Source organism: Arachis stenosperma, chromosome 6 (assembly GCF_014773155.1).
Source record: "Arachis stenosperma cultivar V10309 chromosome 6, arast.V10309.gnm1.PFL2, whole genome shotgun sequence".
NCBI lineage: Eukaryota > Viridiplantae > Streptophyta > Magnoliopsida > Fabales > Fabaceae > Arachis > Arachis stenosperma.
In genome coordinates this window covers 36,357,255-36,424,077 of record NC_080382.1, presented here as the reverse complement: position 1 = coordinate 36,424,077, position 66,823 = coordinate 36,357,255, and the positions used below count along the sequence as shown (strand labels likewise).

Below are 66,823 nucleotides of genomic sequence, written 5' to 3'. Positions count from 1 at the left end.
TTGTCTTGGAATTGGTTCTTCCATGATCTGCTTTCCCTTCTTCAGATTCTGTGGTTGGTTGTTTTCCTCTGTGAGTTTTTCTAGGACATTCTTGCTTATCATGTCCTTGTTGATGGCTTCATCATTCTTTCTTGGCTCATTGTCATTATTCTTGGTTGCTCCTTGGTTACCATCCACTAACATCTTTCCACTTCTTAGTTGCACGACCTTGCATTCTTCCTTTGGGTTAGGAATGGTGTCACTTGGTAGTGAGCTTGATGGTTTTTCAACAGAAATCTGTTTGGAGATTTGCCCAATCTGCCTCTCTAGGTTCTTCATGGAAGCTTCTTGGTTCTTTGTTGTCAATTCTTGGTTCTTCATCATTTTCTCCATGAGAAGCTCTAGATTAGTGATCCTCTGAGATTCTTGTGAGATGGGTTGGTTTTGGGGTGTTGTTAGATGATGGTAAGTGCTTTGGTTAGTTGGGTGGTTATTGGGTAGGTGATGGTTAGAGTTGGGGTAATTATTTTGTGGTTTTCTATATGTGTTTTGGTTAGTGTTTGGCTGGGGGTTGTGGTTTGTGCTTTTCCAATTGTTCTGACTTGAGTTTCTTTGCCATGGTTGTTGGCTTTGATTGTGGTTGTCTCCCCATCTGAGGTTGGGATGGTTCTTCCAAGATGGATTGTAAGTATCACCATAGACTTCATTTGTTCCAGGATTTTGGTTGTGCATGTATTGGACTTGCTCTTGCTGTTGCTCCTCTTGGGTTTCTTCACTTTGCACCCATGTGGTTGATGGTTGGCTTGTGGTGCTCACTGCTGCTACTTGCAGGCCATCAATTCTTTTGGCCATTTGCTCAAACTGTTGTTGAATCTGCTGCTGCATCATCTTGTTCTGATGAGCAAAGAAATATTGGTTGTTGGCCACCATATCAATGAGGTTTTGAGCTTCCTCTGTAGTTTTCATGAGTTGTAATGAGCCTCCAGCTGAGTGATCAAGTGCTTCTTGAGCCTTCAGAGTAAGTCCTTCATAGAAGTTTTGCAACTTATCCCACTCGGTAAACATCTCTGGTGGACATTTTCTCAATAGTGCTTTATATCTTTCCCATGCTTCATATAAATTCTCAGCCTCCATTTGAGTGAATGTCTGCACCTCAGTCTTCAATCTTATGATCCTTTGAGGGGGATAAAATTTGGCAAGAAACTTGCTCACCAAATCATCCCAAGTGTTGATGCTTTCCTTTGGGAACGTTTCTAGCCATTGAGTGGCTTTGTCCCTGAGAGAGAATGGAAAGAGCAACAACTTGTAACTGTCAGGAGGCACACCATTGGTTTTGACAGTGTCACAAATCCTCAAGAAGGTAGATAAATGTTGATTTGGATCCTCCAATGGCCCTCCTTTAAAAGAACAGTTGTTTTGGACCAGTGTGATGAGCTGTGGCTTTAGTTCAAAGTTGTTTGCATTGACATTGGGGGGAAGAATGCTACTCCCACAATGTCTAGCGTTTGCAAATGTGTAGGAAGCCAGTACTCTTCTTTGTTGTTGGTTATTATTGGCTCCTCCTTCTGGTTGATTGGGATTTGATGGATCTCCTTCCATTTCTTGGAATTCCTCCTCAGATTCTTCCTCTCCAATGACGTTCTTCCCTTTTTCAGCTCTTCTTATTCTTCGAAGAGTTCTTTGGTCAATTTCAGAGAGAATAGGGGAGGTTCTTCCTGTACTTGACATACAAACACACAATAAGACACACACAGAATCAAAAAGTCAATAAAACTTCAATCTATTGTTAGAATGAATTTTTAGTTAGTTTAAGCAAAAATTCAAACAGTTAGTGTGTTAGAGAAATAGAAAAGAAAAAGTGCTTGATCTAGACCTCCACTTCACTTAATCATTGTCAATCTATTTCAATCCCCGGCAACGGCGCCAAAAACTTGATGTGCGGAAAACGATCCGACACAAAACTCACCGGCAAGTGTACCGGGTCGCATCAAGTAATAATAACTCACATGAGTGAGGTCGATCCCACAGGGATTGAAGGATTGAGCAATTTTAGTTTAGTGGTTGATTTAGTCAAGCGAATTAAGTTTTGGTTGAGTGGTTTGTATTTAACAGAAGCTAAATTGCTTGGAATGTAAAGGGAGAGGGGAGAATTGCAGTAAATTAAAGAGCAGGAAAGTAAACTTGCTGAATCTTAAAGAACAAGAAAGTAAATGACTGAAACTTAAAGTGCAAGAAATGTAAATTGCAGTAACTTAAAATGCAAGGAATATAAATTGCTTGAATGTAAAAGGGATTTGTGGACTGGGATTTCAGAATCTAAGCAAAGAGAAATTGAATTGCAACAATTAATAGAGCAGAAATTGAATTAGAAGCAATTAGAACTCAAACAGTAAGGAAATTAAGTGCAGCAAAGGTTCACAGAAGAACCAAAAAGAAATTGGGATCTCAGGACTCCAGAGACTAGATAGCAAAGCCTAGATATCAGTTGCCTTCCCAGATCCAAGTTCTCAAAGCAATTGACAAGAAATTGAAGAAGAAGCAGTAAAGGGAATGTAAATGAATTCAATTATGCAGAAGAGAAATTAAAGAGCTCTTGAGTGGAGATTGAGACAGAATTTCCTCAATTCTTAACACCCAAGACTCAAACAAGAAAAGTAGAAAATGCCCAAGCAAGAACGAGGAAGAAGAGAGATCAATTCTCCTCCCTAATTCCTTGAAATCTCGGTCAAGTCTCTCAAAGAAAAGTTGCAAAATTCAAAGCTCCAAAGAAAGTGCAAAATTCAAAAGTCAAGTAAAAGGTTTTTAATTACATCAAACTAGCTCCTATTTATACACTTTCTATTCTTGGATCTTGGGATTTGGATGGGCTTTTGATTTGGTGAAGAAATGAATCAAATTGGATTTTTAATTCAATTTTTGGCCCATCAAAGATTGCTTCCAGGAGGCTGCCCTGCCCTTGTGGAGGGCAGGGCAGAAAATGGTGCGTGTTGGTGCTTTGCGTGTGCGTTTGGACGAGTTGGTGCTGCAGGATGCTGCCCTGCCCTTGCGGAGGGTAGGGCAGAAACTTTTGGTGCGCCAGATTTGATGCCTGTGCGCCAGATTGATGCTGCCGAAGCCCCCTTGGTGCGCCAGAATGGTGCGCTGACCGTGCCACAACAAAATGCTGCCCTGCCCTCGCGGAGGGCAGGGCAATGTTTCCAACTTGAAGCCCCGTGTTCGAAACTTGGATGACACACACGCTACCCATTTTCCTTGGTTCTCTTGGTACCAAAGTGAGGCTTAATTCCTTGCTTCCTCATGGTGCCGTGTTTGATTCTTGTAGCAAGCATAGGTGAACTTTTTCTTTGAATTTCTTCCCTTGGTGAGCCCAATACTGCCCTTGAGGAGGGCAGGGCAATGTTTTGATCTTCTTGATTCCAAGGCACAGATTTGTGCTCTGCCCTTGTCGTGGGCAGGGCAGAGTTGCCTTTCAAGCTTTGTTCCCTTATGTTGCCCTCCTAGAGGGCAGTGTGCCCTTGTAGAGGGCAATGCTTACTTCCTCCATTATGCGCCACGCCTTGTTCTCCTTGGGCCACGCTTCCTTAGGCCACGCTTTCCTCTTTTCTTCTTTTCTTCACCTACAATAAACCAAAACAACCACTCCAAGTATCACTAAATTCACAATGCTTATAAATCAATTAAATTTAGCTTAAACCTCATGAGTTAACATTAATTTCATGGTGGTTGTTTGATTTAAAGAAGTTATGCATTTTCACTCCAAACCACTTACTTAGGATGCAAGAAAGTGCATAAAGACTAACAAAACAAGTGAAATTAGCTTGAAAAATGGGTATATGATGACCAGTCATCATTCCACACAATCGAACTCGGCGGGGATCAGAGACGAGAAGAACTCTGCCCACGACCTGAAGGAGAAATAGAAAGAGTTCAGATCGGAGATACCTTAGATAAAACAACTAATATTGGCACGATCCTGAAAGGAGACGCAAAAGAATCACTAATACGGTTTCTACGGGATAATGTTGATCTCTTCGCATGGAAAACTATCGACATGCCAGGCATAGATCCCGAAGTAATGAGCCACAAGCTGGCAGTCTACCCGGGATCCCAGCCGGTACAACAAAGACGAAGAAAACTCGGGCCAGAATGGTCTCAGGCTATAGAAGAACAAGTACAGCCACTACTAGAGGCTGGATTCATAAGAGAAGTTAAATACCCACTATGGCTAGCAAATGTCATCTTGGTGAAAATGTCAAATGGGAAGTGGCGAATGTGCACTGACTACACCGACCTCAACAAAGCCTGCCCAAAAGACCCTTATCCACTCCCAAGCATCGACGCTCTAGTAGATGCCTCATCAGGATATAAGTATCTCTCGTTCATGGATGCATACTCGGGGTACAACCAGATCCCAATATATCCATCGGATCAAGAAAAAACGTCGTTTCTCACACCAAAAGCAAATTATTGCTACATCGTAATGCCTTTCGGCCTTAAAAACGCGAGAGCCACTTATCAAAGGCAAATGAATAAAGTCTTCTCAAACCACATTGGAAAAATCATGGAGGTCTATGTGGACGACGTGTTGGTAAAGACACAAAGTGAGGGAACATTACTAACCGACTTGGTTCAAGTGTTCGACACCATACGGAAGCACAACATGCGACTCAACCCGGCTAAATGCACCTTCGCAGTGGAAGCATGTAAATTTTTGGGTTTTATGCTCACACAAAGAGGAATCGAGGCAAATCCAGATAAATGCCAGGCCATACTTAACATGAAAAGCTCAACCTGCGTCAAAGAGGTACAACAACTCAATGGGAGACTGGCAGCCTTGTCCAGATTCCTAGCAGGGTCAGCAATAAGGTCCCTCCCTTTCTACGCTACCTTAAGGAAGGAAAAGAACTTCGAGTGGACAACGGAATGTGAGCAAGCCTTCCGAGACTTTAAAAGAATTCTTAGGACAGCCCCCCATCCTATCTTGACCACGAGAGGGAGAACCGCTCATACTATACCTTGTAGTAGAAAGTCGGGCAATAGCCTCAGCATTAATTAGGGAAGACGAAGGGGGACAACAACCCGTCTACTTCATTAGTAAAGCACTACAGGGGTCAGAGCTGAACTACCAGAAAATAGAGAAGTTCGCCTACGCTCTGATACTCACATCTCGACGACTTCGCCCGTACTTCCAAGCGCACACCATTAAAGTTCGGACCAACCAGCCCATAAAAGGAATATTACAGAAAACAGATCTAGCAGGAAGAATCCTACACTGGGCAATCGAGTTGTCCAAGTTTGACCTCCAATACGAGGCACGGACAGCCATCAAATCACAATACCTAGCCGACTTCATTGCAGAATTCACAGATACCACGAAAATCCCCATAGAGTGGAACATATACGTGGACGGTTCCTCAAATAAAGCTAGAAGTGGTGCAGGTGTGATAATCGAAAGCAACCAAGGAACCCAACTTGAGCTTTCCCTGAAATTCAGATTCCCGGCCTCAAACAACCAGGCGGAATATGAAGCATTATTAGCTGGTTTGAAGCTGGCTAGGGAAATTGGAGCTCAGAAACTCAACATCTATAGTGACTCATAAGTCGTTACCTCGCAAATAACGGGAAGCTACCAAGCCAAAGATCCTACCATGAAAAAATATTTGGATAAAACCAAAGAACAGCTCCGACAACTCGGGAAATATAGGATTTGCCACATACCCTGCGAGCAAAATGCCCGAGCCGACGCGCTCTCAAAGCTAGCCAGCACCAAACCAGGGGGCAACAATAGAAGCCTCATCCAAGAAATACTGCAGAACCCATCAATATCGGAAGAAGAAAAAATCCTAGCCATAACAGGTCGGGATCAAGGATGGATGACTCCCATAATTAACTATCTCAAAACAGAAGCGCTCCCCACAGATGAAAAGGAGGCAAAGAGGTTAAAAAGGGAGGCACAGTACTACACTATCATAAACAACATCCTATACAAAAGAGGGATCTCAACACCATTGTTAAAATACGTACCGACCTCCAACACAAAAGAAGTCTTGGAGGAAGTACACAGCGGCATTTGTGGTAATCATCTTGGAGCACAAGCTCTCACCAAAAAGGTACTCCGGGCAGGATTCTATTGGCCAACTCTACAAAAGAAAGCTACCAAATTTGTAAAAACATGTCCACCATGTCAGAAACATGCCAACTTTCATATCACCCCACCGGAAAAACTCATCAGTGTAACCTCACCCTGGCCATTTGCAAAATGGGGACTCGATCTTCTCAGATCCTTTCCCCAAGGATCGAGACAAGTCAAATTCCTCATAGTATGGGTAGACTACTTCACAAAATGGATCGAGGCAGAACCCCTAGCCAACGCCACTGCTCAAAGAAGTCAGAAATTCCTATATAGGAAATTATTACAAGGTTCGGGGTTCCATACTCCATCACCACAGATAATGGCACCCAATTCACAGATGCAGGCTTCAGAAAACTAGTGGCCGACTTAAACATAAAACACCAGTTCACCTCCGTCGAACACCCCCAAGCCAATGGATAAACAAAGGGAGCTTGGGCCGAGGAACTTCCGCAAGTCCTATGGGCGTATCGAACAACTCCACATTCCACTACAAACGAATCCCCATTTTGACTAGCATACGGAGTGGAGGCAATGATTCCAATAGAAGTTGAGGAAGGGTCTCCCCGAGTAGTCCACTACAATGAACAAACCAACTCTCAAATTCAAAGAGAAGAGCTCGACCTACTTCTGGAAATCCAAGAAAGAGCTCGGATCAGAGAAGAAGCACTAAAGCGGCGAATGGCTTCTAGGTATAATCAAAAGGTAGTGCCAAGAGACTTCACGGAGAACGATCTCATCTTAATACGAAATGATATTGGAACAACTCGACCTGGAGAAGGAAAGCTGGCAGCTAACTGGAAAGGACCCTACCGAGTCACAGAAGTACTTGGGAAGGGCTACTACAGACTGTCCGAACTCGAGGGACGAGAACTCCCCAGATCATGGCACGCCTGTAACCTAAGAAGGTACTAAATCTAGGAAAGGTAAAAGATCTCAGGATGCACTATTTTTCCTGAAAAGGTTTTTTAATGAGGCATCAAGATTGAGATTTAATCTGACTTAAGGGTATGAAAAACTCCCGCCTGTATATATTTGCACTTCTTTTAAATAAAATGCATTTCAGATATTCTACAAGTTCTCAAGACGCATTAATCTAAAGCATTCATCATCCGATTATAAAGTAACCGGTCGAATAGAAAGTGAAGAATAGATTCACTATATGATCTTGATAGGAATAATCGACCGACAAAGGTGAAAACGCGATTCACCTAAAAGTCGATTAAACCACGACAGAAACCACCATCTACAAATCGGAAAAAGATGAACATAGAATAATGCAAGAAGTTATCGAAAGTGACCCCAAAAAGAACCTGACGAGGTCTTATGGATTGCTATATAATAACTTAAAAAGACTGGCCGACACCAAAAAGTCGGACCAAGTCAACCCAAGTTATCAGCAAATCCCTGGAAAGAGGTCTGGCCAACCCTATTAAAGAGGAATTGCTATAACTTAGAAGAGATCGACATAACAAAGTCGGTCTCCTACAAAACAAGTTGTAAAAGTAATCCCTAAAAGAGACCTGACAAAGGTCCAAGAAAGAGGATTACAAAAACAACTTAGAAGAGATCGACCTAACGAAGTCAGTCTCCTACAAAACAAGTTGTAAAAGTAATCCCTGAAAGAGACCTGACAAAGGTCCAAGAAAGAGGATTACAAAAACAACTTAGAAGAGATCGACCTAATGAAGTCGGTCTCCTACAAAACAAGTTGTAAAAGTAATCCCTGAAAGAGACCTGACAAAGGTCCAAGAAAGAGGATTACAAAAACAACTTAGAAGAGATCGACCTAACGAAGTCGGTCTCCTACAAAACAAGTTGTAAAAGTAATCCCTGAAAGAGACCTGACAAAGGTCCAAGAAAGAGGATTACAAAAAAACTTAGAAGAGATTGACCTAATGAAGTCGGTCTCCTACAAAGACAAGTTGTAAAAGTAATCCCTGAAAGAGACCTGACAAAGGTCCAAGAAAGAGGATTACAAAAACAACTTAGAAGAGATCGACCTAACGAAGTTGGTCTCCTACAAAACAAGTTGTAAAAGTAATCCCTAAAAGAGACCTGACAAAGGTCCAAGAAAGAGGATTACAAAAACAACTTAGAAGAGATCGACCTAACGAAGTCGGTCTCCTACAAAGACAAGTTGTAAAAGTAATCCCTGAAAGAGACCTGACAAAGGTCCAAGAAAGAGGATTACAAAAACAACTTAGAAGAGATCGACCTAACGAAGTCAGTCTCCTACAAAACAAGTTGTAAAAGTAATCCCTGAAAGAGACCTGACAAAGGTCCAAGAAAGAGGATTATAAAAACAGCTTTAAACAGACCGACCTAACGAAGTCGGTCTCCTACAAAGATAAGTTATAAAAGTAATCCCTAAAAGAAGACCTAACAATGGTCCAAAAAGAGGATTACAGAAATAACTTAGAAGGGGACCAACATAAAGAAATCGGTTATGAGGCACTAAAAATACGAACAAAAAGCGAGGAAACCGAGAAGCAAGTCGGGCCCCCCACAGTCACGGCCTCAAAAGGATCCCAGCTACAAACAATAAATACGAAAGCAATCTAAAGAGGCCAAAGCAGTAAGATCTCAACAGATACCATAATAAAAACATAGTATGATAAAGCTTCAAGAGGCCACCACAAACCAACCTCGGAAGCTACTTTTGTTTTTCAAATAAAGTTGCCAGGCGGGCTACTAAAAAGCGTCAGCAGTTAAACAAAACAATAAAACAAGTTCAAAAGCCCACAAACAGGGCTATTTACACAAACACTTAGAAAGAAAGATCAACTAAGATTGGGAGCCTTCCCGGCAACATCAGTACAGGGAGAAGGAGGGCGAGTCTGAATAGGCACAGCATCTACAGTTCCATCATCCCGGTTCAAAATCTGGCAATCCAGATCAGATGTAACGGGAGGAACCGAGGAAGTTGACACTTTGACAGAGGGCATAGGGGGAGGATCAGCATAGTCATCATCTTGGTCGTCAGGGACAATCTTACCATCCCTCACGACGTTGTCCAGACTAAAGAGAGTAAGGTCAGCTTCAGGAGCAATGATCTAAATCTGCTCCTTCAGGTTCTCATAGGCAGCAATTACACTACCAACAAGATGACCCTGGAGCTCGGCATAATCAGCTCGGGCGTTTTCCAACTCCTCCTTCAGACGCATTCCCTCCCGATAAGATGTGACATAACTATCCTTATGCCTCAGAGCTGTATCCTCAACCAGCCTTACAGAAGCAGCCAAAGAAAGGGAACTCGCCTTCTCATTTTTCAGATCTTTTTCCAACTTGGCCACCTTCACCTCAAGCTCCTACTTTAAGCCATTCACCCGATCAAACTCCCGTTTGGCCTCCTCCATAAAGGCTTTGATGGCATGGAGAGGAAGACTTTGGGCAGTTCGATATAGGGCCGCTCCCAAATGTGCCAACTTAATACCACTCCGAGCCATGTAGTCAAAGTGCTGAAATAGGGAGACGTCATCCATAAAAAGGGCACCATAAGGACCGATTTGTTGATCTATAAACTCGATTGGATCAAAGTCAGGAGCATCAAGGTTGAAAGGTTCAGTCACTTTCTGCTTCTTACCAGGAGGAGCGCCAGAAGCAACGGCCGAAGTCTGTGAAGGATCGACTTGACGAAACCGAGGAGTAGGAATTGTTCTCCTTGGCCCAGGAGAAATCGGCACAGGAGGCTTCACGGGGGCCTGAGAAGACCCCTCTCCGACCACCTTGGCCAAAATGTTCAAAGTAGCAGTCGCCTTCTTTGCCTTTTTAAAGGCTTTCATGGGGTCACTATTCTTTGACATCTCTGCAAAGTACAAAATCAGCCACAACAAAGAGTCACAAATCCGATAAGAGGAAGAAAAAAGGAAACAAGTATAGAAACAAGTCAGACAAATAGTCAGGCAGATACTCAAAACAGTCCGAACCAAAGATGGGTCATTCAAAAATATTTTTGTATCAAGATGGGGTGGTTTCCCCCAGAGATCCTCAAGAACAACTACAAAAGCGCGCTCGACATCATCAAGCATCTCCCAAGTATAGCGAGACACCCTTACATCCTTCTGCCACTCTAGAGGAAAAGAGGGCTCATCATTTTCATCAAGAAAAAAGGGGCGGGCCCCCTCAACAGCTCGAACTTTAAAGAAGTAGTTCTTGAAGTCCTTAAAGGACTCATCATACATCGCAAAAACTTTATGGCCCAAGGCAGACCGGAAAGAAACCCAAGAAGCTTTCTTTTTCGAAGAACCGCCAGGCTTGGCGGAAACAAACAAGTAAAGAAAAAGAGTTTGGGAAGGTGTTACATCTAGTTCATGACAGAGAAGTTGAAAAATTTTAATAAAACCTCAGGAATTAGGGTGAAGCTGGGACGGAGCAATATTACACGACCACAACAGGTCAGTCTCAAAAGCAGAAAAAGGAAAAGTAACATTCAACTGGCTGAAGAAGTATTCATAGGCATAGAAGAAGGGACGCTCCCTCTCAATGGAAGTCGGAAAACAAACTCTCTCATTAGAATCAGGAGCACCAAGCTCGTAATCCTCCTCACGAGCATTGTTACCACAAATCCTATGGCGCTTCCTCAGCTCTGTGCAAAATTCAGCATCCACAACAGAAACACACAACAAAATAAGGGAGTCCAGCCAATCGGACATCCCCTCGGGAACTCTGGAAGACATCTCTACAATGTTATTGCGAGAAGACATGAGGCCAACTAATTCTACAAGGAAGAAAAGAAGATAGGGGTTACTACAAACATCTCGGACAAAGGGAGAAAACAACTCAGTCAATACTTCTCATATGATGAAACAACGAAAAGAAAAACCCCAAGACTCAAATCAAAGTCCTGGGGCATCCTTTGGAGGCAGTAACAAAGCAAGGTTTCCAGAAATACTCTACACCTTGCATCCCAGCATTTCTCGAAAAGAATTCAAAACAACAAACGCTTTTCATCAAAGAAAAACACAGCAAATCATTACAAGCCTACCAAGCTCAAACATCAAACATGCCAAGCAGAGACCATTTAAAGATGCAACCTTTTTTTTTCAAAGATCAGACAAAAAGTAATCTCCAAAAGTAAGGAACAGATGCAGATTTTCTATCAGTATCAGACATGAAACAACCAGAAGCAACAGTAAAACCCCAGAAGGCCTCAAAAGAAAAAATCCCAGAAAATCCATAAGAGAAAGATAGGAAAAGCATGTTACAGCGACAAGCAAATACAAGACCACGAAAGATTCAAACTTTCAAACATGCAAAACCAGAACTTCACCAAAAAACTAAAGACGAAGCTACGAAAGAAGCAAGAAAGCTAGTACCAACCTGAAAAGAGCAGCGAGCTTCAAAGAAACCGAAGATGGAAGACGAAATCTGGGAACGCCTTCTCACAAAGAATGCGAACAAGAGTAATCTCGCAGGAAGAAACGCAAGATTCCAGGATCCAGAAACGCCAAAACGATGCCGCAACACAAAGAAAGCAGAAGTGCGAACAAAAAGCAGAGAGTGGAGATAACTGAGAAAAGAAGTTACGGAAAAGGCAAAAGAAGAGAAACCGTTTCTAGGTTTTCAAAATGAAAAGTAAAGAGCCTAGGGGAAACGGGGCAATTAATGCTCGAAATTAAAGAAAGCATTAAACCCTCGCACGTTCCCGAAAAAGCGCCGATATAAAAGCACGCATTTTTTAGAGGAAACGTTCTACATTCAAAAGCAACTACAAAGGAATCGACAAAATGCTTGAGTTCGGCTTCATCAAAAAAGGACTGAAGTCAAAGACTCGATCTCAAAAGAAGACCGAGCTCAAGCAGGGGCACTGTTCATACCTTGGGTTGAGCTGTCCGACCCGGGATGTTCGACAGACAAAGGGACCGACCTCTTCAGGTCAGGACAACTCGATCTCTTCCCAAAGAGCTCGGTCAAGTCCCCAGAAAGCCCAAAGAAGGGCCCAAATAGAGGAACACGCCCCAAATCCTAAAGCGGCCCAAGCCTACAGAGAGAAGGGCGGTTCCCTTAAAAGATAAAGATGACCTCACTTAAAGATAAAGATAAGATAAGATAACTAACTTTTCTTATCCACAGAAGGCCATATCTCACCATTATAAATACACTGGAGCACCCTGGTATAACTCATACTCTGATTCTACTCAATACCTGCTTAATACCCTTGCTAACTTAAGCATCGGAGTCCCTTGCAGGTACCCCCACCTCCGGGGACGAAGGATCAGCAGCACTTTCAGTTCCACAAGGCGGACACACCAGCATTGGCGGATATATACCTGCCAGATACATCGGCTCCAACCAACACAGAAGATCTCGACCGAGATCGACCTATAGTTTCAGGTAACCCTCGGAACACCTTTTATCTGAGAGGTGTTTGGACTGTTTGGGTATAGATTGTCAGCTTCTCTTCTCTGTGTTCTTGCCCTGTTGTTGCCTCCAAAGGATGCCCCTGGACTTTCGTGTGAGTCCTGGAGTTTTTCTTTTACTATTGTATCTGACATCTGATGTTTTGCTTTTATTGTCTGAGTTGTTTCCTTATTTTTCTGAGTTGTTTGGTAATAACCCTATGGTTGACCTATGTTTTCTTTAAAAAATATTGCTGAGATGTCTACTAAGATCCCGGACGGCATGTCTGATTGACTGGATTCTATAGTTTTAATGCGTGTTACTGTGGCTGACCTTGAGTACTGTGTGTGACTTAGGAGGTTCCGTAGAATTTGTAGGGATAGGGATGAGGAGAAGAATTATGAGCTGGTGTCGCCAGACTCTGAGGAGAGGGTTTGTTTTCCTTCCTTGTTGTGGTCTTGTAATATAGCTTGGATGAGGCTTCTATTATTGCCCCCTGGTTTGGTGTTGGCTGATTTTGAAAGTGCATCAGCTCGGGCATTCTGCTCCCGAGGTATGTGTCGGACTTCATATTCCCCGAATTGTTCGAGCTGTTGGTACTGGCTGATTTTGAAAGTGCATCAGCTCGGGCATTCTGCTCCCGAGGTATGTGTCGGACTTCATATTCCCCGAAATGTCCGAGCCGTTCTCTAGTTTTGTCCAGGGTCCCCCAAATTACCCGAGGTATTTTTTCATGGTGGGATCCTCAGCTTGGTTGCTCCCTTCTATTTGTGAGGTGACTACTTGTGAATCACTGGACATGGTAAGCTCCTACCTTCTTAGCTAGCCTTAAACCAGCGAGTAGTGCCTCGTATTCAGCTTGGTCATTTAGCTAGATTTGACTTCCCTGATCGCTTTATATACTTACGCCTGCACCACTCCCGATTTTGTTTGAAGAGTCGTCTATGCAGAGTTTCCATTTTGTAGGATTTCCTGGGGTGTCAGTGTACTCTGTAATAAAGTCGGCTAGATACTGTGATTTGATGGCTGTCTGAGCTTTATGTCGAAGATCGATTTCGGATAACTTGACTGCCCACTGTAGAATTCTTCCTGCTAAGTCTGTTTTCTGTAGGATGCCTTCTATGGGCTGGTGATGAGCGGATAATTTGTATACTTTTTGGCATTGTTTTTAGTATATTTTTAGTATGATCTAGTTAGTTTTTAGTATATTTTTATTAGTTTTTAGTTAAAATTCACTTTTCTAGACTTCACTATGAGTTTGTGTGTTTTTCTGTGATTTCAGGTATTTTCTGGCTGAAATTGAGGGACCTGAGCAAAAATCTGATCCAGAGACTCAAAAGGACTGCAGATGCTGTTGGATTCTGACCTCCCTGCAATCGAAGTGGATTTTCTGGAGCTACAGAAGCCCAATTGGCGCGCTCTCAACGGCGTTGGAAAGTAGACATCCTGGGCTTTCCAGCAATATATAATAGTCCATACTTTTCCCAAGATTTGATGGCCCAAACCGGCGTTCAAAGTCACCTCAAGAAATTCCAGCGTTAAACGCCGGAACTGGCACCTAATTGGGAGTTAAACGCCCAAACTGGCACTAAAGCTGGCGTTTAACTCCAAGGAGAGTCTCTACACGAAATTGCTTCATTGCTCAGCCCAAGCACACACCAAGTGGGCCCGGAAGTGGATTTTTATGTCATTTACTCATCTATGTACTAGTTTTCTATAAGTAGGACCTTTTACTATTGTATAGAGAGAGGACTTTTGGTAGCTATCTTTGTTTTATGCTATCTTAGACCTTTGGGAGGCTGGCCATTCGGCCATGCCTAAACCTTGTTCTTATGTATTTTCAACGGTGGAGTTTCTACACACCATAGATTAAGGTGTGGAGCTCTGCTGTACCTCGAGTATTAATGCAATTACTATTGTTCTTCCATTCAATTCCGCTTGTTCTTTATCCAAGATATCACTTGTTCTTCACTTGATGAAGGTGATGATTGACGCCCATCACCATTCTCACCCATGAACAAGGTGACTGACAACCATTCTTGTTCTACAAGCATCTGAGGCTTAGTGAATATCTCTTGGATTCCTGATTGCACGATGCATGGTTGATCGCCTGACAACCGAGTGCTCGCCTGACAAACGAGCCAACCATTCCGTGAGATCAGAGTCTTCGTGGTATAGGCAGGACCTGATGGCAGCATTCAAGAGAATCCGGAAGGTCTAAACCTTGTCTGTGGTATTCTGAGTAGGATTCAATGATTGAATGACTGTGACGTGCTTCAAACCTGTAACCTACTGGGCGTTAGTGACAGACGCAAAAGAGTGATTCTATTCCGGTAGGGGAGGGAACCAAACCGGTGATTGGCAGCACTGTGACAGAGTGTGTGCATTAGCTTTCACTGCGCGGATGGGAGGTAGCTGCTGACAACAGTGAAACCTTACACGAGCTTGCCATGGAAAGGAGTAAGAAAGGATTGGATGAAGGCATTAGGAAAGCAGAGAGACGGAAGGGAAGGCATCTTCATACACTTGTCTGAGGCTCTTACACCAATGATATACATAAGTATCACTATCTTTATCTTCTTTGTTATTTTCGTTCATCATCATATACGTTTGAGTCTGCCTGACTAAGATTTACAAGATGACCATAGCTTGCTTCAATGCTAACAATCTCCGTGGGATCGACCCTTACTCACGTAAGGTATTACTTGGACGACCCAGTGCACTTGCTGGTTAGTTGTGCGAAGTTGTGTAATGCCATGGAATTGAACCACCAAAGTTTTTGGAGTTCATGACCAGGGATTATGAGAGTTGTGAAAAGTATTGTTCACAATTTCGTGCACCAAGTTTTTGGCGCCGTTGCCGGGGATTGTTCAAGTTTTGAGCAAGCTGTTGGTAACAATGCCTGGGATTGTTCTAGTTTGGACAACTGACGGTTCATCTTGTTGCTTAGATTAGGTATTTTTTTTCGAAATTCTTGAAGATGAATTCTAGAGTTTCATGATGATTTGTTGAAATCTGGCTGGCTGAGAAGCCATGTCTAATCTGATTGGACCGAGGTTTCAACTTATCACCACAAGAGCTTGTTGATTCTCATTAATTTTGCTCTTGGAGCAGTGATCTGCTAAGATTTGGCTGACCTTTGGTCATGTCTAGTGTTTTGGACCGAAGCTTTCTTTGAGAGCTTGGCTGGCTGTGAAGCCATGTCTAATTCCTCGACCGGAGTCTTAGACTAGCATTGCACTGATTCCTGGAATTCTCATCAAGGATTTTGATACCTTTTCCCACTTAATTTTCGAAAAACACAAAAAAATTTACAAAATCATAAAAACCAAAAATATTTGATGTTTCCTGCTTAAGTTTAGTGTTTCATCTTAAGTTTGGTGTCAATTGCATGCATTCATTCATGTGTCTTAAGGATCCTCAAGTAATTCTTGATGATTTTTGTGTTCTAATCTTTGAATTCTATTGACTTGAAGCATTTTGTGTGTCTCATATGCATTCTCATATTGTTAGTGTCAAGTAGTATACAAACTGCTAAGTTTGGTGTCCTGCATGCATTGTTAATTGATTCCTTTTGCATCTTGATTATTAAAAATCCAAAAATATTTTTAATTTGTGTCTTTTCAAGTCAATGATACAAAGAATTGAAGATTCAGAACATACTGCAGAGGAATTATACAGAAAAAGCTGAGCATTCAAAAATGCCCAGTGAAGAAGGCAGACTGGCGTTTAAACGCCAGCCAGGGTACCTGGTTGGGCGTTTAACGCCCAAAGAGGTAGCATTTTGGGCGTTAAACGCCAGAATGTATACCATTCTGGGCGTTTAACGCCAGGATGGTGCTAGGAGGAAGATTTTGTTTTCAAAATCAGATTTTTTTTAAGTTTTCAAAGTTTTTCAAAACCAAATCTTTTTCAAATCATATCTTTTCAATCAAATGTTTTCAAAATCAAATTCTTTCCTTTTTCAAAGATACTTACCAACAATTAATGATTTGATTGAACATTTTTTGCCTTTTCTATTAAGAAAGGTTTTATGTTTGAATCATATCTTTTCTTGTTAGGCAAGTCATTAATATTTTTTTTAAAATCATATCTTTTCAAATTGTTTTCAAATCATATCTTTTTAAAATTGTTTTCAAATCATATCTTCTCAATCACATCTTTTTAAAACCATAACTTTTCAATTAAATCTTTTTAACAACATCTTTTTCAAAATAGTTTTCAATCAAATCTTTTTGATTTCTAATTTAAAAATCTTTTTCAAAAATCACTTGATTTCTTTTTCACTTTTAATTTTCGAAAATTATCAATCAAATTTTCAAAATGTCTTCAAAATCTTTTAAATGAATTTTCGAAAATTTTCTTCCCTCCTTCCCACATCCTTCTATTTATGGAGTACCACTCCTTCTAAATGCACAATTCGAACCTTATCTAATTAAAGTTCGAATTCTTCCTCTCCTTCTTCTTTCTATTTTTCTTTTTCTCTGACACCTCAAGGAATCTCTATACTGTGACATAGAGGATTCCACATTTCTCTTGTTCCCTTCTCTTTCATATGAGCAGGAGCAGAGACAAAGGCATTCTTGTTGAAGCTGACCCTGAACCGGAGAGGACCTTGAAGCGAAAGCTAAGAGAAGCCAAAGCACAACTCTCTTTAGAGGACCTGACCGATTTCTTCAAGGAAGAAGAACACATGGCAGCCGAAAACAACAACAATGCCAACAATGCAAGGAAGGTGCTGGGTGACTTCACTGCACCTACTCCTGATTTCTATGGGAGAAGCATCTCTATCCCTGCCATTGGAGCAAACAACTTTGAGCTTAAGCCTCAATTGGTTTCTCTAATGCAACAGAATTGCAAGTTCCATGGACTTCCAATGGAAGATCCTCATCAGTTCTTAGCTAAATTCTTGCAAATCTGTGACACAGTCAAGACTAATGGGGTTAACCCTGAGGTCTACAGACTGATGCTATTCCCTTTTGCTGTAAGAGACAGAGCTAGAATATGGTTGGATTCTCAACCTAAAGAAAGCCTGGACTCTTGGGAAAAGCTAGTTAATGCCTTCTTGGCAAAGTTCTTTCCACCACAAAGATGGAGTAAGCTTAGAGTGGAAGTCCAAACCTTCAGACAGAAGGATGGAGAATCCCTCTATGAAGCTTGGGAAAGATACAAACAATTAATCAGAAGATGTCCTTCAGACATGCTTTCTGAATGGAGCATCATAGGTATTTTCTATGATGGTCTCTCTGAACTATCCAAGATGTCTTTGGATAGCTCTGCTGGAGGATCTCTTCACATGAAGAAGACGCCTGCAGAAGCTCAAGAGCTAATTGAAATGGTTGCAAATAACCAATTCATGTACACTTCTGAAAGGAATCCTGTGAACAATGGGACTAATCAGAAGAAAGGAGTTCTTGAGATTGATACTCTGAATGCCATACTGGCTCAGAATAAGATATTGACTCAACAAGTCAATTTGATTTCTCAAAGTCTGTCTGGAATGCAAAATGCACCAAGCAGTACTAAAGAAGCTTCATCTGAGGAAGAAGCCTATGATCCTGAGAACCCTTCAATGGAAGAGGTGAATTACCTAGGAGAACCCTATGGAAACACCTACAATTCTTCATGGAGAAATCACCCCAATTTCTCATGGAAGAATCAAGAGAAACCTCAACAAGGTTTCAATAACAATAATGGTGGAAGAAACAGGTTTAGCAATGGCAAGCCTTTTCCATCATCTTCTCAGCAACAGACAGAGAGTTCTAAGCAGAATACTTCTGACTTAGCAACAATGGTCTCTGATCTAATAAAGACCACTCAAAGTTTCATGAATGAAACAAAGTCATCCATCAGAAATTTGGAAGGACAAGTGGGTCAGCTGAGCAAGAAAGTTACTGAACTCCCTCCTAGCACTCTCCCAAGTAATACAGAAGAAAATCCAAAAGGAGAGTGCAAAGCCATAACCATGGCCGAATGTGGAGAGGAAAGAGAGGAGGAAGACGCCACTGAGGAAGACCTCAGTGGGCGTGCACCAATCTCCTCTGAGTTCCTCAATGAGGAACAATGGGAATCTGAGGCTCAAAATGAGACCATAGAGATTCCATTGGACTTACTTCTGCCATTCATGAGCTCTGATGAGTATTCTTCCTCTGAAGAGGATGAGTATGTCACTGAAGAGCAAGTTGCTAAATACCTTGGAGCAATCATGAAACTGAATGACAAGTTATTTGGAAATGAGACTTGGGAGGATGAACCACCCTTGCTCACCAAAGAACTGAATGACTTGTCTAGGCAGAAACTGCCTCAAAAGAGGCAGGATCCTGGGAAGTTTTCTATACCTTGTACCATAGGCACCATGACCTTCAAGAAGGCCTTGTGTGACTTAGGGTCAAGTGTAAACCTCATGCCCCTCTCTGTAATGGAGAAATTAGGGATCTTTGAGGTGCAAGCTGCAAGAATCTCATTAGAGATGGCAGACAATTCAAGAAAACAAGCTCATGGACTTGTAGAGAATGTTTTGGTGAAGATTGAGGACCATTACATCCCTACTGACTTCATAGTCCTAGAGACTGGGAAGTGCATGGATGAATCCATCATCCTTGGCAGACCCTTCCTAGCCACAGCAAAGGCTGTGATTGATGTTGATAGAGGAGAGTTGATCATTCAAGTGAATGAAGAATCCTTGGTGTTTAAGGCCCAAGGACATCCCTCTATCATCATGGAGAGGAAGCATGAAAAGCTTCTCTCAAAACAGAGCCAAGCAGAGCCCCCACAGTCAAACTCTAAGTTTGGTGTTGGGAGGCCACAACCAAACTCTAAGTTTGGTGTTGAACCCCCACATTCAAACTCTAAGTTTGGTGTTGGGAGGTTCCAACACGGTTCTGAGCATTTCTGAGGCTCCATGAGAGTCCTCTGTCAAGCTAATGACATTAAAGAAGCGCTTGTTGGGAGGCAACCCAATGTTTTATAGCTAACTATTTTCTTTTGTTATTTTATCTTTTTTGTAGGTTGATGATCATAAGAAGTCACAAAAACAATGAAAAAAGCAAAAACAGAATGAAAAACAGGAAGAAAAATAGCACACCCTGGAGGAGAAGAAGCTGGCGTTCAAACGCCAGTAATGCTAGCTGTTGGGCGTTTAACGCCCAGTCTGGCACCATTCTGGGCGTTTAACGCCAGAAAGGGGCACCAGACTGGCGTTAAACGCCAGTAAAGGGCAACAACCTGGCGTTAAACGCCAGGAATGGGCACCAGCCCGGCGTTTAACGCCAGAAACAGCTCAAAACGTGATTTTGAGCAACATTTGGTGCAGGGATGACTTTTCCTTGACACCACAGGATCTGTGGACCCCACAGGACCCCACCATCACTCTCTCTCTTCTTCCCCCATTCACCAATCACCTCAATACCTCTTCCCCAAAAACCCTTCACCTATCAAATCCCATCTTTCTCTTCACCACTCACATCCATCCTTCATAAATCCCCACCAACCTCACCCTTCAAATTCAAACCACTTTCCCTCCCAAACCCACCCTCCATGGCCGAACCATTACCCCCCCTCTCTCCTATAAATACCCTTCTCCAACCCTTCATTTTCACACAACCTAAACACCCTTTCTTCCCCTTCTTGGCCGAACACACCACCTTCCCCCTCTTCCTCATTTCTTCTTCTTCTACTCTCTTCTTTCTTCTTTTGCTCGAGGACGAGCAAACATTTTAAGTTTGGTGTGGTAAAAGCGTTGCTTTTTCATAACCATTTATGGCATCCAAGGCCGGAGAAACCTCTAGAAAGAGGAAAGGGAAGGCAAAGGCTTCCACCTCCGAGTCGTGGGAGATGGATAGATTCCTCTCAAGGGTGCATCAAGTCCACTTCTATGAAGTTGTGGCCTTGAAGAAGGTGATCCTCGAAGTCCCCTTTTCACTCAAAAAGGGTGAATATCCGGAGATCCGCCATGAGATCCGAAGAAGAGGTTGGGAAGTACTTACCAACCCCATTCAACAAGTCGGAATCTTGATGGTTCAAGAGTTCTATGCCAATGCATGGATCACCAAGAACCATGACCAATGTGTGAACCCGAATCCAAAGAATTATCTCACTATGGTTCGGGGGAAATACTTGGATTTTAGTCCGGAGAGTGTGAGGGTGGCGTTCAACTTGCCTATGATGCAAGGAGATGAGCACCCTTACACTAGAAGGGTCAACTTTGATCAAAGGTTGGACCAAGTCCTCACAACCATATGTGAAGAGGGCGCACAATGGAAGCAAGATTCAAGAGGAAAGCCGGTTCAATTGAGAAGGCATGACCTCAAGCCCGTGGCTAGAGGATGGTTAGAGTTCATACAACGCTCAATCATTCCCACTAGCAATCGGTCCGAAGTTACCATAGACCGGGCCATCATGATCCATAGCATCATGATTGGAGAAGAAATAGAAGTTCATGAGGTTATAGCCCAAGAACTCTATAAGGTGGCGGACAAGACCTCCACCTTGGCAAGGTTAGCCTTTCCTCATCTCATTTGTCACCTCTGTTATTCAGTTGGAGTTGACATAGAAGGAGACATCACCATTGATGAGGATAAGCCCATTACCAAGAAAAGGATGGAGCACACAAGAGACCCCTCTCATCATGAGATCCCTGAGATGCCTCAAGGGATGCACTTTCCTCCACAAAACTATTGGGAGCAAGTAAACACCTCCCTAGGAGAATTGAGTTCCAACATGGGACAACTAAGGGTGGAGCATCAAGAACACTCCATTCTCCTCCATGAAATTAGAGAAGACCAAAGAATCATGAGGGAGGAGCAACAAAGACAAGGAAGAGACATTAAGGAGCTCAAGCACTCCATAGGATCTTCAAGAGCAAGAAAGAGCCGCCATCACTAAGGTGGACCCGTTCCTTGATTTCCTTGATCTTTATTCTTCTGTTTTTCGATTTTTATGCTTATGGTTATCCATGTTTGTGTCTTGTGATCATTAGTGTCTTAGTGTCTATGCCTTAAAGTTATGAATGTCCTATGAATCCATCACCTTTCTTGAATAAAAACGTGCTTAATTGAAAAGGAAAGAATTGCATGAATTCTGAATTTTATAATAGTTTAATTATTTTGATGTGGTGGCAACACTTTTGTTCTCTGAATGTATGCTTGAACAGTGCATATGTCTTTTGAATTTGTGGTTCATGGATGTTGGCTCTTGAAAGAATGATGAAAAAGGAGACATGTTACTGAGGATCTGAAAAATCATTAAAAATGATTCTTGAAGCAAGAAAAAGCAGAAAAAAAAAAGAGAGAAAAAGCAAACGAAAAAAAAAAAATCGAAAAAAAAAAGAAAGAAATAAAGTTGTGATCCAAGGCAATAAGAGTGTGCTTAAGAACCCTGGACACCTCTAATTGGGGACTTTAGCAAAGCTGAGTCACAATCTGAAAAGGTTCACCCAATTATGTGTCTGTGGCATGTATGTATCCGGTGGTAATACTGGAAGGCAGAGTGCTTTGGGCCACGGCCAAGACTCAAGAAATAGCTATGTTCAAGAATCATCATACTTTACTAGGAGAATCATTAACACTATCTGGATTCTGAGTTCCTAAAGAAGCCAATCATTCTGAATTACAAGGGATAGAGTGAGATGCCAAAACTATTCAGAAGCAAAAAGATAAAAGCCCCGCTCATCTAATTAATACTGATCTTCATAGATGTTTTTGGAGTTCATTGCATATTCTCTTCTTTTTATCTTATTTGATCTTAAGTTGCTTGGGGACAAGCAACAATTTAAGTTTGGTGTTGTGATGAGCGGATAATTTGTATACTTTTTGGCATTGTTTTTAGTATATTTTTAGTATGATCTAGTTAGTTTTTAGTATATTTTTATTAGTTTTTAGTTAAAATTCACTTTTCTGGACTTCACTATGAGTTTGTGTGTTTTTCTGTGATTTCAGGTATTTTCTGGCTGAAATTGAGGGACCTGAGCAAAAATCTGATCCAGAGACTCAAAAGGACTGCAGATGCTGTTGGATTCTGACCTCCCTGCACTCGAAGTGGATTTTCTGGAGCTACAGAAGCCCAATTGGCGCGCTCTCAACGGCGTTGGAAAGTAGACATCCTGGGCTTTCCAGCAATATATAATAGTCCATACTTTGCCCAAGATTTGATGGCCCAAACCGGCGTTCAAAGTCACCTCAAGAAATTCCAGCGTTAAACGCCGGAACTGGCACCTAATTGGGAGTTAAACGCCCAAACTGGCACTAAAGCTGGCGTTTAACTCCAAGGAGAGTCTCTACACGAAATTGCTTCATTGCTCAGCCCAAGCACACACCAAGTGGGCCCGGAAGTGGATTTTTATGTCATTTACTCATCTATGTACTAGTTTTCTATAAGTAGGACCTTTTACTATTGTATAGAGAGAGGACTTTTGGTAGCTATCTTTGTTTTATGCTATCTTAGACCTTTGGGAGGCTGGCCATTCGGCCATGCCTAAACCTTGTTCTTATGTATTTTCAACGGTGGAGTTTCTACACACCATAGATTAAGGTGTGGAGCTCTGCTGTACCTCGAGTATTAATGCAATTACTATTGTTCTTCCATTCAATTCCGCTTGTTCTTTATCCAAGATATCACTTGTTCTTCAACATGATGAAGGTGATGATTGACGCCCATCACCATTCTCACCCATGAACAAGGTGACTGACAACCATTCTTGTTCTACAAGCATCTGAGGCTTAGTGAATATCTCTTGGATTCCTGATTGCACGATGCATGGTTGATCGCCTGACAACCGAGTGCTCGCCTGACAAACGAGCCAACCATTCCGTGAGATCAGAGTCTTCGTGGTATAGGCAGGACCTGATGGCAGCATTCAAGAGAATCCGGAAGGTCTAAACCTTGTCTGTGGTATTCTGAGTAGGATTCAATGATTGAATGACTGTGACGTGCTTCAAACCTGTAACCTACTGGGCGTTAGTGACAGACGCAAAAGAGTGATTCTATTCCGGTAGGGGAGGGAACCAAACCGGTGATTGGCAGCACTGTGACAGAGTGTGTGCATTAGCTTTCACTGCGCGGATGGGAGGTAGCTACTGACAACAGTGAAACCTTACACGAGCTTGCCATGGAAAGGAGTAAGAAAGGATTGGATGAAGGCATTAGGAAAGCAGAGAGACGGAAGGGAAGGCATCTTCATACACTTGTCTGAGGCTCTTACACCAATGATATACATAAGTATCACTATCTTTATCTTCTTTGTTATTTTCGTTCATCATCATATACGTTTGAGTCTGCTTGACTAAGATTTACAAGATGACCATAGCTTGCTTCAATGCTAACAATCTCCGTGGGATCGACCCTTACTCACGTAAGGTATTACTTGGACGACCCAGTGCACTTGCTGGTTAGTTGTGCGAAGTTGTGTAATGCCATGGAATTGAACCACCAAAGTTTTTGGAGTTCATGACCAGGGATTATGAGAGTTGTGAAAAGTATTGTTCACAATTTCGCGCATCAGCTGGTTGGTCCGAACTTTGATAGTGTGAGCTTGAAAGTATGGGTGGAGTCATCGAGAGGTGAGTATGAGGGTGTAGGCAAACTTTTGTGGCCCACTTTTGTCTTCTTTAACTAGTGATGAGTATGAGGTGAGTAGACGGGTTGTTGCCCACTTTTGTCTTCTTTAACTAGTGATGAGTATGAGGTGAGTAGACGGGTTGTTGCCCACTTTTGTCTTCTTTAACTAGTGATGAGGCTATTGCCAGACTTTCCACTACGAGGTATAATATGAGCTTTTCACTTTCCCTTGTTTGGGTAAGAATGGGTGGTTGCCCCAAGAATTTTCAAAATCTCGGAAGGCTTGTTTGCACCCCGTAGTCCTATTCAAACCTCTCTCCCTTCCTTAATATACCTCTTTGAGGTGTCCTTTGCAAGATGATTTAGAGATATTTCCTCCTGTGAATCCTCCATGAACATGTCTCTCAGGGGTGCGAGGTGGACGTTCAACTCGTTCGACCTCTTTGGTGTGAGACCACTTTGGTGTGAGGTGGACCTTTGTCCAACCTCTTTGGTGTGAGGTAGACCTTCAACTTTGTCCGACCTCTTTGGTGTGAGGTGAACATTCAACTCGTCCGACCTCTTTGGTGTGAGGTGGACCTTCAACGCGTCCGACCTCTTTGGTGTGAGGTGGACCTTCAACTCGTCCGACCTCTTTGGTGTGAGGTGGACTTTCAACGCGTCTGACCTCTTTGGTGTGAGGTGGACCTTCAACGCGTCCGACCTCTTTTGTTTTTGATTGGGCGAGTTGATGGGATCTTCTCAGTGTTGCATATTTCTTGGTAGACATCCACAACATACACCCGAAGGGGGTGTAATTGTGGTATTTTCTAGGCTTCTCTCCATGTTGATATTCTTTTTTCTTGGACTCTTTATCCTTATCCCAAGAGAAGTAGGAATGTTTGGTTTTTGAGATCTCTCCTAGTCGAGAGTTTTCCTCCATGTTGATGTACTTCTTTGCTCGTTCTTGTACCTCGTTTAGAGATGTTTGGGTGCTTCCTGGATATTGAGTGGCTAAAAGGTCCTTTTCGTAAACCATTGATGAGGCCCCTGATAGCTGCTTCTGTTGGCAGACTTTGTATGCCCATAGATGTTTTGTTGAATCTTTCCATGTTGTTGCGAAGGCTCTCTCGATCTCTTTGCTTGATCCCTAATAGGCTAGGTGCGTGTTTGGCTTTGTCCTTCTGGATGGAGAATAATGGATTGCATCTGAGGCCTCTGTGAAATACATCCTGCTTCTGAAATTGCTAAGATGATGGCTTGGATCTGATGTGCCGTCGTACGGGGTCATGTCTAGAGCTTTGAAGTCCTTTGGGACCTTTAGCTTTCATGATCTCTTTGGTGAATGGATCTTGGTCCTTGCAGGAGCTATCCTCATGAGAGGATCGATTAGCTTTGGCCTTGAGATCGGCTTCGAATTTTAGGAGTTTGTCCTCCAATTCCCGGCGTCGCTTTATCTCCCTTTGTAGGTCTTTCTCAGCCTCTCGTTGATGTAGGGCTTCTTCTTCTAGTTGTTTTAAACGGTCTTGAAGCGCCTCCATGGCTCCCGCATTTGGAGAATCCTTTTTGTTGTTAAGTTGAGGAGTATCCTTTGGTGTAGTGTCCGCGTTCTTGTGCGGCGTTCTATCCTCTAGATCTGAATCGTGGTCTTTGTCATGGTTGTCCGCCATGGTGGTGGGATGACTTCCAAGTTCCCCGGCAACGGCGCCAATGTTCCGAGGGTAACCTGAAACTGTAGGTCGATCTCGGTCGAGATCTTCTGTGTTGGTCGGAGCCGACGTGTCCGGCAGGTGTATAGCGGTCGGAGCTGGTGTGTCCGACTTGTGGAACTGAGAGTGCTGCTGATCCTTTATCACCGAAGGGTGGGGGGTACCTGCAAGGGACTCCGATGCTTAAGTTAGCAAGAGTATTAAGCAGGTATTGAGTAGAATCAGAGTATGAGTTATACTGGGTGCTCCAGTGTATTTATGATGGTGAGGAGTGACCTCTCTGGAGATAAGATAGTTATCTTATCTTATCTTATCTTATCTTTGAGTGAAGTTATCTTATCTTTAGGGGAACCGCCTTTATCTTTCTGGGCTTTGGCTGCCTTTAGATTGGGCTGTGTTCCTTCATTTTGGGCCTGCTTTGGGCTCCTTTGGCGAAGAGGTCTGACCTGAAGAGGTCGGTCAGCTTGTCGCTAAACATCCTGGGTCGGACAGCTTGACCCAGGGTATGAACAGAAACTATTTGGGAGTTCTGAAATCGAGTTATGGCTCGCCGAAGTTTGGCCAAAAATCAATTTTTCACAAAAACCTCAACCTCAATTTTGACAAAAACCAAACTCAACTCCTACTTCCTTTACACATATTCAACACAGCAATATACTATTTAAAATGCCAAAACCTCCACATCCTACTTCAATCAAATAAACCTCAACATATACACAGTCTCATACCAAACATTCATTACTGAATCAACAAGATTCATCAACAAACCACCACAAACTCATATTCATCCTTCTACCTTATCAAGCATCATCAATTTATCATTTAGAATTCCAACAACAATATTAACAATAGACCAAAACTCACCCTTGTTCAAGATATATCATTTAAAGTACTAAACAGTTTACATACTCAAGCATTCATTCCTATCCAAAGGTCATCTAGCCTATGTTTTCGTAGAACATTAGATATTAAATACGTGAAACCTAACCTATACCTTGGCCAATTTCCACGTATTTCCCAAGACAACCCACCAATGCCAAACACAACCCCAAAGGTCCAAAATGACCAAAGTATTGACACCCAACCTCCACCAAATTTCCAATGCCGATAATTCAAGCTCCAATATATATATACAAAATTTAATACCCAATACACAAATTCAAAGAATTAGCTAGAATTCTAGGATCCTCACCTTGCCAAGTGTCACAGAAGCTGGAGTGAATGTTTTCCTCAAGCTAATCGGGTCCTAATCCATCAAAAGAAGAAAAATCTCATTACCACTCTAATAATTTTTGAAAATCAAAGGATTAGAGAAAATGGAATGAAAGTGAGACATACCAATGAAATTATTCCGATAGATTTGTGGAGCACGACGCGGTGGTCGCGTAACCGCAAATGGTGCGACGATCGGAGCTCGGAGCGGAAAGTTTTGGTGGCTTGATCACAAGGTTAGGGTTTGAGAGATCTCTTCTCCTTTTCCACAAGGTTCCCATCGTGAATGAAGAGAAGGGAGAAAGGGGAGCTGAGTTTTGTTTAAGTGTTATTGGGTTGGATTGGGCCTTGGGCCTATTTTGGGCCCGATTCGGCCCGTTCTTGGGCCAAAATCTTTGAAATTAGTGTCAAAATTCTTGTTTTAATTAGCTCTATCTTATTTGACTATAAAATTTATATTTTTAATCTCCTTTATTAAAAGTTAATTTATTGATTAATTATTCGCTAATTTTACGGGGTTTACATCCTACCCTCCTAATTAAGGATTTTGCACTCAAAATTCAGATTTAGTTACCTGAAAATAGGTGTGGGTAGTCCTTCTGCATATCCGATTGAGCTCCCAAGTATGCTCTTTAATACTAGCTCGACTCCACGCTACTTTCACCAATGATACCTCCTTACCGCGTAAATGCTTGATGCTGGTTGTCGATCGTAATCAGGATAACTGAAAGCGTCAGATCTTCTCTTACTTGAATCAATTCCGGCTCTGGGACATGACTTACATCAGCAGTATATTTACGAAGCTGCGACACGTGAAACATGCCATTCAAGTTTGAAAGATGTGGTGGTAAGGCAATCCTATAGGCTACCGGCCCAATCCTCTTCAAAATCTCAAATGGTCTGATGTAACGGGGATTTAGTTTCTTCGTCTTGATTGCTCTTCCCATTTCGGTCATTGGAGTAACTTTTAAAAACACATGCTCTCCTTCTTCAAATCCTAAAGGCTTTCGCCTTTGATCAGCGTAACTCTTTTGATGACTTTGAGCTACAAGCATTCAGCTTCGAATCTTCTTTATCTGCTCTGTGGTTTCTACTATCATTTCAGGGCCTAATAAGCTCTTCTCCCCAGCTTTATGCAAGCATAGCGGAGATTGACACTTTCTCCCATACAAAGCCTCATACGGAGCTATTTCGATGCTCGCATGGTAACTATTGTTATATACAAACTCCACTAGTGGTATATACCTATTCCAGCTCACCAGTTGGTTCAAACCATAAGTTCTCAGCATATCCTCCAAAGTTTGGATTGTTCTCTCTGATTGACCATATGTTTGAGGGTGATATACAGTGCTTAAGCTCAACTGGGTCCCAAATGCTCGTTGAAAGGCTTCCCAGGACCTTGATGTGAACTGAGGATCTCTGTCTGATATAATGGTGGAAGGCACGCCGTGCAATCTCACAATCTCTTTAATGTACAGCCACACTAACTCCTCCAATGTATAGTTCATTCAAATGGGGAGAAAGTGAGCTGACTTTGTTGGTCGATCCACAATCACCCAAACAGCGTCATAACCAGTCCGAGTCCTAGGTAAGCCCAACACAAAGTCCATTGCAATATTCTCCAACTTCCATTGTGGAATCTCTAAAGGCTAAAGGGTTCCTGATGGCCTCTGGTGCTCAATTTTAACTTTTTGACAAGTCAAACACTTGAAAACGTGCAATGCCGCATCATTGTTCATTCCTGGCCACCAGAACATCATTATCAAATCTTGGTACATCTTAATGCTTCTTGGATGGATTGAAAACCCGCTCTTGTGAGCCTCTTTCTAGATATTCTGTCGTAAGTTCCCAACGTCCGGCACAATGATTCGGCCATTAAACCTCCATAATCCATCCTTCTCCTCTGACACTCTCCATCGCTTTCCTTGCTCAATTGCCGGCAATACTTTCTGTAATTCCTTATCGTCTTAATGAGCTTTTAGAAGTTCAGCTTTAAAATCACTTGAAACTTGCAGCTGAGTCAAACACAGAGTCCTAGACTCTTCTCTGACTACCAATTTCAGACCTTCGAATGCTTCTAGTAACTCTTCCTATTGCAACATCATCCAAGTAGCACATTGGAACTTTCGGCTCAAAGCGTCTGCCACAACATTCGATTTTCTGGGGTGGTAATTCAACTCAAAGTCATAGCCCTTTAGAAGTTTCATCTGCCTCCTCTGACGCATATTCAATTCTCTTTGCTCAAAGAGGTACTTCATGCTCTTATGATTTGAGAAAACTTGAAACTTGATACCATAGAGGTAATGTCTCCAAATCTTTAGAGCAAACACAACGGCAGCAAGTTCTAAGTCGTGAGACAGATAATTCATTTCATCCGATCTTAACTGCCATGAGGCATATGCCATGACCTTGCGGTGCTGCATCAACACGCACCCCAGACCCTTTAGTGATGCATCACAGTACACTTCAAATGGTTCACTTGGCTCGGGAAACACTAACATAGGTGCAGTGATCAGTCTTTGCTTCAACACTTGAAAGCTTTCCACGCACTCAGGAGTCCAAACAAATTGTGTATCCTTCCTAGTAAGCTTAGTTAAAGGTAAAGTGATTTGTGAAAACCCTTTAATAAACCTCCGATAATAACCCACCAAGCCTAGAAAACTCCTAATCTTTGTCACAGAAGCTGGTCGCTCCCAATTCATTACTGTCTTAACTTTAGCAGGATCCACAACAATCTCCTGTTGACTTACTACATGATCGAGAAATTTCACCTCACTCTTCCAAAACTCACATTTAGATAACTTGGCATACAATTTTCGATCCTTGAAGATTTGTAGCACAGTTCGCAAGTGATCTGCATGTTTTGCTTCAGTCTTAGAGTAAATAAGGATGTCATCAATGAAGATGACAACAAATTTATCCAAAAATGGATGGAAAATTTAGTTCATATAGTCCATAAATACTGCCAGGACATTGGTTAACACAAAAGACATCACCGTGTATTCATAGTGACCGTATCGCGTTCTGAAAGCAGTCTTCGAAATGTCCTCGTCTCTAAACCTTATCTGATGATACCCGGATCGTAACTCAATTATGGAAAACACTCCAGCCCCCTGTAGTTGGTCCATTAGATCATTGATCCTTGGCATCTAATATTTATCCTTTACAGTAACCTTGTTCAGCTGCGAATAGTCAACACATAAGCGCAAACTCCCATCCTTCTTCTTTACCAGTACCACTGGCGTTCCCCACAGAGAAGCACTCGGTCAAATGAAGCGTTTGCCCATTAAATCTTCTAGCTGAGCCATAAGCTCGGCCATCTCTAAGGGTGACATCCTATAAGAAGCACTGATGAGTGATGACAAGTCATCTTAGCCTAGTTTTACTAGTCTTTTTCTTTGTTTTCATTTAATTTTATGCACTTTCTTAAGCCATAAGTAAGCCAATTGGGTTGAAATTCATGTTTCCTTTGATTCAATCAACCATGGATAAATTGATGCATTTTCATGAGTTTTTGTGCCATAATTGCTCATATGACAAGAAGAAGAATAACTCTCATGATTATGGCATAGCTTTGATACAATTGTTGATTGATGATAGGAGGAATAAAGCTTGGAAGAAGGTTGCAAGAATGGGATTGAAAAGAGGGATCAACGTTTGAGCTAACGTTTGCCTCAAACATTAACTCAAACGTGAAAAGAAGATGAAGAATACCCTGGAAGGAGCCAATGTTTGCGCCAACGTTTGCCTCAAACGTTGAGGCAAACGTTGGCTGAAGAAGAAGCAGGGGAAGGAGCCAACGTTTGCGCCAACGTTTGCCTCAAACGTGAGGTCAAATGTTGGCGCCAAAAAAAAGAGAAATAGCACTCCTGGGCACAGCAACGTTTGAGCCAACGTTTGCCTCAAACGTAAGGTCAAACGTTGGCTACATTTTGGCAAGGAAGAGCATGGCAAAGCACGCTGATTGATGGTTTAGTTGAGCCACGTTTGCGCCAACGTTTGCCTCAAACGTTGGGCCAAACGTTGGCCAAAAAGGGAGCCTGGGAAGACCCACGTTTGAGCTCACGTTTGACCTCAAACGTTGGCTCAAACGTGGATGACAGCAAGAAGACCATCTACATAATGCTCCAACAAGGGACGTTTGAGTCAACGTTTGCCTCAAACGTTGACTCAAACGTGAAGGGTTAATGGCCCGGTTCACAAGTAGATTTCTTCCCAACACCAAGAGCAATCAACAGAGGCTATTGTCAACCCAATTCCATCAAGACTAAAGGCCCAATTCAAGGCTTAATGATCATTTGAAGAAAGTGTATAAATAGCTGAGGATTTAAAGTTTTAAGAGAGCTTTCTTTTTAGAGTTTTCTTTGAGAATTTTCATAGTATTCACAATCGAGAGCTTTTGGGTTTTGAGCTATTTTGAGATTCTGAGTCTTGGGGAAGGAGAATTGAATTCTCTTCCTTTTAGTTTTCTTGTTTTCAATTTCATTTACACTTGTCTTGAGTCTTGGGTGTTGAAGAATTGAGGAAATTCTGTCTCAATCTCACCTTGAGATCTCTCTGTTTTTCTTACTGCAACTTCTGGAAATTGAACTTGGATTTACATTTCTACATTGCTCTCTTCTTTAATTTTGCATTTGCTCTCTGAATTTAGATCTAGGAAGGCATTGAGATCTAGACTTAGTTATCTAGTCTCTTGGGTCCTGAGATCTATTGGTTTCCATTTTAATTTCCTTGTTTAATTACTACACCAAGCTTATTTTCCTTTTAGTTTGAGATCCGGTTCAACTAATTCCATCAACTACTTTTCATTCTGTTGAGTTTTGATTTTCCTTGTTTAATTCCTGCAGATCCAATTCCCATTCCCCTTTTATTTTTCAAGTCATTTATATTTCTTGCACTTTAAGTTTCTGCAATTTACATTACTTGCACTTTAAGATTTAGCTCTTTTTCTTTTTGTTCCCTTTAATTTCCTGCAGATCACCCACTCCCCTTTACATTCTATGCAATTTAATTCCTGTCAATACAATTTCACACAATCAACACTTATTTGCTTGACTAATTCAACCACTAAACTAAAGTTGCACCATCCTTCAATCCTTGTGGGATCAACCTCACTCCCGTGAGTTTTATTACTTTATGCGCCCCGGTGCACTTGCCGGTGAGTTTTGTGTCGGATCGTTTTCCGCACATCAAGTTTTTTGCGCCATTGCCGGGGATTGAATAGATTGACAATGATTAAGTGAGGTGGTAGTTTAGATCAAGCACTTTTTCTTTAATTTTGATTAACCCACTAACTGTTTGAGACTTTGTCTCAACTAATTTCACTCAACTTTCAAGAGTGCTGCTGTTTGTTCTTTGTGGTTGAGTGTATGACACAGGTAAGAGGAGAGACTCCTCACTTCTCTGAGCAAGACCAACGAACTCTCAGGAGGTTGAGAAGAGAAGCTAGAGGAAAAAGTGTTGTTGGAGAAGAAGAAGTCTCTGAGGAAGAAGAGTACCACGAGATGGAAGGGAACCACTCAAATCTGAATGCAACAGGGGGAGTAGCCAACAATAACCCCCCTCAAAGAAGAGTCCTAGCTTCTTACACATTTGCAAATCCAAGACACTGTGGGAGTAGCATTCTCACTCCCAATGTCAATGCAAACAACTTTGAGCTAAAACCACAACTCATTACACTTGTCCAGAACAATTGTTCCTATGGAGGCAGCCCATTGGAAGATCCTAACCAGCATTTATCTACCTTCTTAAGGATTTGTGACACTGTCAAATCCAATGGCGTGAATCCTGAAACTTACAAGCTTCTGTTGTTCCTATTCTCATTGAGGGACAAGGCTGCACAATGGCTTGAAACTTTTCCCCAAGGAAGTATCACTAGTTCGGATGATTTGGTGACTAAATTTCTAGCCAAATTCTACCCACCCCAAAGGATCATCAGGCTGAAAACTGAGGTGCAGACATTCACACAATTAGATGCCGAATCCTTATATGAAGCATGGGAGAGGTACAAAGCCTTAATCAGAAAGTGTCCCCCAGAGATGTTCAATGAATGGGATGTGCTGCAGAATTTCTATGAAGGCTTGACATTGAAATCTCAAGAGGCATTAGATCACTCTGCTGGAGGTTCATTACAACTGATGAAAACTGCTGAAGAAGCCCAGAATCTTGTGGACATGGTGGCCAACAATCAATACTTCTTTGCTCATCAAAGAACCCGCCAACCATCACAGAGAAAGGGGGTACTAGAACTGGAAGGAGTGGACTCCATTTTGGCTCAAAACAAGATAATGCAACAATAAATTCAACAACAGTTTGAACAAATGGCCAAAAGGATTGACAGTCATCAAGTAGCAACTGTGAACACAAGCCAACCATCAACTGTATGGGTGCAGAATGAAGAAAGCCAAAAAGAGCAACAACAGGAGCAAGTGCAGTACATGCATAACCAAAACTCTGGACAGAATGAAGTTTATGGTGATACCTACAATCCTTCCTGGAAGAATCACCCCAACCTTAGATGGGGAGATAACCATAACCAAGGCCAACAGCCATGGCAAAGAAACCCAACCCAAAATAACCCAAAGAACAACCAGCAAAACAACAACCAAAATTCATTCAGAAAATCACAAAATACTTACCCCAACTCTAACCATTATCCAACCCATAACCAACCCATCAACCAAAATACCTATCATCCACCACCCACATCTCACAACCAACCACAAGCATCCCCAAAATCTCAAAGAATCACTAACCTGGAAACCTTGATAGACAAAATATGGAAACACCAAGAAATGACGGCCAAGAATCAAGAAGCTTCCATCAAGAACATGGAAAGACAAATAGGCCAGCTCTCTAAACACTTTGCAACAGAGAGACCATCAAGTTCACTACCAAGTGACACAATTCCAAATCCTAAGGAAGAGTGTAAGGCTGTACAGTTAAGAAGTGGGAGAACATTGATGAGCAACAATGACACTACAAGGAAACAAGTAGAGAGCAGCAAAAAGCCAACAGATACAGAGGAAGCCAATGATCAAAATATGGTGCCAAACAAGAACACAGAGAACCCCAAAAGAAAAGAAGACCAGCCAATCAATATACATGAGGGAGAGGAAGAAGCACAGAAAAAGGAGAAAGCCTTCATTCCTCTGCTGCCATATCCACAGAGGTTCAATAAAGAAACCAAAGATCAACACTTTTGCAAATTCCTGGAAACTTTCAAGAAGCTAGAAATCAACATTCCCCTAGCTGAGGCATTGGAGCAGATGCCCTTATATGCCAAGTTCTTGAAGGAACTCATCAACAAGAAAAGAAGCTGGCTAGAGAAGGAGACTGTACTTCTCACTGAAGAATGTAGTGCACTCATCAGAAAAGGACTCCCTCCCAACTTGGAAGATCCAGGAAGTTTCTTCCTACCTTGCACCATTGGAAGTCTATTTATCAACAAGGGGATGTGGGATTTAGGAGCAAGCATAAATCTGATTCCATCCTCTTTAGTGAAAAAGCTTGGCATAGAGAAGGTGAAACCAATACAGATGTCATTGAAATTGGTGGACCAGTCAGTAGTACATCCCAAAGGAGTGATCGAAAACCTTTTAGTTAAGGTTGACAAGTTCATTTATCCTGCAGATTTTGTAATCTTGGAAACAGAAGAAGAAGGAAACAATTCGATTATCTTGGGAAGGCCATTTTTAGCTACTGCCAGAGCCATCATAGATGTAGAGCAAGGAGAACTAACTCTCAGGATGCATGAGGAAAGCATTACTCTGAAAGTGTTTCCAGAATAATAAAATTCTGAAGAAAGAAGCCAAGTAATCAATGACTGTTTCCCAAGGCAAGCAATCAACAATACAGTAAAGCAGAAGAATGAACATATGCAAGGAAAAGAAGGTACTCAAAAATAAATTTGGAAGATAAACAAGAAGGAAAGTGCCACAACTAAAGCTACTGTCAAGGAAGAAAGGTTAACAAGAAAAAGGAAGAAAAATAAGAAGAAGGCTAACAAAGGGTGGAGGAATAAAAGAACCCCAACTGAAGGATTCTCCAAAGGTGACAAGGTGCAATTAGTATATCAATAGCTGGGAACAAAAGATCACTACACTGTTAACCAAGTACTCTCTCTTGAGCACGTTGAAATTGAGCACCAAGGCACACAAAGAAGGCTCACAGTGAGGGGGGATAAGCTGCGACATTTCAACCATCAACCACCCTAAAAGGATCAATGTCAAGTTAGTGACAATAAACGAGCGCTCCATGGGAGGTAACCCATGATTTAATTTTCTTGTCTTTAATATTTCAATATGAATAATAATTGTTGCACCAATATGAATTCAACTCTTTTTGGACAAAATTGACAACTATTCATGACATTGGAGGGCATATGATTGAATTCTAAGTTTGGTGTGCCCACGGGGCACACTAAATAAATTGTGGGAACAAGTCATGAAAGTCAATGGCCTTTTAAGTTTTGAATATCATGGAGGTCTAACAATGGTTATAATTGTTAGAAGGAAATTTAATAAAGCATTCCTTATGAAGATTTAACCAAAAATAAAGTAGGAACTTCAAAAAAACAATGGTTTGAGGAAGTGATATTTTGGACCATATGACCAAACATTAAGTTTGGTGTCATCCCTGGCCATGCATAAAGAAGTCACGTTTAATTGAGCATAAGGAATGATAGTTTACATACATTTTTTTTAGAAACTCTCTTGCCATTACTTAAACATAGTTATATTTGTTGTCTTGTGATGATGGTTAGGTGGTCAAAGGAATATTCAATGAAAGGGATAAGACAAGGAGGGGTATAGAATGAAGACAAATATGCATCACATGCTTCAAGGGGTGATTCTGCACACCCTTGGAAAGAGAACGTTGAAAACCATTAAGGAGGCAATCTTTGTCCTTATTCAACTTTGCATGCACACCTTTGATTTGCAAGATGTCCAATTGCATTCCAACCCTCCATTGTTCAAATAAGTTATTATAAAGCACCACCCTCAAACCATGCACATGAACGAAGAAGTCATACACTCCTTACTTTCCAACCATTCAAACTCCATTCCCTTCATCATTACTAATCATATAATCTCAGACTCACAAATCTCTTCTTCTAAAAGCATACCAAAACCCTGAACCTTCCGCATACAACCTTAACCTCAAAAAGATCAAGCATGGCCTCTTCCTCAAGAACCAAACGAAGGAGAGGAAAGGAACCCATGGTTGAAGAAAGCACCCCTGAGTTTGATCAGTGGAAATTCAGAACATGGTACCATCAAACACAATGGGGATGGATGAGAGATAAAAAGATATATCCGGAAGTTCCACTTCTATTACCGGACGAAGAGTGCCAAGAAATGAAAGCCAAGATTAGAAAGAGGAGGTGGGAAGAGCTCACTTCACCAATTACCAGGATCAATTCGAACATCATATGGGAATTCTATGCTAATACCCCAAGGATTGAGATGAATCAAGCTCCAACTTACAAGAGTTATGTACGGGGGACTGAAGTAGATTTTAGCCCAAATACTATCATGAAAGTGTTGAAGCTGAGGGTAGCCCATTTTGATGAGCCAGGATACCATCAAAGGCTAAATGAAGAGCAAGACTATGATGAGATTGCCAGTGAAATATGTGTGGTCAACACGGAGTGGGTAGGAACTACTAAAAACAAGTACAAGTACTTGAGAAGAGGAGATCTCACCCCTGAAGCAAAAGGTTGGTATGAGCTATTGAAGAGATCAATCTTAGGCACAGTGAACAACTCGAAGGTCAATAAGAAGAGAGCTATCATGTTATATTGTATAATAATGGGAGGAGAAGTGAAGGTTCATGAGATCATTGCAAGTGACATTCAAAGGATTGCAGAGAAGAATTCGGCCGAAGGGTGGCTACACTACCCAAGCACCATTATGCGTTTATGCATGAAAGCCAAAGTGCCAATGGAGGATGCAAACCCAATATGGGTGAATCCGGGCATGCCTATAACCATTGAAAGAATGATGATTGTTACTGAAGCACAGCAGAGCCGAAGACCACAAAGAAGAAGGCAAAGAGATGAACCAATGGAGGAAGAAGAGTCACAAGAGGAAGAAGAGTCATAAGAGGAAGAGGAACAGCAACACATTCAACCACATAACAATCTGGATATGACTCAGATGTAGGAAGGAATTGGAAGATTTTCACAACAGTACATAAGAATTCAACAAAGGCAAGAGGAATACCATTCACAATACATGAAACACCAACAAGAGCAAGAGGAATGGCAACTGAAAATGATGAACCAACAAAGTGAGTTTGAGTCAAAATTCCTCGTGATGCAAGAAGAGCATCCTTTTCAATCTCACGAATCATTTGGGAAGTTAGCACTGATGACAAGTCATCATATACCCATTTTTCAAGCTAATTTTACTTGTTTTGTTAGTCTTTATGCACTTTCTTGCATCCTAAGTAATTGATTTGGAGTGAAAATGCATAACTTCTTTAAATCAAACAACCACCATGAAATTAATGTTAACTCATGAGGTTTAAGCTAAATTTAATTGATTTTTAATTGATTTATAAGCCTTGTGAATTTAGTGATACTTGGAGTGGTTGTTTTGGTTTATTGTAGGTGAAGAAAAGAAGAAAAGAGAAAAGCGTGGCCTAAGAAAATGTGGCCCAAGAGAGAAGAAGTGTGGCGCATAAAAGGAGGAAGGCAAGCATTGCCCTCCACAAGGGCACACTGCCCTCTAGGAGGGCAACATAAGGGAACAAAGCTTGCTAGGCAACTCTGCCCTGCCCACGACAAGGGCAGAGCACAAAATGGTGCCTTGGATTAAAGGAAGGAAAAACCTTGCCCTACCCTCCACAAGGGCAGTATCGGGCCCTCATGGAAAATAAATCAAAGAAAAAAGTTCACCCATGCATGCCACAAGAGTCGAACACGGGACAATGAAGAAGCAAGGAACTAGGCTTGATTATGGTGCCAAGAAAGCCAAGGAAAATAAGTAGCGTGTGTTTCAGCCGTGTCTCGAACGCGGGACTTCAGTTTGGAAACACTGCCCTGCCCTCCGCGAGGGCAGGGCAGCATTTTGTTGTGGCACGGCCAGCGCACCAATCTGGCGCACCAAGGCATCATTCGGCAGCACCAGCAGCGCACCAAGGCACCAATCTGGCGCACCAACTTTTTCTGCCCTGCCCTCCGCGAGGGCAGGGCAGCATCTTGCGCACCAAGCTCACACGCCACGCCTGCACCATGGCCGCATACATCAAATCCTGCCATGCCCTCCGCAAGGGCAGGGCAGCCTCCTGGAAGCAATTGATTTTGGGCCTAAAATTGAATTAAAAATCCAATTTAATTCATTTCTTCACCAAATCAAAAGCCCATCTAAATCCCAAGATCCAAGAATAGAAAGTGTATAAATAGGAGTTAGTTTGATGTAATTAGGACTTTTGACATTTTACTTTTTACTTGACTTTTAAATTTTGCACTTTCTTGGGAGCTTAGAATTTTGCAACTTCTCTTGGTGATTTCACTGAGATTTCAGAGAATTGGGGAGGAGAATTGATCTCTCTTCTTCCTCGTTCTTGCTTGGGCACTTTTACTTTTCTTGTTTTGAGTTTTGGGTGTGAAGAATTGAGGAAATTCTGTCTCAATCTCCATTCAAAATCTCTTTAATTCCTTTCTGCACAATTGAATTCAATTTCAATTTCCTTTACTGCTTCTTCTTCAATTTCCTGTTAATTGCTTTGTGAGCTTGGATCTGGGAAGGCAATTGAGATCTAGGCTTTGCTACCTAGTCTCTGGAGTCTTGAGATCCCAATTTACTTTTGGTTCTTCTGTGAACCTTTGCTGCACTTAATTTCCTTACTGTTTGAATTCTAATTGCTTCTAATTCAATTTCTGCTCTATTGATTGTTGCAATTCACATTCTCTTGCTTAAATTCTAAAATCCCTGTCCTCAAATCCCTTTTACATTCAAGCAATTTATATTCCTTGCAATTTAAGTTACTGCAATTTACATTTCTTGCACTTTAAGTTTCAGTCATTTAATTTCTTGTTCTTTAAGATTCAGTCCTTTTACTTTCAGTTTCTTTTAATTTCTGCAATTCAACCCTTCCCCCTTTACATTTATTGTTATTTACTTCCTGTTAAACACAAATCACTCAACCAATACTTGATTCGCTTGACTAAATCAACCACTAAACTAAAATTGCTCAATCCTTCAATCCCTGTGGGATCGACCTCACTCATGTGAGTTATTATTACTTGATGCGACCCGGTACACTTGCCGGTGAGTTTTGTGTTGGATCATTTTCCGCACATCAAGTTTTTGGCGCCGTTGCCGGGGATTGAAATAGATTGACAATGATTAAGTGAAGTGGAGGTCTAGATTAAGCACTTTTTCTTTCCTGTCTCTCTAACATACTAACTGTTTGAGAAATTGCCTCTATTAACTCACTAACAATTTATCTCAATTAACTGCACTCAATTCTCAAACGTTCTGTTGTTTGGTCATCCTGATTGTTTGCGTACCACAGGAAATCGAGTTTCTACAGACAAAGGGTATCATGACATGAAGCCACCACTTATTACACTCATCAAGAACAATTGTTCTTATGATGGAAATCCATCGGAAGATCCTCAGCAGCACATATCCACTTTTCTGAAGACTTGTAATACGGTCAAAACCGATGGTTCAGATCATGACACTTATAAGATCCTGTTATTCCCCTTCTCATTAAAGGGTGAAGCTGCACAATAGTTTGAAACTTTTCCCCAAGGAAGTATCACTAGTTGGGATGATTTGGTTACCAAATTTCTGGCCAAATTCACCTCATCTAGACAGATCACCCAGCTGAAAGAGGAGGAACATCTATTCACACAAGGGGAGGAAGAACCACTTTTCAAGGCTTGGGAAAGATACAAGAAAGCAACTGATAAGGTGGGCTTCCGAGCTTTTTATGAAGGACTAACCCCAGAAACACGAAAAGTAGTGGATTACTTCTCAGATGGCCTACTCAAAGCAACAACAACTACCCAAGGAATTGCAAATTTCAATGACAAAGGAGTCACCAACCAACACTCATGCGAGAAACCACAGAATGCAATTTCGGAAAAAGAAGTAATGAAACTTGAAGGAATGAAGGCATCCACGAACCTGAACAATCAAACACAGCAACACATGGGGCTGAGGGATGGAAAAGTTGATGGCCTGCAGTCCACTGTAGTGAATGCCAAATTTCCACCATGGAGACCTCATTCCTATCTAAGAATGGGGGAGGCCTGATATCAAGAACAAAGAAGTTTCAACCAGGGCAAATCCATGACCACAAACAACCAACATCACTTATCCACCAATACCAATCAAAGCCAATACTCACAGAACACACACTGCCAGACTCACTCCAACTGGAGAAAGACTGAAAACCAAAATCACGAATCAAGGAACTTCAATTACAACAACCCCAATTTCTCAAACCAGCAAAAATACCATTACAGCAATAACAACCACTACATGCCACCACCACACCCACTCTTCCAACCTTTAACATCTCATAACCAACCAATCTCACAAGACTCTCAGAGAATCACAGACTTGGAGATCCTAATAGAGAGAATGATGAAACACCAAGAGGAAACAACAAGGAACCAAGAGATGTTAATCAGAGGAATTGAGGAGCAGATAGCTCAACTGGTGAAGTACTTCGCAGAAATGGGTGAGAAGAAACCAAATACTTTCCTCAAAACCATTGAAGACAAACCAACCAACAACGAAGATGCTACAAAGAAGGAAGGATGGAAGAGGATCATAGAGGACAATGAGAAAATACTGGACAAAGGAAGTACCAGCCAAGAAAAACACAACAAGGAATTCTTTCAAGGAGAGACAGAGGATAGAACTAAAGAAAAGCAGAAAATCCCCACTGGAAAATTTTCACTAGGGGATAGAGTGATGATCAATATTCAAACCATGAAGGTGTCCCCACTGTTGTCTGATCACTACATTGTGACTAAGATCCTTCCACAAGAATTTATAGAGGCCATCAAAGAGGAAACCGGAAGGAAGTTCACAGTGAAGAAAGACAAGCTAAGGCACTGTGATTTTCAACCTCCATGATCAGCAGAACAGAAGATGTCAAGCTAATGACAATAAAAGAGCGCTTGTTGGGAGGCAACCCAACCTGAGGTAGTTTTATTTTCATAGCTTTTTCAATAAAAATGTTGAATAATTGGTATGCATTGCAAGGAGCTAAGTTTGGTGTTGCACACCAAAATAATTTAAGGGAGAATGAAGGATTCTAAGTTTGGTGTTCCACCAAAAATCTCACTTAAAAGCACATTTTCACTTCTTGCATAATGCTAGCTCCAAGCAATCAGACAAATTATTCAACTATTTAACTACTTTCTAGCTTTGATTCCATAACCTTTAGCAAGGACACAGGGTTTCAAATATGGTTAACTTGTTGCATCTGAGACAGTGGCAAACAATTAAGTTTGGTGTTCACACACCTAAATAAATCCAAGAGCCACACTCAATTTATGCATACTAACCATGCAATTAAAGGCTTGAGATGCAAGCAACTTTGAGAATTATGCTGGACATGAGTCAACAATTGAAGATATTGTGCATCTTAACTCAAAGAAAACACAGTAGAAGGAAAAATCAAAGGGCTGCAACTTCAAAGGTTGTATCTAAACTTGATCCTTGCTGCTGTGTATTATTTTGAACATAGGAACCATTATATATCCTGCTAAAGTGTTTAATTAGTTGCAAGTGAAATTGTTTGATTATGCTAAATCTGCATAATGCTTGTCATTCATCACTTAGCTTTAATTTTGTTTTGTTTCCCATATGCTTGAATAAAAGAGATTTGGTTTGAATTGAAAAGTGAAATTTCCAATGTTGCATAAGTAGAATGGAAGTTAATGGTGGTATATATGTTTGATTTAATGCATAACTCATGAAATAATTGTTGCATAATATCATTCTCATTAAAGTGTGAGTTAGCTTGCTGTTATAAAGACCCTTATCAATAAGCCCTTGAGAACAAAAATAGAAAGAAAAGGGAGAAGAAAAAGCCAAAGTGGCAAGAAAAGCAAAAAAATAAAGGTTGGACACCAATAGCTTGGACCCTAGGACATATGCCTGTGGTGTTCTTGTACTAAGATATGCTTGGATGAGTAAATTCTAAGGGGTATTTTAAAACCCGGTCACTTAGATCAACTGATTTGGGATGGCCAATTGAAAGTCCACAATAAAGAGCAACTTAGCTACAAAACATTTAGTTATCCAAAGAGATGCTGGGCATCAATGATCCTAGGAAGAATTAGTGAGCCATGTGTCTGTGGTGGAAAGATGTTGAGTAAAAGAAAGAAACAAATAAAGCCAAAGGCTATTACTGCAACATTAGACACCAAACCTCCAAAAGAATAAGCTTGTTAAGCATTATAAGAAAGAAAAGTTAGCAAGGGAGTGATTAAAGAGTAAGTCTTATAACAGCAAGTTTAGCAAACCTTTGATGAAAAATGTATACTATGTAACAGCAAACAATAACTTGAGTTATCATTGTCTGCATGAAGACCCCAAAAATCAAGTTCTGCTATATGCCTAATAAGGATATGTGTTCTTTTCTTGTTCATTTCAATTTCTCTTAGTTTTGATGCTTGCTTGGGGACAAGCAAGATTTAAGTTTGGTGTTGTGATGACAAGTCATCATATACCCATTTTTCAAGCTAATTTTACTTGTTTTGTTAGTCTTTATGCACTTTCTTGCATCCTAAGTAATTGATTTGGAGTGAAAATGCATAACTTCTTTAAATCAAACAACCACCATGAAATTAATGTTAACTTATGAGGTTTAAGCTAAATTTAATTGATTTTTAATTGATTTATAAGCCTTGTGAATTTAGTGATACTTGGAGTGGTTGTTTTGGTTTATTGTAGGTGAAGAAAAGAAGAAAAGAGAAAAGCGTGGCCTAAGAAAATGTGGCCCAAGAGAGAAGAAGTGTGGCGCATAAAAGGAGGAAGACAAGCGTTGCCCTCCACAAGGGCACACTGCCCTCTAGGAGGGCAACATAAGGGAACAAAGCTTGCTAGGCAACTCTGCCCTGCTGGTGCACGAAATTGTGATCACTACAACTTCGCACAACTAACCAGCAAGTGCACTGGGTCGTCCAAGTAATAAACCTTACGCGAGTAAGGGTCGATCCCACGGAGATTGTTGGTATGAAGCAAGCTATGGTCACCTTGTAAATCTCAGTCAGGCAGACTCAAATGGGTATAGATGATGAACGAAAATAACATAAAGATAAAGATAGAGATACTTATGTATATCATTGGTGTGAGAGCTTCAGACAAGCGTATGAAGATGCCTTCCCTTCCGTCTCTCTGCTTTCTTACTGTCTTCATCCAATCCTTCTTACTCCTTTCCATGGCAAGCTCGTGTAAGGTTTCACTGTTGTCAGCAGCTACCTCCCATCCGCGCAGTGAAAGCTAATGCACACACTTTGTCACAGTGCTGCCAATCACCGGTTTGGTTCCCTCCCCTACCGGAATAGAATAACTCTTTTGCGTCTGTCACTAACGCCCAGTAGGTTACAGGTTTGAAGCACATCACAGTCATTCAATCATTGAATCCTACTCAGAATACCACAGACAAGGTTTAGACCTTCCGGATTCTCTTGAATGCTGCCATCAGGTCCTGCCTATACCACGAAGATTCCGAAGAATCCAAGAGACATTCACTAAGCCTCAGATGCTTGTAGAACAAGAATGGTTGTCAGTCACCTTGTTCATGGGTGAGAATGGTGATGGGCGTCAATCATCACCTTCATCATGTTGAAGAACAAGTGATATCTTGGATAAAGAACAAGCGGAATTGAATGGAAGAACAATAGTAATTGCATTAATACTCGAGGTACAGCAGAGCTCCACACCTTAATCTATGGTGTGTAGAAACTCCACCGTTGAAAATACATAAGAACAAGGTTTAGGCATGGCCGTGAGGCCAGCCCTCAAATGATCTAAGAACTAGATGTCCAAAGATAGCTACCAAGATGTGTTTCAAATACAATAGTAAAAGGTCCTACTTATAGAAAACTAGTACATAGATGGGTAAATGACATAAAAATCCACTTCCGGGCCCACTTGGTGTGTGCTTGGGCTGAGCAATGAAGAAATTTCGTGTAGAGACTCTCCTTGGAGTTAAACGCCAGCTTTAGTGCCAGTTTGGGCGTTTAACTCCCAATTAGGTGCCAGTTCCAGCGTTTAACGCTGGGATTTCTTGAGGTGACTTTGAACGCCGGTTTGGGCCATCAAATCTTGGGCAAAGTATGGACTATCATATATTGCTGGAAAGCCCAGGATGTCTACTTTCCAACGCCGTTGAGAGCGCGCCAATTGGGCTTCTGTAGCTCCAGAAAATCCACTTCGAGTGCAGGGAGGTCAGAATCCAACAGCATCTGCAGTCCTTTTCAGTCTCTGGATCAGATTTTTGCTCAGGTCCCTCAATTTCAGCCAGAAAATACCTGAAATCACAGAAAAACCCACAAACTCATAGTAAAGTCCAGAAAAGTGAATTTTAACTAAAAACTAATAAAAATATAATAAAAACTAACTAGATCATACTAAAAACATACTAAAAACAATGCCAAAAAGTATACAAATTATCCGCTCATCACAACACCAAACTTAAATTGTTGCTTGTCCCCAAGCAACTGAAAATCAAATAAGATAAAAAGAAGAGAATATACTATAGACTCCAAATTATCAATGAAACATAGCTCCAAATTAGATGAGCGGGACTAGTAGCTTTTTGCCTCCAAACAGTTTTGGCATCTCACTCTATCCTCTGAAATTCAGAATGATTGGCTTCTTTAGGAACTCAGAATCTAGATAGTGTTATTGATTCTCCTAGTTAAGTATGATGATTCTTGAACACAGCTACTTTATGAGTCTTGGCCGTGGCCCAAAGCACTCTGTCTTCCAGTATTACCACCGGATACATACATGCCACAGACACATAATTGGGTGAACCTTTTCAGATTGTGACTCAGCTTTGCTAGAGTCCCCAATTAGAGGTGTCCAGGGTTCTTAAGCACACTCTTATTGCCTTGGATCACAACTTTATTTCTTTCTTTTTCTTTCTTTTTCTTTTTCTCCCTTTTTTTTTTCGTTTTTCTCCTTCTTTTTTTTTTTTTGTTTTGTATTCACTGCTTTTTCTTGCTTCAAGAATCATTTTTATGATTTTTCAGATCCTCAGTAACATGTCTCCTTTTTCATCATTCTTTCAAGAGCCAACAACTTTAACATTCATGAACCACAAATTCAAAAGACATATGCACTGTTCAAGCATACATTCAGAAAACAAAAGTGTTGCCACCACATCAAACTAATTAAGCTAGTTTTAAAGATGAATTTGAAATCCTGTACTTCTTGTTCTTTTGTGATAAAAACAGTTTTCATTTAAGAAAGGTGATGGATTCATATTCATAGCTTTAAGGCATAGACACTAAGACACTAATGATCATAAGACACAAACATGGATAAACATAAAGCACTAAAATTTGAAAAACAAAAAAATAAAGAACAAGGAGATTAAAGAACGGGTCCACCTTAGTGATGGCGGCTCTTTCTTTCTCTTGAAGATCTTATGGAGTGCTTGAGCTCCTCAATGTCTCTTCCTTGTCTTTGTTGCTCCTCTCTCATGATCCTTTGATCTTCTCCAATTTCATGGAGGAGGATGGCATGTTCTTGGTGCTCCACCCTTAGTTGTCCCATGTTAGAACTTAATTTTCCTAGGGAGGTGTTAATTTGCTCCCAGTAGTCTTGTGGAGGAAAGTGCATCCCTTGAGGTATCTCAGGGATTTCTTGATGAGAGGGGTCTCTTGTTTGCTCCATCTTCTTCTTAGTGATGGGCTTGAGGTCATGCCTTCTCAGTTGAACCGGCTTTGGATGCCATAAATGGTTATGGAAAAACAAAAAGCAATGCTTTTACCACACCAAACTTAAAAGGTTTGCTCGTCCTCGAGCAAAAGAAGAAAGAAGAGAGTAGAAGAAGAAGAAATAGAGGAGAGGAAAATGGCTTTGTGTGCGGCCAAGGAGGGGGAGAAGTGGTGTTGAGGTTGTGTGAAGATGAAGGGGTGAAGAAGGGTTTATGGTGAAGAGGTATTGAGGTGATTGGTGAATGGGTGAAGAAGAAAGAGAGAGTGGTGGGGTTGGTGGGGATCCTGTGGGGTCCACAGATCCTGAGGTGTCAAGGAAAAGTCATCCCTGCACCAAATGGCATCAAAATCCACGTTTTGAGCCATTTCTGGCGTTAAACGCCGGGCTGGTGCCCATTCCTGGCGTTTAACGCCAGGTTGTAGCCCTTTTCTGGCGTTTAACGCCAGTCTGGTGCCCCTTTCTGGCGTTAAACGCCCAGAATGGTGCCAGACTGGGCGTTAAACGCCCAACTGCTAGGCTTACTGGCGTTTAAACGCCAGCAGCTTCTTCCTCCAGGGTGTGCTGTTTTTCTTCCTGTTTTTCATCCTGTTTTTGCTTTTTCAATGGATTTTGTGACTTCTTATGATCATCAACCTACAAAAAAGATAAAATAACAAAAGAAAATAGTTAACTATAAAACATTGGGTTGCCTCCCAACAAGCGCTTCTTTAATGTCATTAACTTGACAGAGGACTCTCATGGAGCCTCAGAAATACTCAGAACCATGTTGGAACCTCCCAACACCAAACTTAGAGTTTGAATGTGGGGGTTCAACACCAAACTTAGAGTTTGGTTGTGGCCTCCCAACACCAAACTTAGAGTTTGACTGTGGGGGCTCTGCTTGGCTCTGTTTTGAGAGAAGCTCTTCATGCTTCCTCTCCATGATGATAGAGGGATGTCCTTGGGCCTTAAACACCAAGGATTCTTCATTCACTTGAATGATCAACTCTCCTCTATCAACATCAATCACAGCCTTTGCTGTGGCTAGGAAGGGTCTGCCAAGGATGATGGATTCATCCATGCACTTCCCAGTCTCTAGGACTATGAAATCAGTAGGGATGTAATGGTCTTCAATCTTCACCAAAACATTCTCTACAAGTCCATGAGCTTGTTTTCTTGAATTGTCTGCCATCTCTAATGAGATTCTTGCAGCTTGCACCTCAAAGATCCCTAATTTCTCCATTACAGAGAGGGGCATGAGGTTTACACTTGACCCTAAGTCACACAAGGCCTTCTTGAAGGTCATGGTGCCTATGGTACAAGGTATAGAAAACTTCCCAGGATCCTGCCTCTTTTGAGGCAGTTTCTGCCTAGACAAGTCATCCAGTTCTTTGGTGAGCAAAGGTGGTTCATCCTCCCAAGTCTCATTTCCAAATAACTTGTTATTTAGCTTCATGATTGCTTCAAGGTATTTAGCAACTTGCTCTTCAGTGACATACTCATCCTCTTCAGAGGAAGAATACTCATCAGAGCTCATGAATGGCAGAGGTAAGTCCAATGGAATCTCTATGGTCTCATTTTGAGCCTCAGATTCCCATTGGAACCCAGAGGAGATTGTTACACGCCCACTGAGGTCTTCCTCAGTGGCGTCCTCCTCCTCTCTTTCCTCTCTACATTCGGCCATGGTTATGGCTATGCACTCTCCTTTTGGATTTTCTTCTGTATTACTTGGGAGAGTACTAGGAGGGAGTTCAGTAATTTTCTTGCTCAGCTGTCCCACTTGTCCTTCCAAATTTCTGATGGAGGACCTTGTTTCATTCATGAAACTTTGGGTGGTTTCTCCATGCAGAATTATAGGTGTTTCCATAGGGTTCTCCTAGGTAATTCACCTCTTCCATGGAAGGGTTCTCAGGATCATAAGCTTCTTCTTTAGATGAAGCATCCTTAGTACTGCTTGGTGCATTTTGCATTCCAGACAGACTTTGAGAAATCAAATTGACTTGTTGAGTCAATATTTTATTCTGAGCCAAAATGGCATTCAGAGTATCAATCTCAAGAACTCCTTTCTTCTGACTTGTCCCATTGTTCACAGGATTCCTTTCAGAAGTGTACATGAATTGGTTATTTGCAACCATTTCAATTAGCTCTTGACTGTGTCACAGATTTGCAAGAACTCAGCTAAAAACTGATGAGGATCTTCCATTGGAAGTCCATGGAACTTGCAATTCTGTTGCATTAGAGAAACTAATTGAGGCTTTAGCTCAAAGTTGTTTGCTCCAATGGCAGGGATAGAGATGCTTCTCCCATAGAAATCAGGAGTAGGTGCAGTAAAGTCACCCAGCACCTTCCTTGCATTGTTGGCATTGTTGTTGTTTTCGGCTGCCATGTGTTCTTCTTCTTTGAAGAATTCGGTCAGGTCCTCTAAAGAGAGTTGAGCCTTAGCTTCTCTTAGCTTTCGCTTCAAGGTCCTCTCAGGTTCAGGGTCAGCTTCAACAAAAATGCCTTTGTCTTTGTTCCTGCTCATATGAAGAAGAAGAGAACAAGAAAATATGGAATCCTCTATGTCACAGTATAGAGATTCCTTGAGGTGTCAGAGGAAGAAGAGGAATAGAAGACAGAAGTAGAAAATTCGAACTTATCAAAGAAGATGGAGTTCGAATTTTGCATTAAGGGATAGTGTTAGTCCAAAAGTAGAAGGATGTGAGAAGAAGGGAAGTAATTTTCGAAAATTCAAGTAAAAGATTTTGAAAACATTTTGAAAAACACTAATTGATTCTCAAAAACTAAGAATAGAAAAAGAATCAAGTGATTTTTGAAAAAGATTTGAAATTAGAAATCAAAAAGATATGATTGAAAACTTATTTTGAAAAAGATGTGATTGAAAAATTATGGTTTTAAAAAGATATGATTGAAAAGATATGATTTGAAAACAGTTTTAAAAGATATGATTTGAAAACAATTTTAAAAAGATTTGATTTTAAAAATTAATGACTTGCCTAACAAGAAAAGATATGATTCAAACATAAAACCTTCCTCAAGGCAAAAAATGTTCAATCAAATCATTAATTGTTAGTAAGTATCTTTGAAAAAGGAAAGAAATTGATTTTGAAAACATTTGATTGAAAAGATATGATTTGAAAAAGATTTGATTTTGAAAAACTTTGAAAACTTAAAAAAAATTGATTTTGAAAACAAAATCTTCCCCTAGCACCATCCTGGCGTTAAACGCCCAGAATGTGCACATTCTGGCGTTTAACGCCCAAACTACTACCCTTTTGGGCGTTAAACGCCCAGCCAGGCACCCTGGCTGGCGTTTAAACGCCAGTCTGTCTTCTTCACTGGGCATTTTTGAATGCCCAGCTTTTTCTGTGTGATTCCTCTGCAGTATGTTCTGAATCTTCAATTCTCTGTATTATTGACTTGAAAAGACACAAATTAAAAATATTTTTGGATTTTTAATAATGAGGAATAATAAAAAATGCAACTAAAATCAAATAACAATGCATGCAAGACACCAAACTTAGCAGTTTGTATACTATTGACACTAACAAGATGAGAATGCATATGAGAAACAACAAAATGCTCAAGTCAATAGAATTCAAAGATCAAAACAAGGAAATCATCAAGAACAACTTGAAGATTAATTAAGACACATGCATAAATTCGAAAAATGCAAGAAAAACAGAAACATGCAATTGACACCAAACTTAAGATGAGACTCTAGACTCAAACAAAAAATATTTTTGGTTTTTTTTTTGATTTTGTAAATTTTTTTTTTTTTGGCTTTTTCGAAAATTAAGTGGAAAAGAAAATAAAGGTATCAAAATTCTTAATGAGAATTCCAGGAATCATGCAATGTTAGTCTAAAGCTTTAGTCTAAAGGAATTAGACATGGCCGGCTAAGCTTCAGCAGGACATTGCATTCAAGAGCTAAATTGATGATGATCAATCAGCTTTGGTGATGATAAGAACATCACCTTGAAACACTAGAATTCATTCTTAAGAACTCTGAAGAAAAATAATACCTAATCTAAGCAACAAGATGAACCGTCAGTTGTCCATACACAAGAACAATCCCCGGCAACGGCGCCAAAAACTTGGTGCACGAAATTGTGATCACTACAACTTCGCACAACTAACCAGCAAGTGCACTGGGTCGTCCAAGTAATAAACCTTACGCGAGTAAGGGTCGATCCCACGGAGATTGTTGGTATGAAGCAAGCTATGGTCACCTTGTAAATCTCAGTCAGGCAGACTCAAATGGGTATAGATGATGAACGAAAATAACATAAAGATAAAGATAGAGATACTTATGTATATCATTGGTGTGAGAGCTTCAGACAAGCGTATGAAGATGCCTTCCCTTCCGTCTCTCTGCTTTCTTACTGTCTTCATCCAATCCTTCTTACTCCTTTCCATGGCAAGCTCGTGTAAGGTTTCACTGTTGTCAGCAGCTACCTCCCATCCGCGCAGTGAAAGCTAATGCACACACTCTGTCACAGTGCTGCCAATCACCGGTTTGGTTCCCTCCCCTACCGGAATAGAATAACTCTTTTGCGTCTGTCACTAACGCCCAGTAGGTTACAGGTTTGAAGCACATCACAGTCATTCAATCATTGAATCCTACTCAGAATACCACAGACAAGGTTTAGACCTTCCGGATTCTCTTGAATGCTGCCATCAGGTCCTGCCTATACCACGAAGATTCCGAAGAATCCAAGAGACATTCACTAAGCCTCAGATGCTTGTAGAACAAGAATGGTTGTCAGTCACCTTGTTCATGGGTGAGAATGGTGATGGGCGTCAATCATCACCTTCATCATGTTGAAGAACAAGTGATATCTTGGATAAAGAACAAGCGGAATTGAATGGAAGAACAATAGTAATTGCATTAATACTCGAGGTACAGCAGAGCTCCACACCTTAATCTATGGTGTGTAGAAACTCCACCGTTGAAAATACATAAGAACAAGGTTTAGGCATGGCCGTGAGGCCAGCCCTCAAATGATCTAAGAACTAGATGTCCAAAGATAGCTACCAAGATGTGTTTCAAATACAATAGTAAAAGGTCCTACTTATAGAAAACTAGTACATAGATGGGTAAATGACATAAAAATCCACTTCCGGGCCCACTTGGTGTGTGCTTGGGCTGAGCAATGAAGAAATTTCGTGTAGAGACTCTCCTTGGAGTTAAACGCCAGCTTTAGTGCCAGTTTGGGCGTTTAACTCCCAATTAGGTGTCAGTTCCAGCGTTTAACGCTGGGATTTCTTGAGGTGACTTTGAACGCCGGTTTGGGCCATCAAATCTTGGGCAAAGTATGGACTATCATATATTGCTGGAAAGCCCAGGATGTCTACTTTCCAACGCCGTTGAGAGCGCGCCAATTGGGCTTCTGTAGCTCCAGAAAATCCACTTCGAGTGCAGGGAGGTCAGAATCCAACAGCATCTGCAGTCCTTTTGAGTCTCTGGATCAGATTTTTGCTCAGGTCCCTCAATTTCAGCCAGAAAATACCTGAAATCACAGAAAAACCCACAAACTCATAGTAAAGTCCAGAAAAGTGAATTTTAACTAAAAACTAATAAAAATATAATAAAAACTAACTAGATCATACTAAAAACATACTAAAAACAATGCCAAAAAGTATACAAATTATCCGCTCATCACCTGCCCACGACAAGGGCAGAGCACAAAATGGTGCCTTGGATTAAAGGAAGGAAAAACCTTGCCCTGCCCTCCACAAGGGCAATATCGGGCCCTCATGGAAAATAAATCAAAGGAAAAAGTTCACCCATGCATGCCACAAGAGTCGAACACGGGACAATGAAGAAGCAAGGAACTAGGCTTGATTATGGTGCCAAGAAAGCCAAGGAAAATAAGTAGCGTGTGTTTCAGCCGTGTCTCAAACGCGGGACTTCAGTTTGGAAACACTGCCCTGCCCTCCGCGAGGGCAGGGCAGCATTTTGTTGTGGCACGGCCAGCGCACCAATCTGGCGCACCAAGGCATCATTCGGCAGCACCAGCAGCGCACCAAGGCACCAATCTGGTGCACCAACTTTTTCTGCCCAGGGCAGCATCCTGTGCACCAAGCTCACACGCGACGCCTGCACCATGGCCGCATACATCAAATCCTGCCCTGCCCTCCGCAAGGGCAGGGCAGCCTCCTGGAAGCAATTGATTTTAGGCCAAAAATTGAATTAAAAATCCAACTTAATTCATTTCTTCACCAAATCAAAAGCCCATCCAAATCCCAAGATCCAAGAATAGAAAGTGTATAAATAGGAGTTAGTTTGATGTAATTAGGACTTTTGACATTTTACTTTTTACTTGACTTTTGAATTTTGCACTTTCTTGGGATCTTAGAATTTTGCAACTTCTCTTGGTGACTTCACTGAGATTTCAGAGAATTGGGGAGGAGAATTGATCTCTCTTCTTCCTCGTTCTTGCTTGGGCACTTTTACTTTTCTTGTTTTGAGTTTTGGGTGTGAAGAATTGAGGAAATTCTGTCTCAATCTCCATTCAAAATCTCTTTAATTCCTTTCTGCACAATTGAATTCAATTTCAATTTCCTTTACTGCTTCTTCTTCAATTTCCTGTTAATTGCTTTGTGAGCTTGGATCTGGGAAGGCAATTGAGATCTAGGCTTTGCTACCTAGTCTCTGGAGTCCTGAGATCCCAATTTACTTTTGGTTCTTCTGTGAACCTTTGCTGCACTTAATTTCCTTACTGTTTGAATTCTAATTGCTTCTAATTCAATTTCTGCTCTATTGATTGTTGCAATTCACATTCTCTTGCTTAAATTCTGAAATCCCTGTCCTCAAATCCCTTTTACATTCAAGCAATTTATATTCCTTGCAATTTAAGTTACTGCAATTTACATTTCTTGCACTTTAAGTTTCAGTCATTTAAGTTCTTGTTCTTTAAGATTCAGTCCTTTTACTTTCAGTTTCTTTTAATTTCTGCAATTCTACCCTTCCCCCTTTACATTTACTGTTATTTACTTCCTGTTAAACACAAATCACTCAACCAATACTTGATTCGCTTGACTAAATCAACCACTCAACTAAAATTGCTCAATCCTTCAATCCCTGTGGGATCGACCTCACTCATGTGAGTTATTATTACTTGATGCGACCCGGTACACTTGCCGGTGAGTTTTGTGTCGGATCGTTTTCCGCACATCAAGCACAAATACAAGCTGAAAATATCAGGGCTCTCAAGGAATTCACAGCCCTTCAAGATGCAAGATATGAAGTCCAAGCTGACTACAACATAAATAGTCAAATCAAATTGAACTATATTGGAGAGCATCTGCACAACATGGATCCAGCATTTCCAACTTTCGATGAGTTCTTCAAGGGGAAAAGTGAGATAGAAGTAAGCAATGCTATGAGACTTGAAGATAGAGTAGAGGAGATGATGAATAGAGCTGGGTTCTGGCGGGGTCAACAGACAACAGACATGGACACAGGGAACACCAACACTCAAGCAAATGAAAGAAGGAAGAAAAAGCATGATAAATGAAAGGTGGACTTGCTCCTTGTTCATCACTCTAAAGAAGAAGCATGCATCATTGTCTGTTTAAGAAGTCTTTGCATCTTTAGTGGTTATTTTTATTAGTAATCTTTGCATTATGTTTATCTCTCTTGAAATAAGTATGCTAGTCTAAGTGTGCTTGTGTGTTTACTTTCACTTAACTAATGCATGCTCTGTCCCCTAAGTCTTTTCAATTCAATAAAAGAAATGTTTGAAACATGAAGTAAGATGGTTCATTGCTAGCTAGAAGTCAAATAATAGTAAGTGGTGGCATGTATGTGTGATTGTGTGGTAACTCACTTTTAGTGAATAAAAGGAATAGACTGTTCTTTTTTTAAGTAGAAAGTAGTTCACTGTCTATGAATCTCAAAAAAATAAAAGTCCTTGGTTGAAAAGAAAAGAAAAAGTAGAATGAGAAAAGCCAAAAATGGCAGCAGCAAGAACAAAAGAAAGAAGAAATAAAGCTAGACACCAATAGCTTGAACCTTAGAATATTTGCCTGTGGTGTCTTTGTACTAGGATCTGCTTGGATTATTAAGTTCTTTGGAGTGCATCAACACTTGGTAACTTGGGTTAACTAACCCGGGATTATCAACTGAAAATCCACCATCAAGAGCAACCTAACTACAAGACATTTAGTAACCCAAAGAGGTACTGGGCATCAATGTTCGAAGAAGGCATGTGAGCCAAGTGTCTAAAGTGAATAATGTGTCAAGCATAAATAAAGAAAAGAGCTTGTTACACATGACACTGAACTAAAGCTTATAAAGAAAAAAAATTCAGTAAACAAGGACAAAGGAATAATGAGAGGTCATAGCAATGTGTTGCTTGATGCTTAGAGGAAACTTTCTAGGCCTACATGTCAATAAGAAGTGAGTAGTTACATATCTGCATAAAACCCCATGAGCTACCAATAATACTCTGCTAACATGAGCATTCTCTTCCTTTTTCATTCTTTCTTCTTAATAATTCTGTTCTTGCTTGGGGACAAGCAAGTTTTAAGTTTGGTGTTGTGATGACAAGTCATCTTAGCCTAGTTTTACTAGTCTTTTTCTTTGTTTTCATTTAGTTTTATGCACTTTCTTAAGCCATAAGTAAGCCAATTGGGTTGAAATTCATGTTTCCTTTGATTCAATCAACCATGGATAAATTGATGCATTTTCATGAGTTTTTGTGCCATAATTGCTCATATGACAAGAAGAAGAATAACTCTCATGATTATGGCATAGCTTTGATACAATTGTTGATTGATGATAGGAGGAATAAAGCTTGGAAGAAGGTTGCAAGAATGGGCTTGAAAAGAAGGATCAACGTTTGAGCTAACGTTTGCATCAAACGTTAACTCAAACGTGAAAAGAAGATGAAGAATACCCTGGAAGGAGCCAACGTTTGCGCCAACGTTTGCCTCAAACGTTGAGGCAAATGTTGGCTGAAGAAGAAGCAGGGGAAGGAGCCAACATTTGCGCCAACGTTTGCCTCAAACGTGAGGTCAAACATTGGCGCCAAAAAGAAGAGAAATAGCACTCCTGGGCATAGCAACGTTTGAGCCAACGTTTGCCTCAAACGTGAGGTCAAACTTTGGCTACATTTTGGCAAGGAAGAGCATGGCAAAGCACCCCTGATTGATGGTTTAGTTGAGCCACGTTTGCGCCAACGTTTGCCTCAAACGTTCCGCCAAACGTTGGCCAAAAAGGGAGCCTGGGAAGACCCACATTTGAGCTCACGTTTGACCTCAAACGTTGGCTCAAACATGGATGACAGCAAGAAGACCATCTGCATAATGCTCCAACAAGGGACGTTTGAGTCAACGTTTGCCTCAAACGTTGACTCAAACGTGAAGGGTTCATGACTATTGTCAACCCAATTCCATCAAGACTAAAGGCCCAATTCAAGGCTTAATGATCATTTGAAGAAAGTGTATAAATAGCTGAGGATTTGAAGTTTTAAGAGAGCTTTCTTTTTAGAGTTTTCTTTGAGAATTTTCATAGTATTCACAGTAGAGAGCTTTTGGGTTTTGAATTCTCTTCCTATTAGTTTTCTTGTTTTCAATTTCATTTACACTTGTCTTGAGTCTTGGGTGTTGAAGAATTGAGAAAATTCTGTCTCAATCTCACCTTGAGATCTATCTGTTTTTCTTACTGCAATTTCTGGAAATTGAACTTTGATTTACATTTCTACATTGCTCTCTTCTTTAATTTTGCATTTGCTCTCTGAATTTGGATCTAGGAAGGCATTGAGATCTAGACTTAGTTATCTAGTCTCTTGGGTCCTGAGATCTATTGGTTTCCATTTTAATTTCCTTGTTTAATTACTACACCAAGCTTATTTTCCTTTTAGTTTGAGATCCGGTTCAACTAATTCCATCAACTACTCTTCATTCTGTTGAGTTTTGCTTTTCCTTGTTTAATTCCTGCAAATCCAATTCCCATTCCCCTTTTATTTTTCAAGTCATTTATATTTCTTGCACTTTAAGTTTTTGCAATTTACATTACTTGCACTTTAAGATTTAGCTCTTTTTCTTTTTGTTCCCTTTAATTTTCAGCAGATCACCCACTCCCCTTTACATTCTATGCAATTTAATTCCTGTCAACACAATTTCACACAATCAACACTTGTTTTCTTGACTAATTCAACCACTAAACTAAAGTTGCTCAATCCTTCAATCCTTGTGGGATCGACCTCACTCCCGTGAGTTTTATTACTTGATGCGACCCGGTGCACTTGCCGATGAGTTTTGTGTCGGATCGTTTTCCGCACATCAATGAGCGGATAATTTATACGCTTTTTGGCATTGTTTTTATATAGTTTTTAGTATGATTTACTTAGTTTTTCGTATATTTTTATTAGTTTTTATGCAAAATTCATATTTCTGGACTTTACTATGAGTTTGTGTGTTTTTATGTGATTTCAGGTATTTTCTGGCTGAAATTGAGGGACCTGAGCAAAAATCTGATTCAGAGGCTGACAAAGGACTGCATATGTTGTTGGGTTCTGACCTCCCTGCACTCGAAGAGGATTTTCTGGAGCTACAGACTCCAAATGGTGCACTCTTAATTTCTTTGGAAAGTAGACATCCAGATCTTTCTAGTAATATATAATAGTCCATACTTTGCTCGAGTTTTGATGACGCAAACTGGTGTTCAAACGCCCCTTCTCTACCCTATTCTGAAGTCAAAACGCCAGAACTGGCATAAAAGCTGGAGTTAAACGTCCAAACTGGCACCAAAGCAAGCGTTTAACTCCAAGAGAAGCCTCTACATGTATGAAGCTCAATGCTCAGCAAAAGCACACACCATGTGGGCCCAGAAGTGGATTTTTGCATCATTTACCTATTTCTGTAAACCCTAGTAGCTAGTTTCATTATAAATAGGACCTCTTACTATTGTATTTTCATCTTTTGATCATCTTTTGATCTCTTGATCACATTTTGAGGGTTGGCCTCATGGTCATGCCTACCTTGTTCTTATGTATTTTCAACGGTGGAGTTTCTGCACACCCTAGATTATAGTGTAGAGCTCTGTTGTTCCTCGAGTATTAATGTAAAGTACTATTGTTCTTCTATTCAATTCATGCTTATTCTTATTCTAAGATATTCATTCGCACTTCAACCTGATGAATGTGATGATCTGTGACACTCATCACCATTCTCACAAATGAACGCGTGCCTGACAAACACTCCCGTTCTACCTGCGAAAGCTAGAGTGTGTATCTCTTGGATACCTGGTCCACAATGCATGGTTGCCTCTCCTGACAACCGAGCCTTCCATTCCGTGAGATTAGAGTCTTTGTGGTATAAGCTAGAATTATTGGCGGCCATTCCTTAGATCCGGAAAGTCTAAACCTTGTCTGTGGTATTCCGAGTAGGATCTGGGAAGCGATGACTGTGAGGAGCTTCAAACTCGCGATTGTAGGGCGTAGTGACAGACGCAAAAGGATAGTAAATTCTATTCCTACACGATCGAGAACCAACAGCTGATTAGCCATGCGGGAAACCGTAGAGGACCTTTTTCACTGAGAGGATGGGAGGTAGCCATTGACGCCGGTGAAACCCAACATACAGCTTGCCATGGAAAGGAGTATGAAGGATTGGATGGATGCTGTAGGAAAGCAGAGATTCAAGAGGGATGAAGCATCTCCATACGCTTATCTGAAATTCCCACCAATGATTTACATAAGTATCTCTATCTTTATTTTATGTTTATTTATCTTTTAATTATGAAAACTCTATCACCTATTTGAATCCGCCTGACTGAGATTTACAAGGTGATCATAGCTTGCTTCAAGCCCTCAATCATACTCTGATCATCTGTGAGACTCCATGAGAGCTCACTGTCAAGCTATTGACATTAAAGAAGCGCTTATTAGGAGGTAACCCAATTTTATTTTAATTTTATCTATATTATTTTTGTTTTCTTTTAGGTTAATGATCATATGAAGTCACAAAGACAATTACAAAAAAATAAAGAAAAGAAATAAAAAACAGCATTGAAAACAACACACCCTGGAGGAAGGACTTACTGGTGTTTGGGCAGCAAAATGGGCGTAAACGCCCAATCTGGCACCTTTCTTGGAGTTTAAACGTTAGAATAGGGCACGAAACTGGCATTTAAACACAAGAACAGGGCAACAAACCGGCATTTAGATGCCAAAACAAGAAGAAAAACTGGCGTTTAAACGCCAGAACAGGGCAGCAGACTGGCGTTTAAACGCCAGAATTGCACTCTAAGGCGTTGTGAACGCCCAATTGGAGTAGAGATGAAGAATTCCTTGGCCCTTCAGGATCTGTGGACCCCACCGGATCCCCACCAACCTCAACTCACTCTCTTTCCTCTTCACACCTTTCTACAACACTCTTCCCCAAATACCCTTCACCAATCACAAACACCTTCTTTCCCCGTTAGCCGAACCCTATACACCCTCTATCTCTTCCATTTTCTTCTTCTTCTTCTACATCTTTCCTTCTTCTTTTGCTCGGGAATCAGCAAACATTTTAAGTTTGGTGTGGTAAAAGCATTATTTTTATTTTTCCATAACCATTTATGGCACCTAAGGCCGGAGAAACCTCTAGAAAGAGGAAAGGGAAGACAAAAGCTTCCACCTCTGAGTCATGGGAGATGGAGAGATTCATCTCAAGGGTCCATAGCTCAGTAATAGAGCATTTGACTGCACATCAAGAGAGCCCACTCATGGACCTCAATAAGAGCATGAGGAAATTCTTCATCAAGAAATCCTTAAGATGCCTCAAGGGATACATTTTCCTCCACACAACTATTGGGAGCAACTAAGGATAGGAGCACCAAAAGCACTAAGGATGGAGCAACAAAGGTAAGGAAGAGATATTGAGGAGCTCAAGCACTCCATAGGATTTTCAAGAGGAAGACGCCACCCTCACTAAGGTGGACTTATTCCTTAATCTCCTTGTCTATTTATTTTTCTGTTTTCGATTTTATGTTGTATGTTCTATCTATGTTTGTGTCTTCACTACATGATTATTAGTGTCTAGTGTCTATGTCTTAAAGCTATGAATAACTCCATGAATCCTTCACCTCTCTTAAAATGAAAAATGTGCTTAATTACAAACGAACAAGAAGTACTTGGATTTCAAATTTTATCTTGAAACTAGTTTAATTATTTTGATGTGGTGGCAATACTTTTTGTCCTCTGAATGAATGCTTGAATAGTGCATATTTTTTATCTTGTTGTTTATGAATCTTAAAGTTGTTGGCTCTTGAAAGAATGATGAACAAAGAGAAATGTTATTGATAATCTGAAAAATCATGAAAGTGGTTCTTGAAGCAAGAAAAAGTAGTGAAGAAGAAAAAAATAGCAAAAAAAAAAGAGAAAAGAAAAATAAACAGCAAGCAGAAAAAGCCAATAGCCCTTTAAACCAAAAGGCAAAGGTAAAAAAAAGGATCCAAGGCTTTGAGCATTAATGGATAGGAGGGCCCAAGGAAATAAAATCCAGGCCTAAGCGGCTAAATCAAGCTGTCCCTAACCATGTGCTTGTGGCATGCAGGTCCAAGTGAAAAACTTGAGACTGAGTGGTTAAAGTCGTGATCCAAAGCAAAAGAGTGTGCTTAAGAGCTCTGGACACCTCTAACTGGGGACTTTAGCAAAGCTGAGTCACAATCTAAAAAGGCTCACCCAGTTATGTGTCTGTGGAAAACAAAGTGCTTAGGGCTACGGCCAAGACTCATAAAGTAGCTGTGTTCAAGAATCAACATACTAAACTAGGAGAATCAATAACACTATCTAAAATTCTGAGTTCCTATAGATGCCAATCATTCTAAATTTCAAAGGAAAAAGTGAGATGCCAAAACTGTTCAGAAGCAAAAAGCTACAAGCCCTGCTCATCTAATTGGAATTAAGTTTCATTGATACTGTGGGATTCATTGTATATTCTCTTCTTTTATCCTATTTTGTTTTCAGTTGCTTAGGGACAAGCAACAATTTAAGTTTGGTGTTGTGATGAGCGGATAATTTATACGCTTTTTGGCATTGTTTTTATATAGTTTTTAGTATGATTTAGTTAGTTTTTCATATATTTTTATTAGTTTTTATGCAAAATTCATATTTCTAAATTTTACTATGAGTTTGTGTGTTTTTATGTGATTTCAGGTATTTTCTGGCTGAAATTGAGGGACCTGAGCAAAAATCTGATTCAGAGGTTGACAAAGGACTGCAGATGCTGTTGGGTTCTGACCTCCCTGCACTCGAAGTGGATTTTCTGGAGCTACAGAACCCCAAATGGCGTGCTCTCAATTGCGTTGAAAAGTAGATATCTAGAGCTTTCTAGCGATATATAATAGTCTATACTTTGCTTCAGTTTTGATGATGCAAACTGGCGTTCAAACGCCCCTTCTCTGCCCTATTCTGAAGTCAAAACGCCAGAATTGGCATAAAAGCTGGAGTTAAACGCCCAAACTGGCACCAAAGCTGGCGTTTAACTCCAAGAGAAGCCTCTACACATGTGAAGCTCAATGCTCAGCCCAAGCACACACCAAGTGGGTCCAGAAGTGGATTTCTGCATCATTTACCTATTTCTATAAACCCTAGTAGCTAGTTTCATTATAAATAGGACCTCTTACTATTGTATTTTTATCTTTTGATCATCTTTTGATCTCTTGATCACATTTTGGGGGCTGGCCTCATGGCCATGCCTACCTTGTTCTTATGTATTTTCAATGGTGGAGTTTCTACACACCATAGATTAAGGTGTGGAGCTCTGCTGTTCCTCGAATATTAATGCAAAGTACTATTGTTCTTCTATTCAATTCATTCTTATTCTTATTCTAAGATATTCATTCGCACTTCAACCTGATGAATGTGATGATCCGTGACACTCATCACCATTCTCACTTATGAATGCGTGCCTGACAAACACTCCCGTTCTACCTGCGAAAGCTAGAGTGTGTATCTCTTGGATTCTTGGTCCACGACGCATGGTTGCCTCGCCTGACAACTGAGCCTTCCATTCCGTGAGATCAGAGTCTTCGTGGTATAAGCTAGAATTAATGGCGGCCATTCCGGAAAGTCTAAACCTTGTTTCTGGTATTCCGAGTAGGATCTGGGAAGGTATGACTATGACGAGCTTCAAACTCGCGACTGTAGGGCGTAGTGATAGACGCAAAAGGATAGTAAATCCTATTCCTACACGATCGAGAACCAACAGCTGATTAGCCATGCGGGAAACCGTAGAGGACCTTTTTCACTGAGAGGATGGGAGGTAGCCATTGACGCTAGTGAAACCCAACATACAGCTTGCCATGGAAAGGAGTATGAAGGATTGGATGGATGCAGTAGGAAAGTAGAGATTCAAGAGGGATGAAGCATCTCCATATGCTTATCTGAAATTCCCACCAATGATTTACATAAGTATCTCTATCTTTATTTTATGTTTATTTATCTTTTAATTATGAAAACTCTATCGCCCATTTGAATCCGCCTGACTGAGATTTACAAGGTGAACATAGCTTGCTTCAGGCAAACAATCTCCGTGGGATCGACCCTTACTCACGTAAGGTATTACTTGGACGACCCAGTGCACTTGCTGGTTAGTTGTGTGAAGTTGTGAAAAAGAAGTGAGATTACAATTGTGCAACCAAGTTGTTGGCGCCATTGTGTATCACAATTTCGTGCACCAAGCACTCGAGATTGGACCTGCCCCAAGCACCAACTCAATTGCGAAAGCAACCTCTCAATCAGGTGGAAATTCATCAATATTATCCGGAAACACCTCAGAAAATTCACAAACAACAGGGATTTTCTACAAGCTTTGTTCATCACCTGAAACACCTACAGTTAATAGCATAATACCCTGACATTCATATTCATAACAGTTTATTTTCATAGAGTTCAAAGATATTCGCCATAACCGGCCCTTCCAATTCTCCAACATAAAGTGCACTGATTTCTCAGAACAATCGACCAAAACATGATTCTTAGATAATCAATCCAGTCCCAAAATGAGATCCAGACCGTTCATCGGTAAACAGATCAAGTCAATGAAATCGCATTGTTGAACTCGAAAAAGACTTGTGGACATCCTAACCTAGTCACAATGGTTTCAGAAGTGGCATTATGCACCTTTAGATCATAACCTAATACCACAATCTTCAATCGTAACTCACTAGCCATTTCTAATGCTATAAATGAATGCATCATTCCAGAATCAAACGAAACACATAAAAGTTTATCAAAGTCTCGGATCCCTCGGCACTTGCTGCAGATGTGGTGTATACTCTTCCTGGCTACTGCATTCTACCAGTCTCATACTTATTCTTCTTTGGAAAATTCCAGGCCAAGTGCTTGGGTTGTCCGCAGAAGAAACACATTCCCAGTCCTACTCTGCACGGGACCCCGGGTGGTATTTCCTGCGCCTCTAACAGCTCAATTTCTGCTGTGGCTGCTTTCCAAACCTTCTGCCTTGATTAGCATTGTTATTTGGCCTCCTGAAACTACCTTGACCCTGATTATATTCGAAACAAAACCTCCACGCTTGAAATTTCTGCCTCTTGGTGCAAAGTTTCTTCCCTGAGCTCTCTGAAATAGCATTCGCTGACTTCCTTTTTCTGCTGCAGCCTTTCTCACACACTCCTTGGCCACCCTACTCTTATTCACAAGTTCCAGAACCCTCTAATATCCATCGGTGCAACAAAGCTCAGAATATCACTCCGAAGGCCTCCCTCTTACTTTATACATTTCTACTCAGAAAATCTTTAGGCGCACCTTGATAGATTCGGGAAAAGCGACACTGTTCTTTGAACCTGTTAGTATATTCAGTAACAGTCACCTGACCTTGTTTCAATTGCAGCAATTCGAGTTTTTTGGCATTCCTGACTGAACTGGAAAAGTACTTTCTATAAAACTCTGTCCGAAAGACCTCCCAAGGGATCACAACACCATCTGGCTGCAGGATATGTCGTGTTCCCTGCCACCAGTACTGGGCTTCACCTTGTAGTTGATAAGTTCCAAATTCAACCTACTGTTGCTCGGGAACCTTCTGAGCCTATAGTCCCCACTCCAGAGCCTGAATCCAGTTGTCTACTTCAGTAGGATTTGAGGTCCCCCTGAAGGTTGAAGGATGAACGTTCAGGAAAGAGGAAAGCGTTATAGGGCCTTCTTCGCCATTATTTCTATTGTTTCCATTGTTCATCTGGTTTCTTAGTGCTTCAGCTGTCACCTACATAACTGCAGCCATGTTTCCCAAGGCAGCATGAAATCTACAGGGTTATTCTCTGTCGGTTCAGGATTAGCATTCCCTAATCTACCTCTGTCTCGCCTGCGACTGCGTCTATGAGGCGCCATTTGGTTCCTATACACACCAAACAAGTAATATCAAGTTGATCAGTCTCAATATTGCAAGTTTAGTGCTTCAAGTCCCAAATACATTCTCATGAACGTTTATGCCCATATATCAGTTAGATATCCTAATAGCACATAGACACATACACAAAGAATGCACAGAAGCATAGTCAGTCCGTTCCTCAGGCTCTATAGGAACGAACTGCTCTGATACCATAATGTAACACCCTACCACACAGAGCGCTATGCTTAAGCCATAAAATAGAGGTGGTGTGGTATTACGACCTCTAAAATAAAATATATACATAATAATATTGAAAAGGATATAGTATATGAGGATCCTGGAAAAGCGAATAAAGAAAAATCGCAAAATAAAAAGCGGAACGCTCAGGAAATAAGATTACTTGCGTGCGAAGAAAACCAAGGTTCGTAAGCATAACTAAACAGAATGTAGGAATAAAGGGTCAAGAATACAAAACAACAAGCTCCTAAATCAGCCTGCAAAGCTAAGGCTAGCCTGAGAATATTTACATACATATATACATAACCCGAAGTCTAAAATACATATATAAATCCTAGTTCTCCTTAATCCTCCACGAGGTACAAAATAAAGCAAGCTATTCGGAGAGTTAAGTGCATAAGATTAAACAAAACTATACACCAAAATAAAATCCCAGAAACCACTTCGCTACAAAACTCCAGACACCTAGCGAGGTGCCTCTCGACCTGTATTTAAAAAAAAACATAGTATGGGATGAGAACCAGAGGTTTTAAGCATGGTAAAGGTGCCACACATATAAGATATAAGGTTCTGTGAATGCCAGAGGTAATGCTAAAACCCTGACACTTAGATTATAAAGCTTAAGTTACTATAACAGAAACCTTAACGGGTGGTCTTCTAAGATTTCAACCTAATCAAACCTTAGACTAGATTAAACTCCCTAACTTTCTCGCCTTTCCTCCAATTCACCAACACGAGTGATACTGTACAAACAAACAAGCAAGCAAGGACAAACACAGCTAGTATACAAGTACTGAATTAGCAAATATAACAATTAACATAATAATTCACTTAGGCATTCTTAATTAATGCACAAGTAAGAAAATCAAACAATATGCACATGTTATTTGCCTGTTCTATGGCTGATGAGTCTCATCTGTCGGTTATCAAGCCAACCCAATAAGTTCGGCTGCTAAACACTAGACTGTCCCCTGTCACGCATCCCCATGAGTCTATGCATAGTTTTTCTCTTTTTATTCATAATTCATACATATATAAAACTTTACTCAATGGGGGTCAACCTTTCCAGGAATTTATATGTGCCCGGTCACCTCTTACGACATAGGGTCAATAGAGTATCGAGTCTCAACCTGGAACACGTGGTGGCAAGTTACGGTACTTTACCCAAGGAAACTCGTGTCTCAGATAATAGAGTGTGTAAGCCAAATAAACATTCATAATCATTTGAAATTATTGCATAATCATATCATTTAAGCCATGGTACCATATATACTCCAATTATACCCATTTTCAAATATAATTAATCACTTTTCCAACTTTGCTTCACCTCCAAGTTACCTCAATTTCCTAGCTTCATCTTATTACTAGGCTTACTACCATAATCTAGGGTTAAAAGAATGAAAATAGAGGTTTAGCGGTTCAAAATTGGGTTTAAAACACAAAATATTCATTTTCTGAAAAACAGGCATACGCATGTCATGGTATGGGTACGCATAGGTCCCTTTTTGGCCAAAGATGCATACGCATATACCTATCCGTGTACGCAAATACATTAGACAGAATCGCACTCTCGCGTATGCCCTATCCTCGTGTACGCATAGGTCCCTTTTTGGGCAGTATGCCTACGCATACACATGTAGGTGTACGCATACATACCAAACAGAAACGACCCTTCGTGTATGAAGGGTATACATACGCATGCAAGGAGGTTTTATAAAAAAATTGGCTAAGTCTGAAAGTCTGCAGAATTTTAGTTTTCAACCCCAAACTTTTGACGCGAATAACTTTTTTGTTTTAAAATATTTTTCATCCGTTCTTTGAACGGAATAAACTTCACCGATCCAATTTTCATATGAAATAAGTTTGAAAGCATTTGGGGGTCCGAAATCCAAGTTATGGCCCACTAAAGTTTGGTCAAAAATCGATTTTTTCACAAAAACCTCAACCTCAGTTTTCACAAAAACCAAACTCAACTACTACTTCTTTTACGCATATCAACACAGCAATATACCATTTAAAATGCCAAAACCTCTGAATCCTACCTCAATCAATTAAACCTCTATCTCAATCAATTAAACTTCGACATATACATAATCTCATACCAAACATTCATTACTTAATCAACAAGATTCATCAACAAACCACCACAAATTCATATTCATCCTTCTACCTTATCAAGCATCATCAATTTATCATTTTGAATTCCAACACCAATATTAACAATAGACCAAAACTCACCCTTGTTCAAGATATATTATTTAACGTACTAAACAATTTACATACTCAAGCATTCATTCCTACCCTAAGGTGGTCTAGCCTAAGTTTTCACAGAACATTATATATTAAATACGTGAAACCTAAACCATACCTTGGCCAATTTTCACGTATTTTCTAAGGTAACCCACCAAAGTCAAACACAGCCTCAAAGGTCTAAAATCACCAAAGTATTGACACCTAACCTCTACAAAGTTTCCAATGCCCACAATTAAAGCTCCAATATATATATATATATATATATATATATATATATATATATATATATATCCAAAACTTAATACCTAATATAGAAATTCAAAGAATTAGCTAGAATTCTAGGATCCTCATCTTATCCAAGTGTCACATAAGCTAGAGTAAATGTTTTCCTCAACCTAATCGGGTCCTAATCCATCAAAATAATCAAAATCTCAACACCACTCTAATAATTTTTAAAATCAAAGGAGTAAAGCAACTGGAGTGAAAGTGAGGCTTACCAGTGAAATTGTTCTGATAGATTCGTAGAGCTCGATGTGGTGGTCACGTGGCCACAAACGGTGCGGCGATCGGAGCAGAAAGTTATGGTGGCTTGATCACAAGGGTAGGGTTTGAGAGCTCTCTTCCACTTTTCCACAAGGTTCCCAGCGTGAATGAAGAGAAAGGAGAAAGAGGAGCTGATTTTTGTTTAAGTGTTATTGAGTTAGATTGGGCATTGGACCCATTTTGGGCCCGATTTTTCCTATTTGGCCCGTTCGACCCAATCTTGGGCCAAATTCTTTGAAAATAGTATCAAAATTCTTGTTTTTATTAGATCTATCTTATTTTACTATAAAATTTAGATTTTTAATCTCCTTTATTAAAAGTTAATTTATTGATTAATTATTCGCTAATTTTATGGGGGTTTACATCGTCATCCCTAAACATCGAGAGAAAGTCAAATAGACATAATTTATCTTAAACTACAAATCCTAGCCAACCGACTAATTAGACTTAGTGAAAGATTAGTGTCAGTAAAAACAAAACCAACTAACAACCCTAAATTACTAATCAATATTGGACATCAATGACTCAAGATCATCTAAGTCCTCAACTCGAAGCAAAGAATGCAAAGTTCTACTCTAAAATTGGAAAAGGAATTTTTTTCAAACACTTGGAATGCATAAAAATAATACATG

The 66,823-nt window shown here is 40.7% G+C and overlaps 1 non-coding gene across 1 annotated transcript; it reads right to left on the bottom strand.

The window, feature by feature from the left end:
• Nucleotides 1-17,549: 17,549 nt before the first annotated feature.
• On the bottom strand, nucleotides 17,550-17,657 carry LOC130938249 (small nucleolar RNA R71). The gene has a single exon (XR_009069421.1). It is a non-coding gene; the product is annotated as a small nucleolar RNA R71 (small nucleolar RNA).
• Nucleotides 17,658-66,823: the final 49,166 nt, after the last annotated feature.